This window comes from Mercurialis annua, linkage group LG7 (assembly GCF_937616625.2).
Source record: "Mercurialis annua linkage group LG7, ddMerAnnu1.2, whole genome shotgun sequence".
NCBI classification, from domain to species: domain Eukaryota; kingdom Viridiplantae; phylum Streptophyta; class Magnoliopsida; order Malpighiales; family Euphorbiaceae; genus Mercurialis; species Mercurialis annua.
Genome location: NC_065576.1, coordinates 48,294,340 through 48,363,528, shown reverse-complemented (window position 1 = coordinate 48,363,528; position 69,189 = coordinate 48,294,340). Strand labels below are relative to the sequence as shown.

The 69,189-nt window shown below is 31.2% G+C and overlaps 10 protein-coding genes across 10 annotated transcripts in view; 6 read left to right on the top strand and 4 right to left on the bottom strand.

The window, feature by feature from the left end:
• Window positions 1-1,243: 1,243 nt before the first annotated feature.
• LOC126657285 (stemmadenine O-acetyltransferase-like) lies at window positions 1,244-2,225 on the bottom strand. Its single transcript, XM_050351951.1, has 3 exons — window positions 2,213-2,225; window positions 1,769-2,129; window positions 1,244-1,679 (listed from the first exon to the last, which is right to left on the bottom strand). The coding sequence occupies exons 1-3, from the start codon at window positions 2,223-2,225 to the stop codon at window positions 1,244-1,246; spliced, it is 810 nt and encodes a 269-aa protein (XP_050207908.1).
• A 9,547-nt stretch (window positions 2,226-11,772) lies between these two features.
• LOC126655935 (probable (S)-N-methylcoclaurine 3'-hydroxylase isozyme 2) lies at window positions 11,773-13,589 on the top strand. Its single transcript, XM_050350342.2, has 2 exons — window positions 11,773-12,765; window positions 12,848-13,589. Exons 1-2 carry the CDS (start codon window positions 11,842-11,844, stop codon window positions 13,451-13,453), a joined length of 1,530 nt encoding a protein of 509 aa, XP_050206299.1. The 5' UTR covers window positions 11,773-11,841; the 3' UTR covers window positions 13,454-13,589.
• Window positions 13,590-23,805: 10,216 nt separating this feature from the next.
• Window positions 23,806-25,206, bottom strand: LOC126655946 (transcription factor MYB20-like). The gene is made up of 3 exons (XM_050350358.2): window positions 24,931-25,206; window positions 24,718-24,847; window positions 23,806-24,273 (listed from the first exon to the last, which is right to left on the bottom strand). The coding sequence occupies exons 1-3, from the start codon at window positions 25,061-25,063 to the stop codon at window positions 23,880-23,882; spliced, it is 657 nt and encodes a 218-aa protein (XP_050206315.1). The 5' UTR covers window positions 25,064-25,206; the 3' UTR covers window positions 23,806-23,879.
• A 4,475-nt stretch (window positions 25,207-29,681) lies between these two features.
• Window positions 29,682-30,384, top strand: LOC130014864 (tryptamine 5-hydroxylase-like). Its single transcript, XM_056103826.1, has 2 exons — window positions 29,682-29,689; window positions 29,847-30,384. The coding sequence occupies exons 1-2, from the start codon at window positions 29,682-29,684 to the stop codon at window positions 30,382-30,384; spliced, it is 546 nt and encodes a 181-aa protein (XP_055959801.1).
• A 218-nt stretch (window positions 30,385-30,602) lies between these two features.
• On the bottom strand, window positions 30,603-32,919 carry LOC126655945 (protein HHL1, chloroplastic). The gene is made up of 6 exons (XM_050350357.2): window positions 32,573-32,919; window positions 32,212-32,349; window positions 31,979-32,065; window positions 31,383-31,430; window positions 31,148-31,313; window positions 30,603-30,851 (listed from the first exon to the last, which is right to left on the bottom strand). The coding sequence occupies exons 1-5, from the start codon at window positions 32,834-32,836 to the stop codon at window positions 31,173-31,175; spliced, it is 678 nt and encodes a 225-aa protein (XP_050206314.1). The 5' UTR covers window positions 32,837-32,919; the 3' UTR covers window positions 30,603-30,851; window positions 31,148-31,172.
• A 780-nt stretch (window positions 32,920-33,699) lies between these two features.
• Window positions 33,700-36,092, bottom strand: LOC126655939 (probable carboxylesterase 16). The gene is made up of 3 exons (XM_050350347.2): window positions 35,449-36,092; window positions 34,722-34,742; window positions 33,700-34,375 (listed from the first exon to the last, which is right to left on the bottom strand). Exons 1-3 carry the CDS (start codon window positions 36,078-36,080, stop codon window positions 33,856-33,858), a joined length of 1,173 nt encoding a protein of 390 aa, XP_050206304.1. The 5' UTR covers window positions 36,081-36,092; the 3' UTR covers window positions 33,700-33,855.
• A 2,597-nt stretch (window positions 36,093-38,689) lies between these two features.
• LOC126655947 (stemmadenine O-acetyltransferase-like) lies at window positions 38,690-45,632 on the top strand. Its single transcript, XM_056103825.1, has 4 exons — window positions 38,690-39,422; window positions 42,872-42,881; window positions 44,913-45,103; window positions 45,209-45,632. Exons 1-4 carry the CDS (start codon window positions 38,719-38,721, stop codon window positions 45,630-45,632), a joined length of 1,329 nt encoding a protein of 442 aa, XP_055959800.1. The 5' UTR covers window positions 38,690-38,718.
• Window positions 45,633-49,442: 3,810 nt separating this feature from the next.
• On the top strand, window positions 49,443-51,178 carry LOC126657283 (stemmadenine O-acetyltransferase-like). Its single transcript, XM_050351949.1, has 2 exons — window positions 49,443-50,335; window positions 50,754-51,178. The coding sequence occupies exons 1-2, from the start codon at window positions 49,444-49,446 to the stop codon at window positions 51,176-51,178; spliced, it is 1,317 nt and encodes a 438-aa protein (XP_050207906.1). The 5' UTR covers window position 49,443.
• Window positions 51,179-57,675: 6,497 nt separating this feature from the next.
• Window positions 57,676-60,520, top strand: LOC130015741 (stemmadenine O-acetyltransferase-like). Its single transcript, XM_056106481.1, has 3 exons — window positions 57,676-57,999; window positions 58,153-58,167; window positions 59,540-60,520. Exons 1-3 carry the CDS (start codon window positions 57,676-57,678, stop codon window positions 60,470-60,472), a joined length of 1,272 nt encoding a protein of 423 aa, XP_055962456.1. The 3' UTR covers window positions 60,473-60,520.
• Window positions 60,521-67,119: 6,599 nt separating this feature from the next.
• Window positions 67,120-69,189, top strand: part of LOC126655937 (stemmadenine O-acetyltransferase-like) — a 2,138-nt gene continuing 68 nt past the window's right edge. Inside the window, exons 1-2 of the mRNA XM_050350345.2 lie at window positions 67,120-67,493; window positions 68,164-69,189. The exon at window positions 68,164-69,189 is cut by the window's right edge and continues 68 nt beyond it. Of these exons, the coding sequence (XP_050206302.2) occupies window positions 67,149-67,493; window positions 68,164-69,147 (1,329 nt within the window). The 5' untranslated portion in view covers window positions 67,120-67,148 and the 3' untranslated portion in view covers window positions 69,148-69,189. The remainder of the gene's footprint in view (window positions 67,494-68,163) is intronic.

Here is a 69,189-nt window from a genome sequence, read left to right as displayed (position 1 = left end):
TTTTTAGATAAATTTTTGAAATTCCGCTGCGTTATGAACCAATAAAACCCAACATATATGGCAAATTTAAAGGTAAAAAAAAAAATTCCGACTGCCACTTAAGCATTTTTGGCCGGAAAATACTAAAATGAAAAAAATTGAAAATTCAGTGATAGAAAAAATAAAAATAATTTAGTGACTGAAATAAAAAAAACTCGAAAATTCAATGACTTTCAGAATCAATTACCTCATAAATGAGTTATCACTTTTTTTAACAAAATTAAACTTAAAAATATTCTATGTTCAAGAAATATTGAGTGATCTAGGATACATCGAAGTCAGGTGTGAGATGGAGGCGAGAAATTAAATTAGTGGCTTTTTTTGGTGCGTCATGTAAGCGTAAACACATTGTTTTTTGCTTTGGCGACCTTCCGGTATAACAAAAGGCATAAATGAATCATCACTTCTTTTTAACAAAATGAAACTTAAAAATATTTCTATCTTCAAGAAAAATTCGGTGATCTAGGATACATCAATAAAATTTTGGGTTAATGTCAAAAAATATCATGAACTTTACACGTTTTTTTATTTTAATCACATAATTTTTTTTATTTTCATGCACGAACTATCATTTTTTCTTAAATTCATATATGGCGCTGAGGTGGCACTCATTCGTTGGTTTAAAATGACCTCTACCTCAGCGAATTACACCAATGGAGCCGTGACACCTAAGCACCGTGTATGAATTTGAGAAAAAATGATAGTTCGCGCATGAAAATGAAAAAATTTAAACTGCGTGTGATTAAAATGAGAAAACTTGTAAAATTCATGATTTTTTTTGACATTAACCCTTAGTTTTTAGTTGATGCCTTTATTATCCTTTTAGAAGAGGCAAAAGTCAAATGGGTACCAATTGATAATTTTTTGAGACTTGACGTTCGGAATATGAATTATTTTATATCCTCGCCAAGTGAATGTGGACATTTTAAAATTAAATAAAAAATAATAAATACATTCAGAAATACATTAACTAATTTTATAGAACTGAACAAATATTTATATAAAAAAAAACAATTAAATAAACAAGTTTATAAATGAAAAGAATTTCAAATAAAATTGAACTAATTTTTATTTATTTGGCAGGAATAAAGATACATCAAAAAAATGCAAAAGAGGAAGATTTCAAAATGGATTGGAAACCATAAAAACAAATAAAACACTATTTCATACTATAACTTGATAAATAATCACATACAATCTGACATCATAATCTTGAATTTGCATTCAATTTCAAAGCCTGAAGCAAGAATGGATCAGTAGAAGAGTTAAGATGTGCAAGAAATTCCTTATCAGTCTCAAGTTTAGCCATGTCTTCCTCCTCCATGTTGATCCATGCCTCTATGCCTCCTCCTTGTTTAGTATCCCAGAAAAGAACCATGTTCTTCAATGGCAACACAGCTGAGCCTACAAACACAGGCTTTCCCCACCCGAAATCGGAATATATTGGCATCTTGCATACACTTGTGAAAGTGAACCCCATCACCTCTCCTCTAATCAGTTTCCCAACTTCTTCTTGCCGTAAATTAAAGATCACATCTGTCTTTTGAAGATACTTCACATATTCTGTGTCCACACTTTTTATGGCATCACTCATTTGACTAACAACTCGAGCATCATCGTTGTATTTCGGACCTGCGGACCTATATAGAACGTATGTTAAATTATTACTCATGGTTTAAATTTAAATTTTCAATTAATATAATGCATTAATGTAGAATTTATACCATACCTTTGTTGTCGGTCTTTTATGTTAACCTGCACGGGGACAAAAGTAAAAATATTACCAAAATGCATATTTGAAAGCTGTGGTTTCACTCTTGGCCTAATGTTCACTGAATTAGCTAGCACCCAGTTACAATTACGGTCTTCTTTGTTTGTCAGAATGGCGGACCTGAACTGGGTCCATATGAAACCGGCTAAAGCCACAGACCGCGACGGACTGTAGCCAATTTCGTCGCTAAACTTAGCTTGAAGAGCTGCTATGGTGGAAGCATCAAAGACGAACCTTTTGGTGACGATTTTGTCATTTTTCTCTTGCAGCTTTTCCTTGTCGAACCAAGGCTGCAATTTTATCGGCGGAAAAAGTGTTGCTGTACCAAAGAGAGGAATAGTACTGATGTTATCAGAATAATCTCCGCGGGTAATGGCAGCCCAGCAACTCAAGAACTGAAACTGTGATGAGCCATCGCCAAGTTTATGCGACAAACAGAACGAAATGGATAATCCGCCACATTTAAAGTAAGTAATCTGAAAAAACGCAACGAGATTTTCGCCTTGGAGAGGCTGAAGAGGAATCAACTTGTTGCTGTCGCTAGGGTTATAGTTTGGAAGAATATCTGAGAGTTGACAGTTCGCCTGAAAGGGGGAGACGGCGAAGATGATGAGGTGTGTTGGGCGGCACAGCGGAAATTCAATTAATTATGCTAGTGAATAACGTATTGTGCTAAATAATTATACCGGAAAAATTCCCAGGAAAGATTGGAGGGTCACGAGCGGACCACTTAAGTACCAACCTCCTAGACAGAATTCAACACGATATAACTAACTTCACAATAGGGAATTCCAACTAGTCTAATCGTTAGCGTCGAAAATAAATTAAGGACGGCAGAAACAAAATAATAAATGACACCGAGAATTTTTAACGTGGTTCACCCAAAATGCTGGATTACGTCCACGGGACAAAGTCCGAATAATTCTTCCACTATCTAAATAGCAGGCATACAAAGAGAGTAATTTTACAGAGAGATCTCACAAAAATAATGACACTCAAGTGTTTCCCACACACCCGTAAACTCACTATTTTTATCTCTCAATTCTCTCACCCTTCACCCTTTAGAGAAAACGTTTCTCTAGCTCGCCTATTAGCTCGAAGCTAATACTCTCACTCACAAATGCTTGTGAATTTTGGTGATATCAAACCTTATGCTCCTCCTTGCTATTTATAGGCAAGGAGGGGAGTAGCCTCCAAGTAATTTTGCTTGGAGCCTACTCCAAGTCAATTTACTTGGAGGCTACTCCAAGTAATTACTAATTTTTTTTTTTTTTTTTTAACTAAATGTGGGCCCACATGTGGAGGGACCCACCAACAAATCTCCCCCTCCCGACTACATGGGAGGCACCACCATTCCGGCTGCCTGTCGACAATATTCAAACTTTCCCCGCGGAAGAGCTTTGGTTAACATGTCAGATCCATTTTCATCGGTATGGATCTTTTCCAGCTGTAGCAGTTTCATCTCCAGTACATCTCGAATCCAGTGATATCTCACATCAATATGTTTAGATCTTGAATGAAAGGAGGAATTCTTCCCGAGGTGAATAGCGCTTTGACTATCACAAAACAGCTCGTACTTCGTCTGGTGGAAACCAAGTTCACTTAAGAACTTCTTCATCCATAGCAACTCTTTACAAGCTTCAGTTGCTGCAATAAACTCTGCTTCTGTTGTTGAGAGCGCAACACATTTCTGTAGTCTCGATTGCCATGACACGGCTCCCCCTGCAAATGAAATCAGATATCCTGATGTAGACTTTCTCGAGTCAACATCGCCAGCCATATCTGCATCTGTGTAGCCAACTAACACAGGTTCTCCATCTCCAAAAGATAGACACATTCTTGATGTACCTTGAAGGTATCTAAGAATCCATTTCACTGCAGCCCAATGTTCTTTTCCAGGATTTGAAAGGAACCGACTCACTACTCCAACCGAGTGAGCAATATCTGGCCGTGTACATACCATGGCATACATCAAGCTCCCAACTGCTGAAGCATATGGAACTCTTTCCATCTCCTCCTTCTCTTTCTCAGTAGAAGGGCACTGTTCAGAACTCAGTCTAAAATGATTAGCAAGGGGGCAGCTAACCGCTTTAGCGTTATCCATGTTGAACCTTTGAAGTACTTTCTGAATGTACTTCTCCTGTGATAACCATAGCTTCTTGGAGCCTCTATCTCTGGTTATCTTCATGCCTAGAATTTGCCTTGCCGAGCCCAAGTTTTTCATTGCAAAAGACTTGCTCAACTGCTTTTTCAAGTTGTTGATTCTTGAAGTATTCTGGCCAACGATCAACATGTCATCCACATAGAGCAGAAGTATAATAAAATCCTCATCAGAGAATTTCTGCACGAAGACACAATGGTCTGAAGTAGTCTTCTTGTACCCTTGCTCCCCCATAACAGATTCAAACTTCTTGTACCATTGTCTCGGTGCTTGTTTTAAGCCATATAGACTTTTCTTCAACTTGCAGACGTACTGCTCTTTCCCCTTTTCTTCGAAACCCTCTGGCTGCTCCATGTATATCTCTTCCTCCAAATCACCATGAAGGAAGGCAGTCTTTACATCCATCTGCTCGATCTCCAGGTCGAGACTTGCTGCTAACCCTAGCACTGTACGAATGGATGTCATTTTCACCACTGGTGAAAAAATCTCATCAAAGTCAATTCCCTTTCTTTGGCCGAATCCCTTGACAACTAGTCTAGCTTTGAAACGTGGTTGGAGACCGTGTTCCTCATTCTTTATCCTGAACACCCACTTGTTCTTCAAAGCTCTCTTGCCTTTAGGCAACTTCACCAGCTTAAAAGTATTATTATCATGCAAGGACCTCATCTCATCTTGCATGGCTTCAATCCATTTCTGCTTGTGTTCATCATCCATAGCTTCTTCAAAGCTCTCAGGTTCTCCCCCGTCAGTTAATAACACATACTGATCTTCTGGGTATCTGGTAGATTGTTGTCGAACTCTATCAGATCTCCGCAAAACTGGAGAATCCACATCTGCTGGTGGTTGATGATGAGCACCATAGTCATCAGCATTACCTGGTTCATAATCAATGGGAGCATCTTGACCACCTATCCCCGGTTGGTCGCCTTCTTCATCTCCAACACGTCTATGAACCGTTGTTGGAGGAATCAATTCCAAGTCTGTTGAATCTCCATCGGATCCCTCAGAAACATTCTGAGCCTTTTTAATATCCTCAATGGTCTGACTTTCAACAAACACGGCATCACGGCTTCTGATAAGCCTCTTATGGACTGGATCGTAGAATCTATAGCCAAACTGATCTTGACCATAACCCACAAACACGCATTCTCGTGTCTTAGCATCAAGCTTGGACCTCTCGTCTTTGGGAATATGCACAAATGCTTTGCACCCAAACACCCGCAGATGACCATAGGAAATTTCTTTTCCCGTCCACACTCTCTCTGGAGTATCAGACTGTAGAGGGATACACGTTGAAAGGTTAAGCACATACACTGCTGTCAGTAGAGCTTCACCCCAAAACATCTTAGGCAACTTTGCATGTGAGAGTAAACATCTAACTCTCTCCATCAAAGTCCTGTTCATCCTCTCAGCCAAACCATTCAACTGCGGCGTTTTAGGAGGTGTTGTTTGATGCCGAATACCATTATTTTTGCAATAAGCATCAAATGGTCCAATGTACTCTCCACCATTGTCTGTACGGATGCACTTCAGCTTCTTGCTGGTCTGTCTTTCCACCAGAGTTAAAAATTGCTTGAAAACTTCTAACACCTGGTCCTTCGTTTTCAAAAGATACACCCATGTCTTCCTTGAATGATCATCAATGAAAGTCACGAAGTATTGAGCACCACCAAGTGACTTTGGCATTGGTCCACACAAATCTGAGTGAATCAGATCTAAAACATTCTTCATTCGAGAAGGAGGGGTACTTTTGAAAGAAACTCTGTTCTGCTTCCCTGCCAGACAATCAGTACATTTCTCCAGATGGACTCGATCCAATCCATGCAACATATTTCTTTTGGCCAATATCGACATTCCTTTCTCACTCATGTGACCGAGTCGTCTATGCCACAACTCAACTATATCATCATTCTCCACTGTATTGACATCGTCATGGGAGAGCTTCGCCTGCATCATGTATAGTTTTGAATGTCGTTTTCCCCTGGCCACCACCAATGAACCTTTGGTAAGCTTCCATTGGCCATTGAAGAAGGTGCTGCAAAAACCTTCATCATCCAGATTTCCTGCCGAAATTAAATTCAGGCGCATATCTGGGACATGCCTGACATCCTTCAGGACTAATTGCGTACCATTCTCTGTTTCTAGAGAGACGTCACCTTTGCCTACGACTTTTGCAAAGTTCTCATTTCCCATTCTTACAGTGCCAAAATCGCCTGATGTGTAAGATGAGAAGAATTCCCTTCGAGATGAAGCATGAATGGTAGCTCCAGTGTCAATCACCCAACTCGTCTCGTGGATTGCAAGATTGACAATATCTTCATCATGGACTACGTTGAACTCCCCGACAACATTTGCTTGTTCATCATCACTGCTGTCATTTTTCCTCACATCTTTGCCTTTGTTCTTGTCTTGGTCTTGCTTCAACTTTCGACAGAACATTTTGATGTGGCCCTTCTTCTTGCAGTAATGGCACTCAGTATTGGCATATTTGTTTGACTTTCCTCTGCTTTTGTGTCTGGTTTTTGAACCCCTAGCTTCACTCCTCCCTCTAGATTCTGCAACAAAAACATCTGACTGTGATGAAGAAGAACCTTGTGATCTTCGTCTACTCTCTTCATTCAGGATGCCACTTTTAACAGCTTCCATATTGACTACTCCATTTGGTGCAGAATTTGTTAGTGAAATCTTCAAAGTCTCCCAAGACTCTGGTAGAGAGGCAAGCACGAGGAGAGCGAGCACCTCATCGTCAAACTTTATGCTCATACTTGATAACTGATCCACAATCCCTTGAATTGCATTCAGGTGATCAGCTATAGAAGTCCCTTCTCGATATTTTATCTGAATTAATTTTGTCAGATAAAATAGTTTGTTGTTGCCGGTTTTCGACGCGTACAGCTCCTCAAGCTTCTTCCATAATGTCTGAGCATGAGTTTCATTACAAATGTGGTTGTACACATTATCCTCGACGAACTGTCGAATGTAACCACACACCTGCTCATGCTCGAATTCCCATTCTTCATCCGTTTTTCCTTCGGGTTTATTCGTTGAAAACACCGGTAAATGCAGTTTCGTCACAAATAGGAGATCCTTCATCTTGTTTCTCCATATGTGGTAATTTGTGCCATTTAAACTGACCATCTTGCCAGTCTTTGCCTCCATATTTTCGACAAGTGCCCAGTACTATAAATATATCTAATTTATTTTCTGATGTGGAGGATCCACTATCTAGTGGCATCCACAGAGCATACGATAAATAGATATATAAAAACTCAAACCGGCTCCGATACCAATTGTTGGGCGGCACAGCGGAAATTCAATTAATTATGCTAGTGAATAACGTATTGTGCTAAATAATTATACCGGAAAAATTCCCAGGAAAGATTGGAGGGTCACGAGCGGACCACTTAAGTACCAACCTCCTAGACAGAATTCAACACGATATAACTAACTTCACAATAGGGAATTCCAACTAGTCTAATCGTTAGCGTCGAAAATAAATTAAGGACGGCAGAAACAAAATAATAAATGACACCGAGAATTTTTAACGTGGTTCACCCAAAATGCTGGATTACGTCCACGGGACAAAGTCCGAATAATTCTTCCACTATCTAAATAGCAGGCATACAAAGAGAGTAATTTTACAGAGAGATCTCACAAAAATAATGACACTCAAGTGTTTCCCACACACCCGTAAACTCACTATTTTTATCTCTCAATTCTCTCACCCTTCACCCTTTAGAGAAAACGTTTCTCTAGCTCGCCTATTAGCTCGAAGCTAATACTCTCACTCACAAATGCTTGTGAATTTTGGTGATATCAAACCTTATGCTCCTCCTTGCTATTTATAGGCAAGGAGGGGAGTAGCCTCCAAGTAATTTTGCTTGGAGCCTACTCCAAGTCAATTTACTTGGAGGCTACTCCAAGTAATTACTAATTTTTTTTTTTTTTTTTTTTAACTAAATGTGGGCCCACATGTGGAGGGACCCACCAACAAGGTGTAGGAGAAAATGGTTTGATTAGCTCTTCGGAGATGAATTCTACTTCAAGTTTCATTTCTTTGCTATTTAATTAATTTGAAGAAGATTAGATTATAGAGTGAAAATGAAGACAGGCTTATGCAGCATATATATATATAACTCTGACAATCAATGGGCATAGTTAGGGGGTGCAAGAAATGATCCAAACCAAAATAATAAAACCGAACCGTCAAATTCGGTTTTAATTAGTTTGATGCTATAATAATAATTTAAATATTTGGTTTGGTTTAATATTCAGCATAAAAACTTTCAGTTGATTATTACGTAAATTGAACCTAAAATAGCCGAACTGAACTGAAAAACCAACATAACCAACTGGTTCGGTTCATTTCAATTTGAAAAATTACATTTTTTTCAAAATTTCGGTTTTGGTTCGGTTTTGATGAAGAAAAAAATTTCAGTTCGATTTGAATCAAATGCACAGCCTTACCAATAGTAATATTTGATTATAATTTTATAATGCTAATTTTTTTTAATACCAAACTTTTGCAGATGTCGTCAGTTATAACCAAATTTATCAAAATCGGCAGGTCGGAGGCCATTTAGAGATAATAATAATTTTTTCTAGCCATTTTTCGAATCGAACCCTAAGTTGTTGTATGTAAAATTAGCCCAAATAATTAGAAAAGTTTTTAATATTTTAAAATGAGTTAATTTTGCCGATTTTGAAAGATTTAACTATAACTGACCATGTCCGAAGAGGTTTGGTATTAAAATAATTCAGTCCTTCTAAAAAGATAGCCATTCAATATAAAAATATCTTTTATTAAATTTTTTATGAGTTTAGTCCACCATGTTTGCATATCGTGCCAAATATTTTTTTTAATTTTTTTAATTTTTTCGAAAATAATTTTTAAAATATTTTTTTTAATTTTTTTGAAAATATTTTTTTAAAATATTTTTTTTAATTTTTCTAAAATATTTTTTTTAATTTTTCTAAAAATAATTTAAAAATAATTTTATTTTTAAAAATAATTTAAAAATAATTTTATTTTTAAAAAAATATTTTTAATAAATAATAAATAATTTTTTTATTAAAATTTATCCATTTCCATTCCTACACTAATTTTGAACCAAATAAAAAATGAAAACAATCATTCCCATTCTCATTCCTTCTCATTCCGATTCCCATTCCCAAACTTGAACCAAACTGCCCTTTAGTTTAACAAAAAGAAGCATTTTCTTTTTATGAATTAGGTCATACTGATGTATACAGTATACTAACCATTAGATGATTGAAACTTTTAATTGTGAAATTTGCAGTTGAAATAATTTGAAAACTTAGTAACATTTTTTTAATGTTTTAAAATCTAGTACCGTAGGAATATGCCTAAAATTTTAATTTTAATTTATATTAGGAGTCTAATTAGTGAAGTATTTTAGAGAAAGATAGTTTTATTGTCATTGGGCAATTAGGAAGATATAATCCAATTTAAATTAGTACTCCTAATGCTACAAATAGATAATTTATTCACTATATATACCGTACTTTATTCATCTTTCAAAATATACCAAAAATTGAACACACAATGTAGATATTGATGTGAATAAGAAAAAGGGTGTGTGTGTTATGCAGAGAATAAAATAATTCTAAACCTTTCGGGTTACTTCTTATAAAGAGTTAAACACTTTGTGGATTTTTTTTCTAAGGATATATTTACTAGAGATGTTCTCTATTTAGTAATTCTCCACCAATTTTGTACTCCTTTTGATGATTAGGTGGATGGCTCCATTATTTCGTCCTGCGGATGTAAGCTTTAATGCCGAACCACTTAAATCTCTTGTGTTATTTATTTATTTTGCTATATTGTTGTTATTGATCAAATCCATTATTAAATACCTATCAAATGGTTTCGATTCCGCTGCACATACCAATCCGGTCACAAACCGATCGCGACAATTGGTACCAAAGATTCAATAATCCGTATCAATATTATAACAATTGGTATCAGAGCCAATTGGTTTTCAGAGCCAATATGATTATTTGTCGTTATTATCTATTTCTTAAATTATTATTTTCTGTTTTTATTAGTTTTAATTAAAATCACATAAACCTCATTTTTATTAGTTTAAATATTGTTAATTAACTATTTTGGTACTAAATTCAATTTCTCGTGGGTTCGACTTTTACTTATCATTATAATACTTGATTATTCGACATCGTACACTTGTGATTTTGAGCATCAAATTTTTGGCATCGCTGTAGTATAGTGGTAATTACCTGTCACGCGGGTGACCCGGGTTTGAACCCCGGCAACGGCGCCGAAAACTTGATGCTTAAAATCGCAATATTTAAAATATTCATAAACAATAATTTGTTAGAATAATAAAGTATGCACAATGTGGTACATGCTTAATTGTTTTGCTACCTCTTACTTCTTTTTATTACTTAGTTTAACAAAGAAGCATTTTCTTTTTATGAATTAGGTCATACTGATGTTCATACATCAGATGAATTAAACTTTTGATTTTGAAATTTGATTAATTAAAATTAATGCCTATTTCAATATTTAAAATATATTATAAACCTATGTAGGCTCGTATTAGTTCTCCCCTAAAAATCGTGGAAACTTTGATAAAGTTGTGTGTCTCATTGCGGAAATGTTTCAAAAACCGGAAATTTTCGGAGACTCTTGAAAACTTATAATGAAAAAGGTTAGGCAGTTGTAAAATACCTAAAAAACTCTCAACATATTATTCTTTTTATTCAATTACCCACGATTATTATTATTCACAATTCTTACAACAAATCGTATCTTCTTCTTTATTCGGTTTATAATATTTTTAAATTTAATTTTTATTAGTGAAAGTTTGCAATCGAGAAATTAAATTTCTCGCTGCCAAAATATTATTAAAAATAAAAATAAAAAAGTCCGAGTATAAAAACAAAACAAAACAATCCAACAATGAAATTATTTTGGAAATTTAGCTCATATTAAATTAAATAAGTCAATTGCATCTTCTCGCTCTTCATAAATATAGCTTTACTGATCTTTTGGAAATTCTTTTAGAAAGATTTACTTGAAATTTTTTCTGATGAGCCAGATTTTTCTTTTAAGCTGTAATCCAATATTCTTCTTCTTGCATATTAATTAATAAAATATAGTATATTATATTAAAAAAGTAAATTTAAAGCACATAACTGAATTATTTAATTTAATGTGAGTTATAAAAATGAAACTTTTTGAAATCAATCAATAAATTATTTTAACTACATTAATTAATTACTTTAATTCAGATTATGATCTTAAATCTACTAATTTATTTATAATATTAGATAGAACTCTTAAAAAAAATCAAAATAACACAATATGAATTAAAATTGTTATTAAAATATTAAAATTATCAAAATTATTTGCGCAATGCGCGGACATCGACCTAATTATCTTAATTGCTATATAAATCGAAATTCATAATTTGGTAGATAAAGATTAACTTTTTATATAGATACGATATTTGGATTTCACACTGCAAATTACTAGTTGGCATCCATACGCTTGTGGATTTTTTTGAAATCTATCTATTTTCCTTATAGGTTCGCAGTTATATATATTCAACTTTGTTACGCATCCGGATTTGATTTCTTCAGGTTCGATGGAATTCCTCAACCACTACTAGACTAGTTGCAATTTAGTATGATAAATGAATGAATGATTGGCCCAGTGAGTCATCAATCACATAGGAAAACAGCTCAATAGGGACTTATGCAAAAATAACTACATAAATTACATAGTTAGTTGACTTTTTGATTGTAACATCTGAATGTCTTTTTCTGAAATTTGTTTAGTTAACTACAATTACATAGTTAGTTGACTTTGTGATCTTCGCAACTGATGAAGAACATGGATCAAATACCTTCCGCGACGACGCTGCTCGACGTGTTATCCCCACATTATTTTGTTCTTCTTCTACTACTAGTACTACCTCTTGCTTTCTTCATCCACAAGCATATTGCTTCTCCGTATTCGAAAAGGCGACCTCTTCCTCCCGGTCCAAGGCCATGGCCAATCATAGGCAACATTCATCAACTTGGGAAAAAACTTCATATCTCCTTTGCCCATTTTGCCAAACTTCATGGCCCTCTCATTTCGCTAAGGCTCGGCACTCAAGTCGTTGTTGTCGCGTCTTCTCCTATGGCTGCGAAAGAAATTCTAAACACTCATGACCGTATGCTTTCTGCTAGAAGTGTACCGAAAGCACTACCAAATAAGATTTGTGATATTGATCGTGTAGCGATTGTTTGGGCTTCCACTTGCAACGACACGTGGAAATCCTTGCGAGCCTTGTGCAGGACCGAGCTTTTCTCCACCAGCGCCATCGAGTCACAGGCTGCAATGAGGGAGCAGAAGGTTACGGAGATGGTGGAGTTTTTGAGTAGAAAGCAGGGGCAGGTAGTTAATCTCTCCGAAGTTGTGTTTACTTGCGCTTTTAACATGATTTGCAATCTTTTATTCTCCAAGGACTTGCTTAGTTTCGAAGATGAAGATAGGAATAGTGGGCTGAAAAAGGTCGTATCAAGACAAATGGAGCTGGCCGTTGTTCCAAATATAGCCGATTTTTATCCAATATTAGCTGAGTTAGATCCTCAAGGTATGAAAAGGAAGATGTCCGATGCGATGAAGGAAATCTTTGGAGCTTGGAAAAGCCATGTCAAGGAAAGAAGAGAAACTCACGTTCCTGGCTCTACCACAGTTGATTTCTTGGATGTTTTTCTAGCGAATGATTTTGATGACGATCAGATCAATTGGTTGGCTTTTGTATGAACCTTTTCGTTCTGTTTTTCCACCATTATTTCGTCTACGTAAACTGTTGCTAATATATAGAGATGTTTGTATGCAGGAATTGTTGATGGCAGGCTCAGAGACTACTAGCACAACAATAGAATGGGCAATGACCGAATTGCTCAAGAACAAGCAAGTCCTAGAAAAAGCTTGTGAAGAGGTGGATAGAGAAATCAAAAGAAACTCCATCAAAGAATCTGATATTCCGAAACTTGATTATCTAAATGCATGTGTAAAAGAATCTATGAGATTCCATCCTCCCGTTGCATTCCTGCATCATCGCGCTCAAGAAACGTGTGAAGTTATGAATTATAGAATTCCAAAAGATGCTAAAATATTGATAAACATATATGCAATAGGTCGTGATCCCTCGGTCTGGGATGAGCCATTGGCGTTCAATCCGAGTAGGTTTTTGGGCTCAAACGTAGACTTCAAAGGGCGTAACTTTGAGCTAATTCCTTTCGGTTCGGGAAGAAGAATTTGTGTTGGACTACCGATGGCTGCAAGGCAAATTCATTTGATTTTGGCTAATTTAATACATCACTTCGATTGGTCTCTTCAAAATGATGAGGACTTTGCCAAGTTAGATATGACTGAAAAGTTTGGTATAACATTACAGAAGCAACAACCTCTACTTCTTGTTCCCACAATACGAAGAAAATAATGAATTTCAAGATTTCAATTGTTTTCTGTTATATGTTCAGAAAAATGCTTGTAAGTTCTTTGCTAGTGTGCAATCTAATTTGTGCATGAATTTAAATGTACTTTTGTCATTGCAATATTAGTTATTTTTAAACCAACGCAACTATTTAAATAAATGCCAATTACAACTTTTGGAAATAGACACATACATATTTTTGATGGGTGGTTACTGAAAATATTATATATACATATCTTTTGGGCCCAAATCTAGTTCATAAGTCTCATCGAAGCAGCAGTTCTTCTTCTCAAGCGAGGAGTTCCTCTTCGATCGCCTGAAAATGATTTTTTTAAAGATAAAATAGATATTGTTTTTTGCAAAAAATACAAATGATGAGAGTTAATTTGATATATAAAATTTTAAAATTAAAAAAATTAAATTGTTTTTTAAAAAATTTTATTTGTTAATTTAAAAAATAAAAATATTTAGGACCATTTTAAATATTTTTACCATAAAAAACCACCTTGACAAAAAACCACCATCAAATACCAGAGAGTGTGTCTCACTCTCTGGGTGAGAGTGGGGAGGGAAGGTTTTGACCCGATTTTGATAAATTCAGGATAAAAGTGATTTCGATTCCAGTTTTGAATTTTTTTGAAATTGTGTGCCAAGTTGAGGGGGTAAACTAATCATTTGTTCAAAATAATTGTTTAGCACATATTCTCTCTCTATATTTAGAAGTATTTATGGCAGCATGTTCTCGGAAAAAAAATATACGAGGTGACAGACATTGAGATTCTTGAAGGAATGGAAAGTATGCCAATGACTAGAATCGGATTTGATCACTCCAATGATGGACACTTATTTTATGGAGAAGATCCGACTTCAGTCAAGAAAAGAAAATATGTCGAAAACAAGCATGATGACAAAGACGGTGAAAATTCATCCACTAAAAAAGCCAGAGTCGTTTGGTCTGTAGATCTTCATCAAAAATTTGTCAAAACTGTAAATCCGATAGGGTTTGATAGTAAGTATTTTTTTTTCATTAAAAAAAGTATTTTTATTTCTAATTTCAAAAGTCAAAGTAATTGATACTTTCATGAAGATTGTGGATCTGCATATACATATATGACCAGAGGATCATCGCGGCTCGTGAACTTTTGTGTGAGGGTCACTAGACTCACACTTAGCTATTTTGATTAATTAAGGACATTATTATATAATCTTAGATCTATTAGCTCTCAAATTGTACAAAAATAATGCGCTTAGGGACCGTGATGGCCTAATTTTAGGGTTAATTGACTGAAAAATAGAGTATTATTCCTAATTGACTTAAAAATAGAAGATATTGCCATTAACAGATTAAAATGGCCAAGTCTGAGTTAATTGACCTAGATATACAAGTTTAGAAACCGCAATGACCCTTTGTTCTATAGTAAATGAAATATGTTGGCATACATTTTCCAATTGGATAGTCTTCAATGAAATATTCTATTTTGTGACATTATTTTAAATTTTTTCTCACTCTCTCTAAAATTTGGTGCTCTCACTTCTCTATAAAAAAAGACTTCCTTTCTCTTCATCTTTTTGAGGTGGGAGAAGATGAATTTTCTGGTTAGCCGGAAAATCATCTTCTCCCCACCAAATTATTAGTTTTTCTAGGTCTACTTATCTATCTCAATAAATCTAAGAATAAAAGTCTAGGTTTTGTTTGATTTGAGTTTTGTTTCTTGCTTGTTAGAAATAAAGTTAAAGTCGTTTTCTCTCCTTTGTTTGTATTTATTAGATCCACAAGAAATTTTAGTGTTTGTTTGAGTTTTAACTCTAAAGTATTGTAGATCTAAGAAATGAAAAAGATATGGATCTATCTCTATTGAGTTTTAATGAAGATGAAGATCAACGATCGTAATAATAGGCTTCAACGGTTCAAGCGGTTTGATTGACAAATCGGTGCAAGAAAATTTTGAAACACCCTTCCAACGATTTCGTTGTGTTAAGTTTTGGGATCTATGTTTAGAATTTTTTTTGTATTTCGATTTTTTTTGCTTGTATCTTATTGTTGTCTATTATTTTGTAGTTTAATTTGTTGAAAGATCATATGTAAGTCTTTGTAATATGACTTTCACCCCTTGTAAGTTGAATCTTTATAATTAACTCTAACTTGGGAAAAAATATATTCTATTTTCATTGTGCTTCTTGATAGGAATATTTTACTCATATTTAGGGTGCCGTTTCCGCATGCTTTTATTACGATTTATCACGGTTTTATGGTATTCCGAGTGCCTTATTATATGTTTTAGTATTTCAGGTACTTTGGAGCATCGCGGAAGCATTTTTGAACAAAAGATGGAAAAGTCGACGGAAAAGAGGCGAAAGCTCATGTGCAAGTCTGAAAAGCCGACCCCGCTGCACTAATTGGAAAATTGGAACCAGTTAGAAGCCTCAAATGAATTTTCGTTCTTCATGAAAGATAAAGTAGACGTCCCAAGCTTTCCAACGGTTTAAGAACCAACTCAATCGGACATTTCTACACAAAGTTATGAAGTTTTGAAGATCGGAGCTGAAACCTCAAAGCCATGCTCGAATCGAGCTCTCCAAGGCACAAATCATGCTCGATTCGAGCATAACATGCTGAGTCCCAGATTATCATGCTCGAATCGAGCAAGGGGAAGAAGAAACCATGCTCGAATCGAGCATGGCTTGAAAATAGGGGGACAATTTGATTTGGTTAGCAACAAGGCTTGATTCTCATTGCTTCTTTAGGCCAAACACTCTTTTAGTTGTTGTTTTTCTTTCCTCTTTTGTAAACATATAAAAACCCTTTTATCTCTATTTTAGGTTATGTCATGATTTTGTAGAGAATAGTTAGTGATCTCATTATTGTAGCAACACTTTCTCTCTAGCTTTAAATCATTGTTCTTATTGTTCTTACTAAATATAGAAAAGGATCTTCATAGTTCTTAGTGTTCTTCAAACTAATTTCCAGATTTTGCTATATTGAGAAACTTATTAAATACAAACATTGGTCTTTTAATTGAAGCTTCATTATCTTGTTCATGTGTTTAAGGTTCAATTATTACTCCAAGTTACTTAATCTTTATTATTGCTTAATTAGTTTTGCCATGATGATGATTAGTAGCTAAACCCCTTGTTTGAGGGTTGTTATGATTGTCATGCTTGATTAAATAGGTGATTAGGGTTAGGGTTTATGGGTGATGTTGGTTGTTGTGCTTCTTGAGCTTAATGCTTAAAATAGATTGGCCTCTTATTCTTTGCTATGTGGTTTAATTAGGAGAACGAGAGTTAACTAATTAGACTATACCTAGTGGAGTACATGCTTTAGACCTAGATGCATTAGCATGATCTAGGGCTATCTTGGTTGTGGAGTTTGCTTGATTAGTTGGCTCGATTAACTCTAGCGAAATCTATGAGCACGAGAGTGGATTAGATTTTGGAATTGTTAATCAAGTTTCGACTCTTTCACTTCCGGCTCGAGAGAGCGAAATTGGTTCCGTAGAATAGCTTGACCCGACCTGATTAAAAAACAGTATGTTATTTAATTTTAAAACATAGAAAATAGAAAACAATAAGAAAATTCAATAAACAAATTAATGGTATTCTATTTGAAAAATAATGAACTGAATATTAAAAAAAAAATTAAAAAAAAGAAAATATTTTCCACATAACCTAGATATCATAATTTCTTGTCAATGAATAGACTTGTTCATAGGTTAAGGTATCCATCCAGACCCGTCAAAATATGGTTTTTAGGGCCGGGATTGAGCAATGATTTTTTATCCCAAGTCCGGTTCGAATCCGAAAAAAGCCTGCTATTTTATGGCCGGGCTCAAACTTTCATTTTTACAGAATTTCCATGTACGCCCACCCAAACTTAGGCCGAGCCCGTAAAAATATACTGTTAGAGCCGAATTTGAGTAGGAAATATAAAGCCCGAGCCGGGCTCGGGCCATGTTTGGATATGGGACACTGAGATTGATTTATGCAATATCGAACATCAGAGCATATTAACCGTACCATGAAAATATTTGTTACTGTTATTTCATAAATTTCATGTCTCTTAGTAACTTTTTCTGGTAAAAGATTGCCTTATGCAGGATGCCTTTTATCTGTCAATTTAGATTTTGCTTCTAATGTGCACTAATTACGTTCTGCCTTTTACATTTCCCTTTCTAGTTAATGGCTTTGTTTTTCAGTGATTACCTGCGGATTAGCAAGAGATGCGCTAAACCTCCTTCGTGAGAGGAAAAATGGATATGACATTGTGATAAGTGATATTAACATGCCAGACATAGACGGTTTCAAACTTCAAAAGCATGTCGGACTTGAGATGGATCTTCCAATAGTTCCTGGCCTAATTTAGCTTGTGAACATTTTCATTTTAATTCCAAATTTTTCTTATTTTGTATCTCATATGTACTAAAAGCATGCTTCTGACCGATGTATTTAACTCAATTCACAGTGATGTCTGTTGACAGTGAAACAAGCCGGATAATGAAAGGTGTTGAGCATGGAGCGTGTGATTATCTTCTTAAGCCAATCAGAATGAAAAAACTAAGAATTTATGGCAGCATGTTCTCGGAAAGAAGATACACGAGGTGATAGACATTGAGATTCTTGAAGGAATGGAAAGTATGCCAATGACTAGAATCGGATTTGATCACTCCAATGATGGACACTTATTTTATGGAGAAGATCCGACTTCAGTCAAGAAAAGAAAATATGTCGAAAACAAGCATGATGATAAAGACGGTGACAATTCATCCACTAAAAAGCCAGAGTCGTTTGGTCTGTAGAGCTTCATCAAAAATTTGTCAAAGCTGTAAATCCGATAGGGTTTGATAGTAAATATTTTTTTTCATAAAAGTATTTTTATTTCTAATTTCAAAAGTCAAAGTAATTGATACTTTCATGAAGATTGTGGATGTGCATATACATATATGACCAGAGGATCATCGCGGCCCGTGAATTTGTGTGTGAGGGTCACTAGACTCACACTTAGCTATTTTGATTAATTAAGAACAATATTATATAATTTTAGGTCTATTAGCTCTCAAATTGTACAAAATAATGCGTTTAGGGACCGTGATGGCCTAATTTTAGGGTTAATTGACTGAAAAATAGAGTATTATCCCTAATTGACTTAAAAATAGAAGATATTGTCATTAATAGATTAAAATGGCCAAGTCTGAGTTAATTGACCTAGATATACAAATTTAGAAACCGCAATGACCCTTTGTTCTATAGTAAATAAAATATGTTGGCATACATTTTCCAGTTGGATGGTCTTCAATGAAATATTCTATTTTCATTGTGCTTCTATGAAGTCATGACATGTCATATTTGTTTTGCAGAGGTTTGGTCCAAAGAAAATACTTGCCCTGATGAACGTGCCATGGTTGACGAGAGAAAATGTTGCAAGCCATTTGCAGGTATTAATTTGACATTTAATCCCGCAAAAATCCGGTCCAACCTGCAAAAATAGAATATAAGGGCCGGGTTTGAATAGTAAAAATGAAGCCTGGTTCGCGCTTGGGCCGTGCTAGGGCTGAGTTTAAAAAGAGAAAAAGTCCAGTAGATCCGGCCCGACCCGACCCATAAACAAGTCTACTCTTTTTATCTATCTATAATCTATCTATCGATAATCTATCTATAACTATACTATAAGAGCGAAGGGGGGGACAGGCAAAATTACCACATTAGCCTTCACTAATTAAAATATTTACAAAAACTAAATACAAGTCTAATTATAATAATTTAAATAATTAAAAAGTCAATTCTAATACAAACACAAAAATTAAGAAGTCAATTCTAACACAAATACAAAAATTAAAAAGTTAATTACAAATTCACTTCTAATATAAACTCAAATTTAGATTTAATGCTTCAATAAGTTTGGTACATTATTATTGCAGTTCTTTTCGGCAAACAAATTGACGGAGGTTCTAATTATTCGAGCATTTGATTTCTTGGGCTCTATAGCACATCCAGAATATATGATTATTGCTCTCCTTATTGCTTATTATGATTCTTTTATCATACTTGGCGGCAAAGAAGTAATTCTTTTAACAATGTAGCATTTATTGCAAATATGCAATTCACAGATGAGATGACCAACTATTTTTCAAAATTTCTTTTACTAACTTCTACTTTATTTGTTATGTTTCAGGTTGTTTCTTGTAATTTACTGATGGCACCATCAAAAACTTCTAGGAGTGCTAATAAGCACTTTTCATGCACTAATGAGACGGCTTCAAATAAAAAAGGGGACAACAATAAAAAAAAGGCAAAGAGTGAGTTTTCGCTTTATTGAGAGGATTATTACACTTTATTTGATTATCAAAGTATTAATTACTTATATTCAGTTATGGCCCTTTAACGAAATTTTGATATATTAAGATAGATTTTTTGGCTTCCTATCAGCCAAAAATTAAAATCTTAACATAAAGATTGGTAGAAATATTATAATACTGTACGTATATTTTGACATGATGTGAAATTATGTTTAAAGTTTCATGTTGTGATGTTTCTTCAATCAATTAGACATTTTCTGGCAAAAAAAAACTAGACATTTGTTTTTAATTTTAAAGTAAAACTATAAATAGTGATTTAGTATTATTATGGTTTGCATCTTATATGAAAAAATTATATTTAAAGTTTCATGTTGTGATGTTTCTTCAATTAACTAGACATTTGTTTTGAATTTTAAAATAAAACTATAAATAGTGATTTAGTATTATTATCGTTTGCATATTATATGAAAATTTCTGTATTTTTTTAGGCTATTTTTTCTTAAACTAATACTAACAATAAATAGTATTATTATCTTATTCCACATATAATATAATACCTTTAATTTATGAAAAAATGTATCGGAAAACAAAAATTCACAAAATTTAATTATTCAGTTTTAAACAAAATATCAAAATTTATTAAAAATTATTAGGTTTCATTAAACGTATAATTTTATTCTATTTAATATACCCTTAATTTAATTAGAAGTTTAATTCTAATGATAAAATTAAGGGAAAGTGTTTCTAATTAAGTAGAAGTCTAATTCAATTCGTTAGTAAGTCTTTTGCTATGGGAAAAGTGTTTCTAATTAAGTAGAAGTCTAATTCAATTTGTTTTTATTGGTTTAATGATTAGAAAATAGTGGAAATTAGAATAGCTATAAAATACTCTTCACGGGTCTGTATATACATCCCCAAATGACATATGATAAGAGTTTTTTCATAGTTTATGTTAACTTTTTTATCTTCAGAATTTGCAGAGAAGAGAGACACCTAATTTATTGTGAGTTTTTATTTTTATGCTCTAATTTATTATTATTATATTTTGTAAGTTCTGTTTGAGCTTCAAAAATCATATTAAGTTTTTTTTAATAATTCAGCAAGAAATAAGACTGAATAGAAATGTTATTCTATAGTCAATTAGAGGTTGTATATTATTAATTTTTGTGTATTTTGGATTGCATCTTTGAGATTGAAACGGATCTGGCGAGATGTAGTGTAACGTAACTTTGACACTAATTGTAAAATATGAATTTCTCTGTCATGATACCCAGCTTCGAGTTTAGGCATTTCTATTTTAAAAAAACAATTCAATTAATATTTAAATTAGACAACGGGGATAAAGAATTATGAAGTTATGTACAAGTCTAATATTATTAATTAACCAAAATACTAATAAGAGTAATTGCAAAATTAGGCTTCAATGGTAATTCTCAAGGCAGTTTGCTCCTTTGACAAGAACACTAATGAAAATAAACTTCTAAATAGAATAAACTATCAATTAAATATAATATTTTATATAAATAATAACATATTAAAACCTTCAATTACCGTAAAAAATCACTTTATCTAATTAATTAATGTATAGAAGTATGTCAATTGATGGACAATTGTTAGAAATTTCACTATCATTTTATCAATTAGAATAATTAATGAAAGTAAATTACTAATTAAATCAAATTAATATCGCTCTATAATAAAAAAACATTTTAATATTATCTATAATTTTCATGTCAAAAGAGTAATTATCTCTATTAAAGTTTAATTATTTTAATAATGTACAACAAATGAAGTTTAATTAGACTGAAATGTTATACTAATTAGTTTATCTATTATTAACAATTTATTTATTACATTATTCTTAGTTTTCCGTTACTAAGATAAGATGATATTGATTCTACAAACACAAATTAGTCATTATCTATTAGGATAAAAATACATATTAAAATCAAGTTATATTCTAATAGGATATTAAGACTTGCAATTGAAACTTGATTATTTAATTATAGATAAATCCAATAGCACTAACTCATAATCATTGAACCCTATATTAAAGTCATATTGTCGAAGTTTACAGCAAATTGCACTCCTAATTAAACACCACTAGCTTAGTATATTTATGAATACAGCAAAAATTATTTTAAAAAATAAATTAATTTAATAAAAAGATAAGATGGAGAATATATTTTAAAATGAATTTATCATATATATAATTGTTCATACAAATATCATTTATATACAACAATAACACATATTCATTGAAATTTAAAACTCAACTAATAAATATGAAATAATAACTTATTAAAAAGTAATATTATATTTACAATTAAATTAATATATATTTAATATATATATATATATATATATATATATATATATATATAGCGGGTCACATAAATACCGATCACGTGCGTAGCACGTGGTGCAAAACTAGTACTATATATAAAAGCACGGATGGGGGGGGGACATGCACTTTTACCTAATAGCCCTTTCTAATTTATTATCAATTTATCATTTAATTAGAGGTTTTATGGTAATTAACAATTTTAACCTTTTATAATTATAATTAATAGCCAATTATAATTGTGCGTAAGTTATTTCACAATCCTAATACATTTAGAATCGTGAGATATTAAACACTATAAAATTGGTAACGGATTATAATTTTCACAATCCTAATATGCCTTCTTTATGTTGCAACTTTGGAAGTTTGAGTTGTACTAAGCAACTTTCGAGTATAGACTTTTTGGCCCCGAATAATATAAATGTGAGTGGAGTGTTAATGATTTTATTAGGCTATTAAATAAAACAATAATCAATAATTATAGACATGTTAATGTGGGATTATAATAAGTATATTATAAATAAAAAAAATTCCAATAATTCATCCAAAAAAAATCCAATAATTATTAATACAATTTTTTTTATTTCAGAGTATATATAAAATAAAATTTATAAATTCAAAAATCTTAAAATAAATGTAATTTGAATAAAATCTCCAACACAAGTGTTAATTAATATACTGATATAATAAAATACATTGGTTTTATTTTAATAAATTTAATTGATTTGATAAGTTATAAGTGGATGTTATTAAAGTCAATTAATTTTAAAAAATTAATAAATTCGAGTATTCTATTTAAATTTAATATAAACTAAAGTTAATAAATAAATAAATATTATTATATATATATTAACAGATCATATTATATGCACATTTACCAAACCATCTTTTTTAATTTATACAAAACTTTAACTTATGATTTTATGGTGGTTTGATTCCTTCTATAATTCTCAGTCTTGCAAGTAAAATTCTCATTCCATATTTAAATTTTGTTTTCTCTCTCAAAAAATATTTTAGGTCTGCTTATTCATTTTTTTGAATTAATTAATATATTTAACTAATAATAAAGTTAAAGATGACATAAGTAGTATTTTATTACTATGCATATTTAATTTTTACATTAATATGTACATATATACCCATGAGCTTTTAGTTTATGTAAATTACTTATTTTGTTTTATTATTTTCAATTTTTTAATTGAAATAAATAAAACAAAGATTTAGTTAAAATAATGTTATTAAATTAATTTAAATTAAATTTTATGATGATTATAAATAAAATAAATTGATATCATTATAATAAATTTAATTTATACATAAATTGCTAAGTCACACCACGAGCTACGTGCGTAGCACGTAATGCGAAACTAGTATCTAAAAGTATTCTGAAAATATAAATTTGTTTAATATTTAATAAATATTTATATATGGTAAAAATAAATTAAATTTGTAGAACATATATGTAAGGACTGTAACTTTAATGCATGTTTTTAAGAGATGCAAGGATTTCTAATGCGGACAGTTTAATTTTATTCCGTGTAAATACACGGAACTTCGTCTAGTGGTATAAACGATCGTGAGTTCAAATCTTTCCACAAGTGCTTTCTCTTCCCGATTACGAAAACAGAAAAAAAAAACCTCTCCTCTTATATACCATCATGTTCCCACATTAACTTTTGACGATCTTTCAGATTTTTTAGATGCCTCTATGGCTCTATCAATTAATCAATGGGTATGCATTCAATAATATACGGAAAAACAACAAAAAAATATATTGTACACATGAATTCTACCATCATAGGTGACTGTCAAAAGGAAAAATCTCTTCCAAATTACTAGTAAAACCATCCCATGATAATAAATAATCCATATTATCAATCCAATGCTCGTCTTGTGGGAATGTTTCATCCATTCTTGATGAAGAGAATGATTCCGATTTATCGGTACGTAGAGTCATATCAGATACTGCATCCGGCTCCCTGCTCGAAATACCATTTTTCAGTAAATTTTCTGATGAATTGCTTGCTGTTGCTTCCTTGGCGGATTCAAAATCCTCCGTATTTTCGATACGATTGTGAGTTAGAGGGTCTATGCCAAGTGCCTTTAATTTCTTCTTGATTCTTGTATTCCAATGATTTTTTATCTCATTATCTGTTCTCCCAGGAAATTGTGCAGCAATTTTAGACCACCTGCAATTCATTATATGTGTTGCAGATTAATTTTAAATAAGGAGCTAAAACTAAAAAATTTAAATGTTTGTAGTTCTTATCATACTAATTAAAACTTTAAATTTTATTAATTAGAATATGATTTTAAAATTTCAATTATAGCCAATTCCGTACAATTAAAACTAATTTTAATCGCGTAGCTATCAGTAAATGGTCATAACCAAATTCACACAATTAAAGTTAATAAAAAGAAGGCACACATAAAAAAACATTTCAAGTGAGTAAAAACAAACTCAATTAATTAAATTTTTCGAATTTGGCTTCAATTTATTCAATTAGATTATAGTTGCTAAAATTAAAAAGTTCGATTAAGCTTTATAAAAGTGATAAATATTTGAATTTTCTTAATCATTACGCCATTAATATTACGTATCATTAGAATATATATACATATAATTAAATTACTTGTTCCCTAATCGCGAATGAAGCTCAATGATTTGATCTTCTTCAGCTTCTGTGAATGCTCCTCTCTTCAAATCAGGTCTCAAATAATTCATCCATCTTAATCTGCAACTCTTTCCACACCTTAACAACCCTAATTAAACACATAATTATCACAATAAGCTACACATGAACACAAAATTGATACCAAATTGCAAAAAAATAAACTTGAGGAACCTGAAAGTTTAGGAACCAGTCTCCAACATTGAATCCCATTATGGAGAATGAAATTCATGAGTTTTTGATCTTCTTCAATGGTCCATGGACCTCTCTTTAATCCAACCTTATCACAACAAGGTTGTCTTCCCATTTTTTGTTCTTCTATGAGCTTCAAAAATTCATAGTCACATTAGAAAGAAATAAAATTAAATGCAGGCTCTAAAAAAGTTTATTATAAAGTTATAAGAAAAAAAAGTCAAGTAATTAAAGATTCCATCTGCCAGTTCATATATAGGCTTAGAAAAAAGAACAGAGAATAATCAATGATTAGTGGCCATAATATATAGATTAATTAACAAATAGTAGAATAATTAGCAAGAAGTTTGCTTGATCAAGTGATGAAAAAATATAAACAAGAAAAAGACGTGAGTCATTGTCATTGTTTGAAATTTTGTTTTATATATATATATTGAGGTATAATTGGAGAATAATTCATAAAATTTAATTAAAATAGATTGTTATTCGAGGGTGAACTATCAAGACTTCCACAATTTTTCAAAAAGTAAAAATCACAGTACACACAATTACATATTTGGTAACAATAATTTTACAGCTAACTTTTTTTTGCTGCTAAAGATATATTGCAACAATAAAAATTACTGCCATTAGTTAAATTATAGCAGTATTTTATAGCAAATTTTGTTACCAATTATTTAAAATAACGTTTTATTAGCAGCAACATGCCACAATTTTTTTATTGCTATATGTTAATACTAACAATTTTAGCACTATTAGCAGTAAAAATATTTGCTGCTAATTCTAATATTTTTTATAGTGTCAACTCTCTACTTAATTGATATCATTGTTTGAATCAATGTCTTAAACACCTATTCGGATTGGCAAGTTCGGCCGGTTTAAATGTGACTCGATGGTTAGTCCAATTCGGTTTTTCTTTCAAATTCCAATTTAAATAGATCAATGATCGCGTGAAGTTTAATATCTCCGATATTTTATTAAAAGTAAAAATATCAACTCGCATAATTCAACCGGTTCAGTCAATCCATTTTGTTTTTTTTTAAATCTAAATATACGGTTCAACTTCTTTAAATAAAACAAATGGTGAAAAATTAAATAATATTGAATCAGTTAAACTATAAAAAAAGTCTCATTCTTTATTTATCAGTTATAATATGATATTGTTATTATTATTCAAAATGTATTTGATAATTACAATTTTTATATTGTTTACATTTTAAATATATCATAACCTCACTGTAAAAAATAAATATTTATCATATATGTTATATAAATTTATTTAATATGTATTTAATTGATAATTCGGTGTTGTACCGATTAAGTGGTGAATTAGTGATCATATAAGTTCGATTTTTAAAACATTGATTTTAATTTTTGATAAAGAAAGAAGATTAATTTATGTAAGAAGATTCTATTGGTCTGCTTTTTCTTTGGCCAGCTTCAACTATGGGGACAACTATTTTCCCTTTTGATAAAATTGATTTGAGAGCATGTCTTCCACTCTTTTAATTTTTTATTCACTCTTATTACTTTTATTTTCATTTACACCCATCATGTTTTCCACAATTTGGATTTTTTTGTTACTTGGCTTTTATTTTATTTCTTTAATATATAATTAGTTGACCATTTTAATTAGGGGTAATGTCCTAAAAATTCACCAACTTTACACGTTTTTTCATTTTAATCACGCTGTTTAAAAATCATTATTTTTATACACCAACTATCATTTTTTTTGAATCTATGCACCGTTCAAAACTCCGATAAAAATAGATGATGTGTGACTATCCGGTTTGTTATGACAAGTCGCTATCCCGGTTGCCAGTTTAATAATTTTTACCGGATTTTTCAACGGTGTATGGATTTGAAAAAAATTGGTAGTTCGTGTATGAAAATGACGATTTTTAAACGGCGTGATTAAAATGTAAATTTATAAAGTTTGTGAATTTTTATGACATTAATCTTTTTAATTAAGAAATAGTTTCAGTTGCTTATTATAAATTAAATTCTTCTTTCTCTTTTATAAAAGAATGTTTTACTTTTTGGTATGATATTTCAAGCAGTATGAGTCATTGATATAAACTCAAAAGAAATTATTTTTTATTTTATTTTTACCCATAAATAATTAATGTAATGTATTTCAAATAAATCTATTTATAGGCATGGATATCCACCGGTTTGGACAATAATTTTTCGTCCAAATCCAGTCCGAGCCCGAACTTAAAAAAGCCCGTCATCATTTTATCGGCGGCTGGCCTTTTATTTTGGTACAATTCCTCATGTAAGTCTGAAAATGCCCGGCCCGAATCCGCATACATAGAGTGTAAGAGCCAAATTTGGGTAGAAAATATGAATCATAAACCGTGCTCGGCCGGGCTTGGGCTTATATAAAAAATAAAAGAGCTCGCCCTGGCTGGCCCGTGAACAAATATAATTTCAAACCATTTCCCATTTTGTGTATTTTATAATTTTAACACGAACTTTCATATATTGTTATATTAGACACCAATTTTTGAATTTTTATAATTCGAAAGACCGAACAATATTCCGTAGAAAAAAGCTAATGTGAACACCAGAATAGTGTTTATTCCGGTGTCTGTATCAATTTTTTGACGGAATTGCTCAGCGTTTCAAATTGTAAAAGAAATAATTGTTCATTTATTAAATTCCTAAAATAAAAAATTTCTATTAAAATTGCAAAAAATGCTGAAGTCAATAATTTTAAAGCAATTAAGCCTATAAATAAGTTTTATCTTATTTTATATGCAAAAACCAATTATAAATTCAATCACTAACCATGATGAGCTACTAATAAATTATCCAAATTTTATCAAAAGTTTATAAAATTTAAGTTCTGAATGATGGCTAATAATGAGGAGATGCTTCCTAAGGAATTGCTATCTTTTGTCAACTTTGATGAAATTTCTAACGTCCCTTAAAACTAAGTTCTAACCACTCGAATATATGTTGATTTTTTTCTTTATGTTCCAATCCTTTAAAAATACAAAATTTTAACTTAATTTTAATAATTATAGTTTAATTATAGTCAACTATCCAATTTAAAACTTAAACTTTTACATTTTATTTCCATTTATAAGCAAAAAATTTAATTTTATCAATTTTAGTCTAATTTAACAAATATCTTTTATAGAAGAAATATTAAATTTAGCTATAAATTAAAAAAATAAGAATTTATTTTTTTCTAGATATGTGATCTAGTGGCAACAATTAACATGTACATATCAAAATTAGATTAAATTTAATGTTTTTTTAAAAGTTGGAGAATAGATTAAAAAAAAACAAAAAAAACAAATATTTTTAAATAATTAAACTTAAAATTAATTATGAGTCATTTATTTTTAGTTAAATTTGTAAAACCATAGTACGATAAAATAAACAAAGAAATGTATAAGGCACGCTTAATATTTTTGGGATCGAAGTGATTAATCGACTAATTGAGAGAGATATACCACCAAATTAAACACAAATTGACTATCATGGTTGTACACATATGCTTTAATTAAACTTATCCTTACACTCATGAAACTTATCTTAGTAGTATTTATTAAATTTTGATGATCCACGTGAGTAGTTATTTAATTAGTTTAACAGGTTTCAAGTATTAATACAAGTAATTTGTTAGTAAAAATTAATTTCGACAAAATATTTTAACAAACTAATTTCGGCAGTGTAAATTGTCAATTTATAAATCTTGATAGTTATATTCAAGCGGTAATTAAAAAAAAAGGATCTAATTGATTAAAAAAATATTTAGTTTTTTATCTAGTTTTATGAAAATTTATGTATTGTTATTTAAATAATTTGATTATTATAAAAAGATATATAAAAAAATTTTATCATAAAAAATAGCTTAATATATTGGATTGTACTTATTTCTATTAATTAGATTTTATCTTTTTTTATTTGTCTTTTGAATTTAATTGTCATGACCTGTAAAATTGAATGCTAAAATTAATTTTAAAAATATTTTTGTCAATTGATTATAGTTGTTCATGTATAAATTTATTTTACTGAAAAATTAAATTAAGTTCTTTCAAAAAAACTGTAATTTTTTTATAGAATAATTTTCATATTATTTTGAAGAATATTGGGAGTATTTACAAATATAAGGGATAACGTTATAAAAATTCACCAACTTTACACGTTTTTTCAATTTAATCACGTTCTTTAAAATTTCTTATAAAAAGACACCAACTTTCATTTTTTTTTTCCAAATTTATACACGATATTGACGTGGCACTCTTTGGTGCAATTTTATTAAGGTGTAAGTCAATTTTAACCAATAAATGAATGACATGTCAACACGTGTATGGATTTGAAAAAAAATAAAAGTTGATGTATTTGTATGAAAAATTTAAAATAACGTGATTAAATTAAAAAAACATATAAAATCGGTGAATTTTTATGACATTAACCCCAAATAAAATCACAACTTTTGTACTCAACAACAAATTTATCATATGACCTTAGCAATGTCATTCACAATTTTTTTACAATTCTGTCACAATTTTGAATTCCGATAGACGTGACAACCAAAATTACTTGTACCTTTACGCATCATCAAATTGTGAAAACAATGTATTTCATAGTAAGTAAAACAAAAACTCAAAACAACATCGTTTTAAATAAGGATAACAAAACATATATACATTTTTTATGCCTCTCGTATTTGTTTTGAAAATATAAAATAGTCAACTACTTCATTAATTTTATCCATGAACATGTATATCAAACACATTACTATTAATTAAGACAACTAATTACCTCTTCTTTTCTTTAAGAACAAGGCAAGTAATTAAGAATCTACTGTATTTTACTAGTGAAAGACCTCATTTCTTGAAACATTGACAGAGCTAGCAAGACACCCTAGAGTGATGAAGAAAGCACAACAAGAGGTCCGGAAGGTTGCGTCCGGAAAAGGAAGCATTGACGAGAACAATCTGCAACACCAGCATACATGAAAGCTGTAATAAAAGAGAGAATACAACCACATCCGCCAGTCCCTGTACTGTTTCCGCAGAAAAATGTGTTCTTGATGGCTATGAAATACCTGCTAAAACTCGGGTTTTAATAAACTCGTATGCTGTCAGGAAGGAACTGGAATCATGGGAGAATCCTACAGACTACAATCCTGATAGGTTTGTGGAAGTAGACATTGATTTTAAGGATCAAGATTTCAGGTTTTTACCATTCAGAGGAGGAAGGCGGGGTTGCCCAAGTTATTCCTTCGGATTAGCAACAAACGAAATTACGCTTGCTCGACTTCTATATTATTTTGATTGGGAATTGCCTCATGGAGATGAAGCAGATAATGTTGACCTCAGTGAGACTTTTGGGCTAGCCACAAGGAAGAAAACTGCCCTGGTTATAGTCCCAATAATTTATAAAGACTGCCAGTTAAGTGGAAATGACATTTAGTGAAGACTCAAGGCGCTAAAACCCTTTCTTGTTGTAAGATGAAATGCAGGAAAAGTTTACAGCATATATAATAAATAAACTCATATATCGCGGATGCGGAAATGCTAAAATAGAAAATACCAAAATAAGAAATGGAGAAGCAATATTTTATACAAGAATACGTTTGAAAGATAGAATTTCGGAGTTTCAAAAACATTTCTAAAAACAAGAACAAAACATAAGATTGAAGAAGTTCTCTTGCAACATAATTTCATACAAGTGCAGAATGCGAAAGTTTGCATTGATATGTCAATGAAAAAGGCTATGTAAGCTCCATTTATAGGACAAAATATCTATGAACCAAACCAAGAAGTAAAGTTGTCTGTACACCGCCTTCTGTACGTGTATATCATGATATTTTAGTTTCAAATAAGCAATCGCCCTCAACCATTGTCAAATGCAACCACTTCAGCTTCAGCCTTTAATTTCTGATAAGTTAATAAAGAGTTCAAACTTCAAATAGTAAACATTTGCTGCATAATTATACTTATTAACAAGATACCGATGCGGATATATGTAGCACGGATATGGATACAGAATTACGCGGACACAACGAAATGTTGTTATTTTAAGGATTCTACATTAAAAAAGAAGGTTCGTGTACGAAAACACCGAGCTTCCAACACATTTTCGAAATGAGAAATGTTGATTGAATGAAGTGACCGTACTACTTAGATGTGAATTAAGAGAACCGTGAAAGTATAACGGAAGAAATGTAACTCACCAGCATAAAAATGTTGACGAAAACTTCACTTGGCCTTTTCTGCAGGAATTTCCTCTGGTTCATCCGTTGAATTTAGAGCAGTGATCTTTCCAAAAGATTCTTTTGCATCTCCAAAGAAATCTCTCACTTTATCAACTACTGTTTTGAGTTTGTCTGGTGTAGGAAGCTGAAGTTGCAATGGCATAAGTCAAAATATTCAATCCAAAAAAATTAAGCGAAAAAGCAAAAACCTTACCTCAATAACATCTGAGGTCGAAAGGGCAGCCCTAATATTTCCATTTTCCTTCATATTAAACCAAAAATAAGAAAACAATCAGTAACACGGCATTTTGTTTTTTGAGTCATTTTATGCAATCATTAAAGCCATATATGTTGGGTGTAACTGAGTTGAGTCAACTAGCAAACTATACATAATTGACTCTAAAGATAATAAAAAGTTATTCGATGTTAATTAAGTCAAGCTCAAACTCAGACTCAAGTCAACTGCCCAGTTGAGTTCAAGAATCAAAATACTCGCGAGCCTAATCAGTCTTTGGTTAATTTACTATTTTATCTAGGTTTTATTTTTTTAATATCTATAAATTACTCGAATCAAATCATGTCAAACTCGATTCTCAATTATTCTACCGAACTCAAACTCTTGAAATAAACCTCGATCATATTCGAGTCAAATTTCTAGTTGTAAATTTTAGAATCAATCGAGCTTGAACTTGACAATGTTTCTAGTCTACTCAACTCATTTACAACCCTAGTCGAAAACATGGAAAAAACATATGGCAGTTTAAACTTCATAGATCACACAATGTAAAAGGAAGTTTACAGAGACATTACAACAAGTTTGTAACCATATCTGAACTCGGTTGCTGATCGCAACACACGATGTTGTTTAAATGCAGTCGTCTGTATCTGCTTCTCATCCTGACAAACAATAGGCCAGCAGAAACAATTAAATCATGACAAAATAGAACATTCAGCAACAAAACCTCATAGCTATACAAAGAAAAACAAACTAAATCCACAACACAAACTAACTAATACCATAATTAATTAGAAAATGAACTTACTTTGTAAATAACAGCAGCAAGATTTCTATCAAGAGTATTTTTGTAAATGTACTTCCCCATAAAATTATCTTTTGCAGCAACCATAATTTTTGCAGTAGTACCACCACTCACAATACTCAATGGGTACCAAAGATAAACCTGGCAACAACAACAACAAAAATACCCCAAATCAATTAAAAGTAAATGAAAAATAAACTATCAACTAGGTAGCACAGACACTTCACCCAATTAACATTTTCCGTTTCAGACACGAAACTCCAATTTTAAAACCTTAAAATAAGGTCGTTTCGCTGCGTCCAATTGTCCCTTTTCCGTGTCCGTGCTACCTAGAGTATAAATAATTAGAAATTGAGAAAACAACATTGGCCATGCGGATGAAGATGAGAAATTTAGGGTTTCCGTCGTCTTCAATCTTGGGTAAAGACGGAGCTTGAGGCATTTGACGCTGCCGTGATTGCATTCCTCGTTTTCCTTTAGCTTTAACCACCAATAAACTCTGTTTTTTTAAGGGTTTGTGTAGTGTTGTTCTTGTGGAGAACAGTGAATGCTTAACTAGTACTCCATTTTCAGAATAATTTGACAGAGGAACCCTAATTAATGCATTTAGAGACAGACCCACCTCCATTTTTGAGTTCAATTTTGAGTTTTTTGAAATAAAGTTGCTGCCTTTGCTCTTGGGGTTTTGGTGAATTAGTTGCAGAAGCAAGAAATGGAATCTTATCCATTATACTCGAGGAGGCTGGATGATGTGTAAAGAGTCGATGTGAACCATACACGTGGCAGATGGTTTGATCCTCTAGTTTTACTAATGGCTTTATAATGATCCACGCCATCCATTTTCTCTAGCTTTAATAGTTTCTCGAATTAAACGCTGCGTTTTATACCTCTGCAAATTTATTTATTTCATCTTTTTCCAAACTTTTATTTTCATCTATTCTCTATATTTAAATTTTTAGATTTTATTTGGAAGGAAAAATAGCGTGCACTACACTCGCTGTGTAACGCGCGTTAGACAAATTTAAATGTCCAACTAACTTGATACATTGGCAAAATATCAAAATTTAAAAGGGATTAAATATAAAAGTTTATGAATATAGGAGCCAATTTAATAAAAAAAATTGAAAAAGAGACCAAATGACGATTAAGTCACACGCTCACAACTTTTAGAAAAATCTGTGAGTAAGAACTTTCAAGAAGGATTAGATAGACAAAAACAATTAAAAGTACATGAACCTTTTGACGAGTTAAGCCTTCAAGTTTTTTATCCATATATCATCTTTCCAGCTATATATTTACAAAATACATATTTATGTATGTATATTCAGTTTACCACATCATTCGTGTATATAATCAATGATATTATATTATATCATTAAATTGATGTCAATAATGTAATTGAATTAATTTATTTATTTTATAAATAATGTATTATAATATTATTAACTCTGTTCACGGATAATGGGGGGGGGGGGGGGGGGGGGGGGGGTAGACAAGGACTATGTAAAAAAATTCTCGCATTTACATCATCCTAACCTAATGCTTGAAAAAACTGAATTAAAGCTACATTCCACATATATGCAAGAATGCTGATCCTCTTCAACATGTCAAAATTGAAGAAGAGGGAGCATAAATAATTAATCTGAATCAGTAAGAAAACTCATGGCCTCTGATAGAAACATACTTTTTCACCCATATAGCGATATCCTCTGCACAAGCTCGCGCTTGAGGCGTATGCAAAAGCACATCCAGCGTAGCAAACTCGTGCACTGCATCCTTATACTCAAGAAGGGGTGCATCCACATTAACTTTACGCAGCTCCTCGGAATAAGCAATCGCCCTGTCTCTCATCAAGTCATTTTCCGCCACAACTATTAGCGTCGGGGGCATGTATTTCAGAGGTATGATCTGTCTTCCGGGTAGAAGAGGGTTTGCAGCTGGATGATCTAGCTTGAATTCTTCCTGAGGTAAGAAGAGTTTCCAAGCCAGCGTGCACATCGCCTTGTCGTAGAAGTATGAATTTGCTAGCTTAACCTCGGACTGCGTCGGAATGCTTCCAATGAAAAACGGGTACATCAGAACTTGTGCTACAACCTTAACAGGATTTAATAACTTGCCTGCTTCTATGGCCTTCTGTGCTACATAATCTGCTATATTTGCACCTGAGAGCATCTCCACTCTAGTGCTAAAATACCTCACAATGCTATAATTTAGCATTTAGTATAAAAAGCACATCTCCATTGCACTTCTATTTCATGTGCTAAATTTAGCATATGCTAAACTTTGTGCCAAATTTGTTAGAAAGTTTAGCATATGCTAAATTTTATTATATCTAAATTATTTACAGATTTGCCATCAATAATGATAATCACTTATAAAACTATAAATTTAGCATTTAGTTTAGCATTTTGCAATGGAGCAAATTTTAATAATATGTGCTATATGTAGCATTTTATCTTATTTTATGCTAAAAATAGCATAAAAAATACAATATGCAATGGAGATGCTCTGAGCTTGCTCCAAGTATTACACATCTGTTCTGGTAATAGGACCAAGTCAGTTCATGAAATTGAAAGACTAGCAAAGGCTTCTAGAAAAATCTTAGGAATAAAACTTAGACAATTTACTTGGTCTTTAGAATGAACATTCTTCACACGCAAACTTTCAAATTTAGCATCCGAACTTTAGAATTTGTCCTTTAATCTAGATTTTCAAAACCTCACATTTGACTAAATATATATCCATATTAATATATTATGTTGTCAATGTCAACTACATGAAAATTCAACAATAGAGACTATAACAAGACCATTCCTTACAAGCTAAATAGCATGGTAATTGAAACAAGCTGAAACAACATTTTTACAGAAATAGGTTATAAATATTAAGTTTCGGAGTTTTAAAAGCGTTTTCGAAAATGAAAAAAGAAACGCCTAAACATAGGACTTGATAATTAGTTCTCGTGCAACTTAGCTCACAACCCGTTATTGTAGGAAAGTTCAATAACGGATTTGATACTTAACTGAAAATGGCATATGTTACCAATTAGCATAGGTAGCACGGAAACAGATACGAGAAAATGAGTCATTTGGACATGAACATAACATAGAAATGTGGATTAGAACATTATCAAGACAAGCACAACAAGACTACAACTCAAAAATCATCAAACAAACAAAATAGCACAAACAATCCCAAAATTAAACTCAAATTAGAAGAATTCAAACAGAAAAACCTTACCTAGAAGGATCACCATGGGCAGCCAACCAAGGCTCAAGCATAGAAGCACCAAAACTATCAAAAATTCCACCTTGAACACCTAATCTTCTACAAGCAGCTAAATTAGCTTGCTTACATAACCAATTCAAAACCCTAATCCCATCCTCAAAAGCAGCAGGAAACTTACTTTCAGGAGCCAATCTATACCCAACAGCAACAACAATCACATCACACAGCTTAGCCATTCTCCTACAGAAAACATCATTTCCAACCGACTCATTACTCCCACTAACAAAACCGCCTCCATGAAACTGCAACATCACCGGTAACTTCCTCCGCAAGTTATTACCCGAAGGCGGCGAGTAGCCACCGTAACGAGAGGCGTTTATCGATGACAAAGAAAGCGCAGATTCGGGCAGAAAGATTCGTAGAGAGAGCGAAGAGAAATGATCTATATGAATATCTTTAGTGGCGACGCCATCGGTGAATATTGGATTGCTTGCAATGGAAGATTCATGAGTTCTTGAAGTTATGCCGAATGGATTGTTTGGTTTATTATTTGTGATTAAAGATTGTTCAGATAGATTTTGTAGAAGGTGTTTCTGTTGGTATTTGAAGAAAACACTGTAAAGTTTAGTGATTATGCTTGGCATTTCTCGTTTTTTTTTTTAAGAGAAATGGATTTTTGTGGAGATAATAAAGATTGATTCTTGTTAATATATTGAATTAATTAAATAGACGCCATTGATGATATCATTAAAGTGAAAAAGAGAAAGAAAGCGGGTGACGGGTTCCATTCAAACTTTTGAAGAAGTTTCTGTTGTTAATTCAGGAAGAATTTTCCAACTTTTTAGTGTTCTTTCATTAATTTATTTTTTATTAAAATTTTCAAATTTATTTAAACAATGGGATATTTTTAAAATTATCCGAAAAAGAATTAAATACTTACCAAAAGGGGTCAAATATGCCCTATGATTTAGAACAGGAACAAGTTGACGTTTCAAAATTACCTCACCCAAACCCCTCCATCTAACATCATTAATGAAACGCACCGTCACATTATTTTTTGCCTACTTGGAATGTCCATGTATTTGACGTCTCAGATAAAATCTTCACGACTCCTACTCATTTTTAATATTAATTCAAAAATCATTTTGTTTAGGGGCTTTTCCAAATTTTAAGGGAAAACTACAAGATGAAAAAAGTTGTTTGCTTGTGACAAATTGCGGATTGATAATTCTTTTGATAAGTTGAATAAATATATGAGTGATATTATTTATTACAAAACTATATTTGATTAATTGAATTTTATTTTTATCAATTTAGTCTATCCCCGTCATTTTTTACTATGAAAATAATATTACCCATATATTTATTTAAGGCTTAAATGCACCAAAAATCACCAACTTTCGCGTATTTTTAGTATTTAACATAATCTTTTAATTTTGGCAAAAAAGTACATGAACTTTCAAAATTTTGTAATTGAAGACACAAGAACTGTTTTGGATGTAAAACGGCACCGTTTTACATTAAAACGACGCCATTTTGAATGTAAAATAACATTATTTTTCAAAGGAAAACACATTTGGTCTTAATTGCAAAAAAATTGAAAGTTCATGTTAAATATGCCAAAATTAAAAAATTATGTTAAAAAAAACACGCGAAAATTTGTGATTTTTGGTGCATTTAAGCTTTTATTTAACTTACCAAAATAATGATTGATCCGCTATTTGTCATAAGTAACCAACTTTTTCATTTTGTAGCTCCTTAAAAGTATGAAAGGATCCCTAATTTTTATTTTTTTGAAAAAATAAAATGATTTTTAAAATTTAAAATAAGCAGGCCACGTGAAACTTTTATTTAGGATATTAAATAACATGAACTTTCCACGGAGGCAGGGAGTAAAAGTACGGAGCGTTTTTTAGCAATTATGCTAGGCATTTCTTGATTTTTAAACGTCAAAGGTTAAATTGAGAACAAAAATTCATAAAAGGCTTATTTGCTTCTATTTTAAATCATAAGGACATATTTTTCCTCTTTTAGCCACGTGAAAAATGACATGGATATTCCATGTAGACAGAGAGTAACGGAAGATATCGTTTCGTTAATGGTGTTAGACAAACGGATTTGGATAGTCCGATTTTGAAATATTAGGGGTTTAATTGAGATTAATTTTTTTTAAAAGGCATATACTTCCTCTCCATCCTAAATCATAGGGGCATATTTTGCCCCTTTTCCCTAGTCTTTATAAAAAGTAAATATTCTATAACGCTTTTAATTATCGTTGTTGTAATATACCGTTACTAAAAGTTACTGTTCTTGTAGTGCTATTAGATAATTTATGAAAATAATTAAACTTTAATATGTTATAATAATTAAAAAAAATAACAAGTCATACTCAAAATCAATTTATTAAAAAAAAAATACTATGCAAGTATTTTCATTTGTTTTGTTTTTTTACAAATATAAACAAGAATTGCCGAAATTCTGCTAAATGTATTTATAGTTAATATTAGGAGTTAAAATGGATTAAAAATCTTGATAAAGTGGAATTAAAAAATTAATGTGAACATGTTATATAAAGTTTTTAAATTAAAATGATTACAAACTAAAATTAATTCAAAATTTTGATAAATTTGAGTAAAATCTGATTGTGGAATATAAAATATATATTTTATGAATGTTGCTCAATTGCCAAAGAATAAATTGAAACTTTAAGTATTATTAAAAAATACAAAAAATTTATTATTTAAATTAGCTGATCATAAAATAAAATAAATAATTAAATTATATGTTATTTTTATCAATTAGATAATCAACTATCACATGAATATATATTTGGTATGACATGTACTAATAAAGATTCTAGTATAAGAAGTCTTTTTCTTGTTAGGGTAGGATGTGCATATCAAGTGACCTGGAGTTGGTTCTGTTTAGTTGTTTTTAGTAGCATCAATTACGAGCATAATTAGTGGTTCATTCCGATGTGACTTAAAGTTATTAAATGTCACTTGTTTTATATTTAACCATTAAATTTAAGTAAATACATTTAATTGAAATTTTTGTTTTTTTTATCAACCAATTTAGTTATTATATTGAATAAGGCTCCAAATAATTAAATTAAAAATATTTTGAAATATATTGAAATCGTTAGAAAATTATATACACATACAGAAATTATTTAATTTTACCCATGTAATGCGCGGGCATCAACCTAATATATATATGTCTAAACAATCTTCTTGCTACACCTAACCAGTACTCTAATCTAATCTTGTTCATTAATTAGCAATGAAAATGAAGCTTGAAGTTGACTTCATCTCCCAAGAGCTAATCAAGCCATTATCCCCTACGCCGGAGCATCTTCGCCGGCTCCACCTTTCATTTCTCGACCAAGTTCAGTCGCCAGTTTGTATGCCCATCGTCCTTTTTTACTCCAAAAATTCCAATTCTGAAAGATGCATTGTATTAAAGAAATCTCTATCAAAAGCCCTAACTATGTTCTATCCTCTTGCTGGGAGAATTAATAATGATACCTTCATAGACTGCAATGACGAGGGTGTCCTCTTCGTCGAAGCTCAGGTAAACTGTCAACTCTCAGATATTCTTCCAAATTATAACCCTAGCGACAGCAACAAGTTGATTCCTCTTCAACCTGACCAAGGCAAAGATCTCGTTTCATTTTTTCAGGTTACATTCTTTAAATGTGGCGGATTTTGCATTTCATTCTCTTTGTTGCATAAACTTGGCGACGCCTTATCGCAGTTTCAGTTCTTGAATAGTTGGGCTGCCATTACGCGCGGAGACCATTCTGATAACATCAGTATTCCTATCTTTGGTACTGCGAAATTGTTTCCGCCCTTAAAATTGCACTCTGGGTTTGACAACGGAGAGTTGCTCGGGAATGATGAGAAAATCGTCACGAAAAGGTTTGTCTTTGATGCTTCCACCATAGCAGCTTTTCAAGCTAAGTTCGGCCATGAAATTGGCTACACGTTAAACATATCAGTACCTCCTATCTACATCAGCAAGAAATTGATGAAGAAGGTGAAGATCAGCTCAGCTTAAGTTAGTTTGAAACTGTTATATTCAGTTATAACAAACTCCAGCTCAGCAACTCACACCATCAGTGAGTCTGTTAGATAAGTTAAGTCTGTTAGTTAAAATTGTTAACAGAGTTAAGTGAGGTGTTAGTTTATAGCCGTTGTAAACCCACTATATAATAACTCTTGTATTCCCTTTTGTTAATTAATGAAAATATTATCTCTTTCAATACAATTCTCTCTATATTCAATTTCTATTATGGTATCAAAGCTACAAACTCTGTAGTTGAAGCTTTTCTCGAGAAACAAACAGTTATAATTTTCTTAGTAACCAAACAGATTCAATTTTTTCTTTGATAATTTTTTCTTAATCTTTTCTTCTGCTATTGATTTCTTCTGATTTTTCTTATATTCATCTTTTAATCATCTTCAGCTGTCATCTTTCAATTCGAAAAACCCAACTCAAGAACAATTTTCAGATTCTTTAAAGATTCAGTTATGAATCTGGATATTGAAAATCCTTCTAGTCCGTTTTATTTGCATCCCAGTGAGAATCCATCTTTGATTCTCGTTTCTCCTGTTCTTAATGGACAGAACTACCATTCATGGGCAAGATCTATGAGGATGTGTTTGTTATCTAAAAACAAATTGAAGTTCGTTGATGGAAGTATTACTGTTCCAATGGTTCTTGATCCAATCTTTTCTGCTTGGGAGCGTTGTAATACCATGGTGGTTTCTTGGATTTTAAGGTCTTTGACACCTTCGATTGCACAAAGTATTTTGTGGATAGACACGGCTTTAGAGGTATGGAAAGACTTATTTGATAGGTTTTCTCAAGGAAATGCTATTCGAATTTCTGATCTACAAGAAGAGATATATGCTTATAAGCAAAACAATTTATCTGTAACTGATTATTTTACTCAGTTAAAAATACTATGGGATGAGTATGTGAATCTTAGGATATTGCCAGTTTGTAGTTGTATTCCACAATGTCATTGTAATGCAACTAAGTCTGCTAAAGATCAACAAGATTCTGATTATGTTATAAAGTTTTTAAAAGGTTTAAATGAGAGTTATGCAACAATCAAGACTCAGGTTTTAATGTTAGATCCTTTACCTAAGATTAACAAGGTTTTTTCTTTAGTCTTGCAACATGAAAGACAAATAGGTACTGGAATTACAGATTTGAGTTCTATGAATGTTGAACCTTCAGTATTTGCAGCACAAGGGGTAAATTCTTATCAAAGAAGGTCAGGTTTTAATGTTTTTCAAGGAAATAAGGGCTTTAATAATAGATTTCCAGCAGCTGCTAGTACTAGCAATTTTAGACCTCAGGGGGGACCAAGAAAGTTTTTTACTCCTATGAATAATTCTAAGCCAATTTGCAGTTATTGTGGTTTTAGTGGACATACAGTTGACATATGTTTTAAAAAACATGGTTACCCTCCAGGATATAAGCCTAGACCTAAGACACAAAGTTATGTAAACCAAGTTGGAGAATATGGGTTAGAAGAGGATCAGGACAATTATCAAGATTATGGTAATTTTGTAGATCAGGAACAAAGATTTGAAATGTTGGATGATTCTTGCAACATGGATAGGTCAATGATTGGTAATATGAATGCACAAGGTAATAACATGCTGGTGAATTCTCAGTATAATAATTGTCAAGGAAATAATATGATGAGTTCTCAAGTTTGCAATCAAGTTAGCAATATGCATAGCAACAACACGGTTCCTGTAATCACACAAGAGCAGTATAATAGTCTGATGAGTCTTCTACAACAGAAAGGAGTTGTTGCTTCACCAAAGGTTAATGCACTATCTACTAACTTTGCTGTCACATCAGACAATTCAGGTATCAATTCTATCAATTCTTATTTTCAGAATTTTAGTACTTGCTGTTCTGTTAAAAAAGATTTTGGTGAGACTTGGATTATTGATTCTGGAGCAACTGATCATATTGCATCTTCATTAACTGCTTTCTCATCATATAAGGTAGTTAATAATATATTTGTCACATTGCCTAATGCACAAAGGATTCCTGTAACTCATATAGGCATAGTTAAATTCAGTGATGATTTGATTCTATATGATGTTTTATATGTTCCTGTTTTTTCTTTTAATCTAATATCTACTAGTAAGTTGACAAAGCAATATGATTATTGCTTTATTCTTCATAAAAATCTTTGCATTATACAGGATATGACAAAGTGGAAGATGATTGGATTAGCTAGGGAAATCAAAGGTCTTTATCAACTTGATAAAACATTTTTTGAAAGTGTCAAAGTTTGTTCTGTTGAGACTTCTGTTTCTGTACCTGAAAATGTACAAGCTTCCTGTGAGACTAAAGTTGATAAGCATACAATATGGCATTATAGATTAGGTCATTTAGGAAATACTAGATTGAAGTGTTTACAGTCTTTAAATTCCAATATTACAATTCCACAAAATGATCATTGTAAGACTTGTCATTTGGCAAAACAAAAGAAATTATCTTTTTCTTTAAGTGAAACTGTTGTATTGAATTGTTTTGATTTAATTCATATTGATATATGGGGTCCATCTAGAGTGAGTTCTCTGTATGGACATAAATATTTCTTAACAATAGTTGATGATAAGAGTAGATACACATGGTTATTTTTATTAAAAGCAAAATCAGAGGCTAGAGTTTTAGTTCAAAGTTTCTGCAATTATGTTGAGACACAGTTTAGTACTAAGATAAAATGTATTAGGTCTGACAATGGTCTTGAATTTCATATGCCTCAGTTTTATGATTTAAAAGGGATTGTGCATCAAACATCTTGTGTTTATACACCTGAGCAAAATGCCATTGTAGAAAGAAAACATCAACATGTGCTAAATGTTGCTAGAGCACTTAAAATTCAATCTTCTGTGCCTTTATCTTTTTGGTCAGACTGTGTTTCTCATGCTGTTTATCTTATAAACCGTATTCCATCACCTGTTATTTCTGAAAAAACTCCATATGTAGTTTTAAATAACAAGCCTCCTTTTTTTGATAACTTGAAAGTTTTTGGGTGTTTATCATATGCATCAACTTTGCCTCATGACAGACATAAGTTTTCTCCAAGAGCAACTCAATGTATTTTTCTTGGTTTTCCATCAAATACTAAGGGATATAGGTTGTTTGATATTGACTCTAGGAAAGTTATAGTTTCCAGGAATGTGAGGTTTTATGAGCATATTTTTCCATCTGCTGATCATAAAATAGCTTCTTTATTGGATTCTGATTTAGTATTGCCAACAGGTTTTGAGACTGTCTATTTTGAACCTAGTTCAAGTTATGTTTCTGAAAATATACCTACTGCTAATAATGAGGTTATTGTTGATCAAACCAATATTGAGTTACCTGTTAATACAAGTGGTCTGGATATCAGAAGGTCTTCTAGAGTAACTTCAACACCAAGTTTTTTAAAAGATTACATTTATCAGTTACCTAAGGTTAATAATGTTATGAGTAACAGTCAAAATACTCCTCATGTGTTATCAAAAGTTTTTTCATATGATCATTTAGGTTCATCTCATAAGGTGTTTATTAATCAGGTTGATTCAAATATAGAGCCTAAAACCTATAATGAAGCTGTGAAACATGATTGTTGGAAACTTGCTATGCAGAAAGAAATAGATGCATTACAGGCTAACAACACTTGGATTCTTACAGAATTACCTCCTGGAAAAACAACCATAGGATGTAAATGGGTGTTTAAGACTAAATATCATAGTAATGGAACCATAGAAAGGCATAAAGCCAGATTAGTAGCAAAAGGCTATACACAACAGAATGGAATTGACTACTTAGATACTTTTAGTCCTGTAGCTAAGATGACAACAATAAGAGTTTTATTAGCAATTGCTGCATCTGAAAATTGGTTTTTGCATCAATTAGATATTAATAATGCATTTTTACATGGTGAGTTAAATGAAGAAGTTTATATGGATCTTCCTCTTGGTTTAACATGTTCTCAGTCAAATATAGTTTGCAAGTTAACTAAATCTCTTTATGGCTTAAAACAAGCAAGTAGGCAATGGAATTTAAAATTAACAAATTCACTGATTTCTCAAGGTTTTGTGCAAGCCAGTTCAGATACATCTTTGTTCACAAAAAGACAAAATAATACATTTACTGCTTTACTTGTATATGTAGATGATGTAATTCTTGCAGGAAATAGTTTGGAACACATTAATTCTGTCAAATCTTTTCTTGATGATACCTTCAAAATAAAAGATCTTGGAGAGCTTAAGTACTTCTTAGGATTAGAAGTAGCAAGATCAAAGGAAGGCATTAATCTGAGTCAAAGAAAGTATGTTCTGGATCTCTTGACAGAAACTGGATATTTGGGTTCCAAACCTGCTGCAACACCAATGACATCTTCAACAAAATTAACAAAGGAAGATGGTCATCCATATCCTGATATAACATCTTATAGAAGATTAGTAGGGAAGTTAATCTACTTGTGTAGCACAAGACCTGATATAGCCTTTCCTGTTCAGCAACTTTCCCAGTTTCTTGCCTGTCCAACTGTCTCTCACAATGCAGCAATATCAAGAGTACTGAGATATCTCAAAAAAGCACCTGGACAGGGTCTATTTTTTCCAGCTTCAAACACATTGAAGATTAAAGCCTTCTCAGATTCTGATTGGGCATCATGTCCTGACTCAAGGAGATCCATTACAGGATTTTGCATTTTTATAGGAGATTCACTAATCTCTTGGAAAGTAAAGAAGCAGGCAACAGTTTCTAAGTCTAGCTCAGAAGCAGAGTATAGGGCATTAGCTAATGTCACATGTGAGCTTCAATGGTTAGACTATCTTCTTAAAGACTTACAGATTCAGCATACCTTTCCAGCTATGGTTTATTGTGACAATCAATCAGCTTGTCATATAGCTCACAACCCAGTTTTTCATGAAAGAACTAAACATATAGATATAGATTGTCATGTAGTTAGACAAAAATTAGAGTCTGGTCTCATACATCTTTTTCCCATACCTTCTGAGAAACAATTAGCAGACTTTTTTACCAAACCTCTGCCTTCTTCAACTTTTTTGAATTTCTTGAGCAAGCTTTCCATTCACAATGTTTATGGTCCAGCTTGAGGGGGGATGTTAAACATATCAGTACCTCCTATCTACATCAGCAAGAAATTGATGAAGAAGGTGAAGATCAGCTCAGCTTAAGTTAGTTTGAAACTGTTATATTCAGTTATAACAAACTCCAGCTCAGCAACTCACACCATCAGTGAGTCTGTTAGATAAGTTAAGTCTGTTAGTTAAAATTGTTAACAGAGTTAAGTGAGGTGTTAGTTTATAGCCGTTGTAAACCCACTATATAATAACTCTTGTATTCCCTTTTGTTAATTAATGAAAATATTATCTCTTTCAATACAATTCTCTCTATATTCAATTTCTATTACTCCGTCACAGGTAATAGCTTTAGTCGCTGTCTTATGGAGCCGGTTCAGGGCCGTCATTCAGACAAAGAAAACAGACAGTAATTATATCTGGACGCTCACTAATTATGTGAACTTTAGGCCAAGAGCGGAGCCACCGTTTTCAGAGATGTATTTTGGTAATTTTATTACTACAGCCTTTGTGCAGGTTAACATAAAAGACCGGCAGCAAATTCAAGAATATAGGTAAAAACAATTTCTATATGAATGCTATTTTTTGAATATTTAAATTTAGAAAATGTGTAATCATATAACATATGTTCTATATAGGTCCGCAGATGAAAAATACAATGATGATGCTCGAGTTGTTAGTCAAATACGCGATGTCCTAAGAAGCGTGGATAAAAAATATGTCGAAAATCTTCAAAAGACTGATGTGGTGTTCAATTTAAGGCAAGAAGAAGTTAGGAAATTGGTTAATGGAGAGGTGATTGATTTTTTCTGCACTAGCTTATGCAAGATGCGAATATATGAAGCTGATTTCGGATGGGGAAAGCCTGTGTTTGTAGGTTCAGCTCATTTGCCTTTCAACAATGGAGTTTCATTATTCGATACGAAAGACGGAGGTGGTATAGAGGCATGGATAACCTTGAAGGAGGAAGACATGGCTAAACTTGAGGTTGATAAGGAGTTTCTTGCATATGTTAATTCTTCTACTCATCCATTCAAATTGAATGCTAATTCAAGAATATGAATTTATGATTATCAAGTTGTGGAAAAAACAAAGACTTGAATTTGGTTTCTCTGCTTAATTTTTTTTAGGGGTTTCCCATTGTGAAGTCTTCCTCTTTTGCGGTTAATTATTTTTTAGGTCGTCGAATTATAATGTTAAAAAGGTAAATATAGTTATTGAATTATGGTGTTTTTACAAATCAGTTATCAAACTACAGTCGACCCTCTGATAATTAATACATATGGTGAATCAAAAATTTATTAATTATTAGATTTATTAATTTATTGAATTTATATATAAAAATTATAAAAGATATTTTAAAGCATCTACATTAATAGACCTAATATTAATATTATACTATAAAAAAAACTAACTAAATACATTTTACAATCACTCAATTTAAAAGAAATAATTTTATATTCAATTTAAGAAATATCAATTGATATCAAACTAAAAAATAATTATTAAAAAGTTGTATTCATAAAATAAAATAATTTTTAATATTTTTTTATACTAGAGATACTTTACTTACTTTAATTTGTTTATCTAATAATTTTTTTTATAATTTATTAAAAGAATAAAAAAGTCTTAATTTGATGGTATTTTAACTTCCACTTTATGAATTAAGGTTAGTATTGCCTCAAATAAATCATCAATTGTTATATATTTCTTTAAAAAATCTCTCTAATAATTAATATTAATGTAGAATATATTTTAAATTTTATTAATTATTAAATAATAGAATTATTAATTATCCGACGTAAAACGTAGTTGGTTCTCTCAATTTTTTTATTAATTATTAGAATTATTAATTTATAGAATATTAACTATTAGAGGGTCGACTGTATAAAAAGTTAAAAGCGGTTATTGAAGTATTATTTTTTTAGAAATGAATTACCATCTTAATGACGTGAACAAGAAAAAAAATATATAGTAAGATATTTATTATTTTTTTATTTAATTTTGAAATGTTCACTATGGTGATGGTATCAAATAAATCATATTTCAACCATCAAATGTAAACAAAATTATGACGTGGTACCCAATGCATTCGACTTTTGCCTGTCTTGAAAGGGTAATGATCGAGGGCATCAACAAAATATTTTATTTTGCATATTTGTCTAAGCTTCGGCTATTACCTTCGGTTTGACCTCAACGATCCGACCAACAACCAACCTGAAATCTCTATACCAACCTAAAAGGGAGTGAATTAGATATTTTTAAGAAATTAATGAGTTTTGAGTTTAAAGAAGATGAATATGATATTTAAGGCGATTTGAGTCACAAACCGATCCTACGTCCATTACTCAATAAAAAAAATTGAGATTTAGTAAGGAATTTTTTTTAGAATACCTGATTTTCAAACTCTTCCATTCATCTATTTTCTCAATTTTCTTTTCCATATGTCTGCTTCAGCTGCACATCGCTTTCTTCCGTCTCGTCGTCACGCGTCTTCCGGTGGATTTCTCGTTCTGGTTTTCTCGCTGTCATATTTTTTTTTGGTGGATTTCTCATCGCCACGATTATTCCATTGAATTTCTCGTCACCGTATTTATTCCGATGGATTTCTTGATATCGTTTTCAGATTTGTTTCTAATTGTTTTATATTTTTGTGATAATTTAGATTTTTTTATAAATAGATTATTGTACGTCTATTATTTTTTTGTTTAGATCTATTATTTTTTGTTCATAAAATTGTTCTATTTTTCATATAATTATTTTGTCTTTCTCTTGTTAATAGATTTGTTCGTTTATTTTGATGTCACTTATTTTGTCTTTCTCTTGTTAATAGATTTGTTCGTTTATTTTGATGTCACTTATTTTGTAAACAATGAATTGATTTATGGTTTATTTCCAGTGGTTTTATGGTGTATTTACGTTATAGTGTATTACTGATATATCTATGATGTAATTTTAATGTTTGTCTGGTGTATCTATGTTTTTCTTGTGTTGTTGTAGTGTATGTATGGTGTATTTGCAGTGATTTTATGATATACACTATAAAAACACTACAAAAACACTATATATACAATATAAAACATCATAGTTACATTAAAAAAATACCATAAATAAACTATAAAACTACCATAATTATATTAAAAATACCATAAAGTTTTTTTATAAAAAAGCATAAATTGTTAAAATGTGAAAAAGTATTTTTAGTAAAAAAAAAGTACGACCTGTAAATATATTTAAAAAAATGTAAGGTAACAATTAAAATGCAAAATAGTGTATTATAAAAAATTTCCTCATTTAGTAATCCATTAAAGAGAGTGTTTAAACTTACAAAAACTAATTACAATAAAGCTTTTTTTAGAGTTAAATTCAAACTCAATAAGGTGATTTTTCAAAATTAACATAAAAAATAATCAGTGTAAACTGATGTACAATTAAAGAAGAATTGAATAATTTTCTTCTTTTGTTATACAAAATTATTCTTTCAACTTTTTTTTAAACCGACTCCCCAAATTAGAGTCCACACCTGCTGCATATAGACAAACTAGACGTAAGTTCTATGTATTTATGCGGAATTAAATTAATAATTTATTTAAATAATAAATTTAAAATAATATATACAAAAGATGTGAAAAAAATTAATAATATACAGACTACTAAAAAATAATAATCTCTTTTAATATTAATAATACTATTATTTAAAAATACTGATGATGATCTTTAATATTTATACACTTTTAATAATAACTTATATATTAGGTAAAAATAAAATAGAATATAATATTAAAATCATAAAAATTAGATAAATATTTTTTTATAACGTGTGAATTTGTTGAAATTTTAAATTATATTTTCTAATGGTTACTGTTCAATAAAATAATGATTTGGTGTAGAGATTAGAAGTTAATATAGATTAAGGCCTCACTTGGTTGGGGATAAATAGACTAAGAAAGTTGTACTTTCCGGAAAGTAGCAATTTTTTTTACTTGGTTCAATTTATACGTTCTACTTCCCGGGAAGTTGGATGTTTGACTTCCCTAGCAAAACCCAAGGAAGTAGAACTTCCCTAGCACTTTTGTTTTATTTTCCTAATTTAACCTTAACTTTTTTTTCTTTTAAAATTCATATATAAAATATTTTTATTTATTTCACACAATATACCTATATTATTTCATAATTATTTATAATAGAAATAAATATTTTTATTTAATATTTTATATTATGTAAAATTCAAATAAAAAAATATAATATTTAAATTTTAATATTTAAAAACTCTCTCAAATAGTACTTGAATCGTAAAATAAATATTAATAAGTAAAAATTAAATTATTTATTGCTCGATTTAAAAAATTATTTATTTGTTTAATATTATAAAAATTATCAAAGGACATTTTTGTCTTTTAATTGAAAATCAATTTCGTACTTTCCGTGAAATAAAAATCAAAACAAGCAATATTTATCCACTTCCTCGAAGGTTAACTTCTCAGGATCTATACTTCACGGGAAGTTAATTTCCCAAAAATTGCTATAAAACAAACCGAGCGAGGCCTAAGCACCAATGTGTAAAGGTTAGAAGTTAATATAGATTGAAACACTTATTAAAATAAATATAATCTAAATAAACAATTTAAAAAAAGTGGAAACTGATGAGAATGCTGTATCTAGTGAGAATTAATGAGAAAATTATATTTGATGAGAATCAATGAGAAGCCTTCATCGGTCCTCTCAATTATATATAGATCATGCCGGCTCTATAATTCTGAAATTAAACTATGATATATGAATCCAAACCACTCAATTTATTAATTTGGATTTCTCCTATATTTGTACTTCTGATCTTAGTTATTATCTAATCGTGGTTAATTAGCAAAAGGAAATGAAGCTTGAAGTAGAGTTCATCTGCCAAGACCTAATCAAGCCAAGTTCTCCTACACCTCATCATCTTCATCATCTTCGCCTATCATTTCTCGACGGATTACAACCGCCGATTTGTATGCCTATCGTCCTTTTTTACTCCAAGGAATCCAATTCTGAAAATTCTGTAAGATGCAACGAACTAAAAAAATCCCTATCAAAAACCCTAACTATGTTCTACCCTCTTGCTGGACGAGTTAATAACAATACCTTTATAGACTGCAACGACGAGGGTGCCTTCTTCGTCCAAGCTCAGGCGAACTGTCAACTCTCAGATATTCTTCAAAACTATAACCCTAGCGACAGCAACAAGTTGATTCCTCTTCAGCCTCACCAATGCAAAAATTATGCTACATTTTTTCAGGTTACGTTCTTTAATTGCGGCGGTTTATGCGTTTCATTCTCTTTGTCGCATAAACTTGGCGACGCCTTATCGCAGTTTCAGTTCTTGAATAGTTGGGCTGTTGTTGCTCGCGGAGATTCTGTTATTAGTACTCCTCTCTTCGGTACGGCGACATTGTTTCCGCCTATAAAACTGCAGTCCGGGTTTGACGCTGGAGTGTTGGTCGAGAAAGATAATAAAATCGTCACGAAAAGGTTCATCTTTAAAAATTCCATCATAGAAGCTCTTCGAGCTAAGTATGCCGACGAAATTGGTTACAGTCCGTCAAGGATTGTGGCTTTAGCTGGTTTCATATGGAGCCGATTTAGGGCGGCTGTTCAAAGAAAAGAAGCAGATGGTAATATCTATTCGTTGCATAATTTAGTGAACTTGAGGCCAAAAATGGAACGGCCGCTATCAAATTTGTCTTTTGGAAATCTTGTGACTTCAGCCTCCGTGCAGGCTAACATGAAAGACAACCGGCGGATACAAAACAATAAGATAAGGTAATGAGAAAAAATTTAAAACTATATGTTTTATTATATTCTGTGAAACGATTTGTTTAACCATTTTTGATCACATGTGTGCTAAAAAATCAAAGGCTAATCACCTCAAAAACTACCGACTTTTCATTTTTTTTTCAATAACACCCCGATCTTTTAATTTCGTCAATTGCACCCTATTTCGTATTTCGAAGGAAACTGTTCCGTGGACAAATATGCTAAAAATGAAAGTTAATGTTAAATATAAAAATAACATATCTATATGTTCAAATGCTATTGTTCTTATTTTAAATATAAAAAATGGATAAATTGAAAATTTGGGACTATTTGTAAACTAAATGTATAAAATGAACAATTATCTATTATACGTTTTACGTAGGTTTGCCGATGCCAAACACGACGGCGATGCTCGGATTGTTAGTGAAATGAGTAATGCTATAAGAAGTGTGAACACAGAATACGTAAAGTATCTTCAAAAGACAAATGTGATCATCAATTTAATGAAAGAAGAAGTTAAAAAATTGGTTAAAGGAGATGTGATTGGATTTTATTTCACTAGTTTATGCAAGATTCCAATATATGAAGTTGATTTTGGATGGGGAAAGCCTGTGTTTGTAGGTTCAGCTCAGTTGCCTTTCAAGAACCAAGTTTCATTCTTGGATACTAGAAAAGGAGGTGGTGTTGAAGCATGGGTTAACTTGAAGGAGGAAGACATGGCTAAATTTGAGATTGACAAGGACCTTCTTGAACATGTTGATGATCGTCCATTTATGATTGAGACCTTGAAATTGGATCTTAATTCGAGACTATGATGTTTAATTATCGATTGTTAATCTCCTTCTCAGAGTCGTAGCCTTTACTGTGCGTAAGCTCTTGAGTTTTGGAGATTTTTTGCCACTTGTGGCTTTTTAATATCAATTCGATTCATAAAAAAAGGCTTAATTACTTAAAAAAACCCTCACCTTTAATTTTGTTTTCGTTTATACCCTGACTTAGGAAAATTGTCACAAATACTCATGACATTGTCTTTATATTTCACCTTTACCCCAAATTTCAAAAAAAATGATTTATTGAAAATAACTAAATATAAGGGTTATTTAATACCTTTTTCTAATAAAAAAATTACAAACAAATACTTCATCTTTAAAAACATTCAAATAAGTCCTAAAATTAAGTAATTTTTTTAATTTAAATAAAATAAAATAAACAAAATATTTTCAAAAAGTAACTAACTTTTACACTTAATTTTTCTATATTACACTTAGTTTGTCCTAAAGTAATTGATTTTATTAAAGAAGAAGGTGTTTTTGTATAATTAATAACATTGACATGTAATTAGAATATATACTAAAAATGAAAGACTATTTTAAACTTTTTTTTCAAATGAAAAGAGGTAAATTTAATACCTCGAGGGTAGATGTGAAATATAAAGACAAGGTCATGAGTATATGTGACAATTTTCCTAGGTCATGGTATAAACGAAAAAGAAGTTAAAGGTGAGGGTTTTTTAAGTAATTAAGCCTAAAAAAATGATTATGAAGTAACTGAAATTAATAAATCGCTTATCCTATGTTTGGATGGATGTGGTTCTGTTATACTATTATTTAAGATTGTTCTTTGGAATTAAAAAAGTGTTTTTAGATTTTTTTAATATTAAACATTTATTTTTTTATTTGTTTTTGAAATTATTCTTTTATCTACTTTTTAAAATGTTTATTTTAAATTTAAATTTAATTTTGCAATTAGTTACTACTTAAATATTATATTTAAAATATAAGATTTTAAATTTACGATAATTTACAAACTACCTTATTTTTAGAAAAAATAATTATAAATTTTTTGGCCATATTTGACTAATCTCCCTCACTACCATATGTGGCAAAATTATTTCAAAAACTGGCTTTGTTCTTAACTAGGGCTTCTTTCACATTATTTTCTCATTTTTTCTCACACAGCCGCCGCATGTTTATTTTTTTCTTTTTTCTGTATAATCTATTTCATCCTCTGTTTCTCTCATATCTACGAATATAAAGAGCTGTCTCATAAATTTACGAACACAACGTTCATCGTCGTCGTTTTTTTCGATAGTTTCATCGTTGTCGTCTTTCTTCCAGTGGTTTCATTGTCGTCGTTTTTTTCCGGTGGCTCTATCGTCGTTGTCTTTATTTCGGTAGTTTCATCGCCGTCGTCTTTCTTTTGCCTAAATTTTTTGTGATTATTTAGATTATTTTAGCTTATTTGAGATTGTTTAGATATTTTGTAAACAGATTATTTTATATCTCTTGTTCTCTTGTTCATATAATAGTTCTCTTGTTCATATAATAGTTATCTTTTTGTTATAATTGTTCTCTTGTTTTGTATGTTTTTGATTTCATACACAACAAACTGATTTATGTTTGTATGATGTTTTGTGGTATTTGGATGCTACCGATTTCGTACAGAACGAATTGATTTGTGTTTTTATGGTGTTTTGTGGTATTTTATTGGTGCTTTTACATTAAAAACCATAAAATACACCATAAATATATTATAAAAACACCATAAAAACACTATAAAAAATACTACCAAAAATGCAAAAAGAATTGGATAAAAGAAAGACACTAAACATAAAAAGTAAAAAAATATTTTTAAAATTAAAAAACTAAATAAAATCATTTTGGTAAATATAAAAGGTAAGAGATGAAAAGGGGACCAAAAAATAGGTAACGCTGTAATTAAGTTTCAAAATAAGGTATTGTGGAAATATTAATATTTAAAACTAACTTACTATTAAAAAGTAATTACAACTTCTTTTTCATGTTTATCTAATTTCCCTCGCTACCCTATCTCTGATTTTATTTATAAAAATAACCCTTTTTCAATTAGGTTTCACTCACTTAAACTTAATATTTTTTTTACAGCCGCATCTCTTTTTTTATCTCCGTCCTCTCAAATTTCTTTATCCCTCTCTTTTTTTTTTTTCAATCCCTAAGAAGCAAACGCCTCTCAGATCTAAGAGCATAAGAAAACTGGTATTTTTCGGTGGTTTCCTCGGCGTTATACTAGTGGTTTTTTCGACGTCTTCTTTCTTCCGGTGATATTCTCGACGTCGTCTTTCTTTCGCTGGTTTCCTCGACATCGTCTTTCTTTTGCTAGTTTCCTCGACATCGTTTTTTTCCGCTGGTTTCCTCGACGTCTTGTTTTAGATTTCTTATGATTTTTTAGTTTTTTTAGGTTTTTGTGATTTTTTAGATATTTTGTATACAGATTATTATAGATCTATTGTTCTCTTTTTAATATTTTTGTTCTCTTATTCATCGTATAATTGTTCCCTTGTTTTGATGATACTACGAATTGATTTATGTTATTTTGGTGTTTGGTGGTGTTTGTGCTGCTCATTTCGTACACAACGAATTAATTTTTGTTTTTATGGTGTATTTACACTATAAAAAACATACAATATACCATAAAAACACCATATATACACTATTAAAAATCATAAAAATACCATTGAAAAATACTATAAAAACATCATAAAAACACTATAATAGCACCACCGAAAATACAAAAAAATTCAAAAAATCTCCGGAAAAAACACCATATAATATTATTTAATCGGTAGCCCACCGAACCCAACCACCCGCGATAGACCACACACTGTCACCCAACCACCCGCGATAGACCACACACTGTCATCCATCCGCAGATTTCCCAACTTCCCAGTAGGTCACCCATCCTTCCATTTCTCCCATCCAAAGCTCATTAACTTTGGAGTTCCCCCACGCGTAACTCCATCTTAACCAGCTCATATTCTTGTTATATATGTATGTATATTATATTTAAATATAACTAAAAGCAACAAATATTTGCTCTCACAATTTACTTCCACGATATAAAATATATTTTTTTCATACTAATTATTTTTTATACTTAATATTTTTAATAACTTTTTTATAATTATTTTAAATAAAAACAACAAATTATTGCTTTTACACTTTACCCCCACATTTGAATATAATTATTTTTTACATTAATATTTTTAATTCAAATACTTTTATTAATAATATTTTTTAATAAATAATAATTTTTTAATTAATAATTTTTTTAATTAATAATTTTTTTAATTAATAATTTTTTTAATTAATAATAACTTTTTAATTAATAATATTTTTTAATTAATAAATATTTATTTTTTAATTAATAATAAATTTTTAATAAATTTTTTTCTATTAACTAATTTTTTTTAAAATAGAACTTTTAGCGACGGATTAAACAATCCGTCGCTATTTATTTATTTTTAGCGACGGATTCAACAATCCGTCGCTAAAAGTGCAATTTTCATTGGCGGGAATCATCCCGCCAATTTTAGCGACGGAATTTCCGTCGCTAAATTTGGCGGGATGATTCCCGCCAATTTTTATTAGGAATTAGCGACGGATTTTCAATCCGTCGCTAAATCCGTCGGTAATATTAATTTTAGCGACGGATTTGAAATCCGTCGCTAAAATCCGTCACTAATCAACGAATTTCTAGTAGTGAGCGTAAAACGATAAAAAATGTATTTTTAAAATTATAAAAACTAAACAAGATGATTTTGGTAAATAAAAAATATGAGATGAAAAGGGGTCCAAGATCTGGATAGTGCAGTGAATAAGTTTAAAACAAGGTATTGTGGGAAATTTCTATCCAAATAAAAAATTAAAAATTAGTAAATTTGAATTAAAATTTAAAATGTGAGATTTTGAATTGAAATTTTGATATATTTATGTTTGTTAGCGCAGCAGAAAATAAATAAGAAAATGGAAAAGAATAATTACACAAGATTTTACGTGGTTCGATCACGGGCAAAGAAATAATTTTATTCTATATGTTTGTAGTGAGTTAATTAACAATAGAATCATCACTTGTATTTATAATGAATCCTTAAGATACAATTCAAGTCCTAAGGAACTTGACTTCTAATCCTAAAAGGAAATTGCTGCCAAACAAATGGTTTATTATCCTTATCCTAATTGGAAACCAATCGAATTATGAACTATAGCTCAACAATCCACCTTGGCGAATATCCAATAAGATTAACCTTGAAACCTTCTTCAGCAAACCACAAAGGCCAGCAAATTGCATCACAGAATAAACTTTCCACTTTAACTTACAATTATTGCAAGCCAAAGTTAACCAAGACCAACTCTCTCGGCCATCCATGCCCCTTAAAGGCCTCATGCAATGCGAACATTAACCAAGTCCAAGTTAAGCTTGAACTTTTCAGTAAACAACGGCTTTGTCAACATATCCGCTGTATTAACTATAATTCTTATCTTCTCTATAAAAAATTTCTTGTTTTCCATGACATCCCGAATGAAGTTCATCCTCACATCAATGTGCTTTGATCTCATGATACACTGGATTCTTCGCCAAGCACAAGGCACTTTGACTATCACAATAAATCACAGGCTTCTGAACTTCTAATCCCAAACTATCAATCAGATCTTGCAACCACATACCTTTCTCCCCTTCCGTCAATGACATGTATTCCGCCTCAGTTGTAGACAAAGCAACTGTAAATCGTAAAATTACTTTACAATTAATAGCACATCCATATAGGGTGAAGATATAACATATTAAGGACCTCCTTCAAATAAGATCTCCTACATAGTCGAAATTTGTTAACCCACAATTCCATCAAAACCACCACATGGGTGAGTCTGCCGGTGGAAATTTTCTACATTCACAAAACTAAATCTTGTATATTTACATTCTTCTCTAAACATTATTATATGATTTATTACATAAATAATAACATTATTTACCAAGTCAATGAGGATTTAAAATATCAGGAGTGATAACTTCTTGATGAGTGCCGACTAACATATCCATTGGGCGTATTTTCCTTCGCAGATTTGTTTAATCAGAGAACGAACTATAAAAAAACAAATCTTACGAAAATGTTCGTAAAAAACAAATCTTTCTCATTTTAATTAGAATAGAGTTCGGACTAATAATGTTTCCCAACTCTTATTAAAGCAGTATCTGGCCGGCTTCGTTTGTGAGTGGCTTCACCAGCACTCGTATAATTTCCTGTTAGTAATAATGATATTTTATAGACAAGCACTTTCCCTACTAAAACACATTTTAATAAACAATAATTTTTGCAATCCCTAATATCTATCGCTCTGAAAAAAGTTAGTCCATAATACCTATTAATATTTTTTTATAATATCAAAATAAATTAAATTCATTAATTTTTCAATTTTTTTCCTTATAGATTTATTGAAAAAAAATGCAATAACATAAAGATATGAGAGATCGAATGAAATAATATTTTTTATTGGTACTTACTAAGAGAATCATACTTAGTAATTGTAAACCAAATTACAAGCACATAAAATTTGATTAATGTTCCATAGTAATATTATAGTTTCTTCATCGTAAAGAAATTTAAACCTTAATTCATATATAATAAATTTAATAATTCTCAAAATAGTCCATAACACTCTTCTCTCTCTTTTTTCTCTCAAATAGAAAACTCAAGCCGTACCGACCCTATGAATAATATGAAAAACAACCTTCTAAAACCGACAACTAAATAATGATGCAATCAAATAACAATAATAATTTTATGACATAATTCAATATAACAACGGTTACTAACTCATTAGTACAAGGTCAAATTGAATCACACTTCAAGCTTCACTATCACTTGCGGGACATCTGTCAATAATTATTTTTTTAGGCGGTAGCCATTTTTTTTATTGTTTTAAAATAAAAATAAATAGCCGACTCTTTTTTATATTTTTTATTTTTGTTAGTTAATTTATCGACGAGACGTATCAATTTTGATATATATACAAATAAAAAATTAGAGATAGATCAAAACCTTTAAAGACTAAAGATGAAATCATTTATAGCTTATATTAGTTTTTTTATATATATATATCTTTATTACAGTGATTATCTTTCTTTACGAAAGTTTTGTTGTCCTTTCTATATAAAAGGTTTGTTTGTTTTTTTTTTATGAAGGATTGGTGAGTTTTCTGTTATATAGACAAGAATTGGATTTTATTGTGATAAAGCAGTTATATAATTTTATTTTTATTTTATAGGGCGTTCTATGAATTAAGGTTTTACATCTTATTCCATGTCAGGTTAGTATATTCCATTTTTAAATTATTAGACTTATAACTGCTTGATATTAATATAAAATTATTTAACTATCGAAAAAAAAGTTTAATAATTCTCATAATTCAGCTTCGGCTATATAAATTTATACTTTCAATCAAGAAGTAGTCAAAATCTACTTGCATGTTCCGGAACAGCAATCTAAGAGAGAAAAATGAAAGTTGAAGTAGAAGTCATTTCCAAAGAGCTAATAAAGCCATCATCTCCTACACCAGACCATCTTCGCCATCTCCAGCTCTCATTTCTTGATCAAATCCAACCTCCAGTTTGTATGCCTTTGGTTCTTTTTTACTCTAAACATCCCAACTTTTCCAATTCAGAAAGATGCATCCAACTCAAGACATCTCTATCGGAAGCTTTAACCGCATACTATCCGCTCGTCGGCCGTGTTGAGAACAACGATTATGTAGACTGTAACGACGAAGGTGCATTGTTTGTCGAAGCTCAAGCAAATATTCCACTCTCTTACATTCTTTCAGTGTCGGAAAAGTTTCATAAGGTGAGTAAAAATAGAAATTATTTTCTCCGTTTTTTTTATTTGTTTATCTAGCTAAAATAATACATCTTAAAAAAGGGTATTTTTGTCATAAATTATTTGTAGAAAATTAAAATAGCCTAATTATAAAACAAGAATTCGAATATTTGTGTATGTTTGGAATTTAAATCAAATTTTTTAATTTTTTCTATACAATTTTAATTTGAAAATTTATTTCATTGCAATTTTATTTATATTTTTCAATCAATATAATTTTTTTATTAATTTTCATCTTAATATCACATGTTTACTTTAATTGGGTTTTCTGATCATTTTTAGCATTAAATTTTTTTTTATTACAACCACAAAAATTGGATAATCTAAAATTAAAGTTTAATGTTATTTTTGAATTTTTTTAAGATTAGAAGTTAAATTTATATTTTTTGAAAAATGTGTTTTACTAATTATGGTATTATTGTATAAATTCAACTCGAAATTAGGACTCTCAAATTGATTAGAAAAAAATTGGTAGACTTACAGCAAAAAAATAAAAATAAAATAATATTATAAAAATCAAAATATTTAGTTAAATTACAAATACACGTAAAGGTTTGAAATTTTTACAATTAAACCTAAGTATAATCCTGTTAGCTAATAAATATTTCATAATAAATTGAATCATTAAGTCATTTATTAGGGAGGGTAAGTTTGAAAAATAATGGTTAAAATTATTATTTTTTGTTTAATAGTGAAAAAAATTCATATCCTTACAACTAGTTGCAATTTAAACCGAACTTTTTATTTTTTATAATAATAGTTAAATTATATTTTTTGTCGTAATAATATTCAAATTGGTGACCAACCTTGGAAAAAAAATGCAATTTAGCTATTATTACAAAAATTAAGAAGTTTATTTTAAATTGCAATAAGTCATAAATATTTGAATTTTTTCACTATTAAATCTTTTTTTTACTAACTTGGGAGGGGGAGCGCTTGCTTGGAGAAATTCTTAGGTGAACCTAATTCAACACGTAAGATTATGAACCATCCATTTATCGTGTGACACGTGGCCACAATAAATATACTAACCAATCAATAAATATCACATTAATCCACATTAAAATACAAGTAATTAATGTGATATTTATTGATTGGTTAGTACATTCATTGTGGCCACGTGTCACACGGTAAATGGATGGTTCATAATCCTACTTGGCGAGTTAGGTTCATACAAGTATTTCCCGCTTGTGAGATAAATCAAACCCACAACCTAAAAGAATTCTGCCTCGTACTTATACCATTTGAGTTATACCTCGTTGGTGACTAAAATCATCTTTGAATCTTAAAAGAACAAGTAATTTTAGTCAAATATATTTAGTTAGAAAAATAAAAAACAGAAGGAGTAATGTATATTTTCGTATAATTTTAAAAAAATTAATAAAAAAGGTTTTGTCTTTATAATATTATATAAAAAATTAAATAATGAAATGAGTAAATTTTGATTATACACTTTTTGTAGGTCCATCCATGCTACGATGCTAAGACCAACAAGAATTTTTTTCCCCTTCAACCTGATGAAGGCAAAGATTTCGCAGCTTTTTTTCAAATTACTTTCTTTACTTGCGGCGGTTTAGCCATTTCAATGGCGCTCTCGCATAAACTTGGCGATGGCTTATCAAAAATAATATTCCTCAACCACTGGGCTGCAATTACTCGACAATCAAATTATGATGTTTTAACTAAAATCCCTCCGTTTGGTTCAACCACACTATTTCCACCTAAATATTTAGGGTTTGATCCAAGAAACTATATTATGAAAGATAATATTGTCACAAAGAGATTTGTATTTGATGCTTCCGTCTTATCATATCTTAAATCTAAATACTCTGATGACAATTGCGGCACTCCTTCGCGGGTGGAGGCGTTGTCCGCTTTCCTATGGAGTCGGTTCATGGCGGCTACTCAGGAAAACGGAGCAAACAATAAGCTCTACTTAATGCTTCATGCCGTGAATTTGCGACCGAGAATGGAACCGCCTCTATCAGATCAGCATTTTGGTAACCTATTCCGGATCGCTACAACGATGCTAGCAGACCAAGACGGATTTATGAGTCGGATAAAAGATTCCATAAAATATGTGAACGCGGATTATGTGAAAAGTCTTCAAAAGAGCGACGAACATTTGAATTTTCTCAAGGAAGGGTCAGAGAAAAAGGCTAAAGGAGAAATGATTAGTTTTAGCTTTACCAGTTTATGCAATTTTCCGGCATATGAAATTGATTTCGGGTGGGGAAAGGCGGAGTGGGTCGCTTCAGCTCCGGTTCCGTTCAAGAATTTAACTATTATGTTGGATACCAGTGATGGGAAGGGGATAGAGGCTTGGATTACTCTGAAAGAAGAAGACATGGCTAAATTTGACATTGATAAGGAGCTTCTTGCTCATGTTTCTTCTTCAATTTTGAGGTCTAGATTTTAGTAAGTTCTGATTTGAGTGAGTAGAAGTTGGTTATATTTCTGTTTGTTAATCCAGTTTGATATTTTTTAAGAAATTCAGAATATAATGTTTGTAAGTTGGTCAATTATTTACTTAAAATACAATTAATTTCTCGAGTAAGTGGGACCCTTCAAAAACATCGACAAGTTTATACCTCATTTGGTTGGGAATAAGCTAGAAGGTATAATTTTTTGAAAATTATCATCTATTTTTTACTTGGTTTATTTTGTCTATTCTATTTCCGAAAAATTAAGAGATTGAGTTCCCTTTAATTAGGAAAATGACTTCCCTAAAAAAATTTAGATAAGTTTAACTTCTCTAATTAAATCGTTATGAAATACAATTATATCTCTATATTTAATTATTCTACTTAGTTATTGAGAATAATATTATTTTTAAATTTTAATTTATTAAAAATAAAATATAACTTTTAGAGAAGTTAGTAAGTAAGCCAAATAAAAAAGATATTTATTTTTTCACACTAACTTTTCAAAAAATATACTTTTTATAAATCATATATTTTAAACCAAAACCTAAGGATGTTTAGGTTAGAAATGATGGTTTTTATGATATAAATTGCAACGAAGAGCGTACGCGAATAGCATGTAATTAGTCTTTAGAATTTGAGTGTGAACGATCAAAAGTCGACTTATTGTAATAATAATAATAATAGATATTTTGAAAAATCACCCATTTTATGATATTCTTTTAATTATATTTTTGTCTTATAAAATCACCAGTGTTACTCTACCCACATTACCACCTTTCACTTTCAATTGTATCCATATTTTACAAATTCGGCTGTTTTCTATTTGAAAAAAGTTTAAATAAATTTTTTATTCAACATATATTCTAAATAAATTCTCAATATTATAAATGATACTAAACAATCTTCGAAATCTCAAAAGACACCTTAGAGGGTGAATAAGATATGTTTAAGAAATTTAGAAATGTTTAGAGATTAAGAAGGAATTTAAAGTTTAGAGAAAGTTGACAAGAGGATGGTACAGTTGTTCGAATCACTAACTCATAAAATAAAGGTTATATAACCAAAAAGGGTCAAACCTTTCACGAAAGTTTCACAAAAGTCAAAACCTTTCAATTTTATTCAATTTATCCTGAAATGCATGATTTCGTTTCAATTTTGTACAATTATGTAATTTTTCTCATGTGGCGCTAATGTGACAATACTTTTTCTATTTTTGCACCATAATCGAAGTGTACGTGTCCAAAATGGTTTTTTTATTCATGTTTCTGTTGAGCAAAATGCACAACTTGTAATAATCCGGAAGTCGGAATCGATCCCACGAGGAGTGAATTTAGAGCGATTGATGAGAATGAACTTTAGTTGCGATTCAATTCGTTTAGCGAAGCACGAATGGTTGAAGTTCAAGTAAGGTTAACACTAAATAGGCACTAAACAACTAAACAATTAAACTAACAATTCAAGCAACTATAATAAGAACGAGTTTAATCAATAAGTAAAAGATGTCTAGGGGTTGAAATCATTCCTAGGTCATGCATACATAGTAATGGATGAATTGGTATCTAGCAAGGGCCGAGTTGTGCCTAGCGCACCGTTCCCGCTCTCTCGAGCCTCTAAGAACGACAAAATCAATCATCAAGTAATCAATTAATGCCTAACTCACTCTCGTGATACTAAACAAAACCAATTACCCAACATCAATTAATCAACAAACTCAAGGTCACCTAAATCCTAATCCACTCTCGTGGTATTACAATCTAGGCTTCTAATTCCAAAGTCTATTCACCTAACCATTTCTCAATGAATCAAGCAAACACTAAATCATGCATTAGATAGCTAGGCTAACACAAGCATTAGGAACTAGAATTAGAACAAGCATTTAACCAATCAAACATACCATTTAACATAACAAGAAGAAAATCATCTCAACCCCCAAACATGGGGGATTAGTTACACATACCAAGAGCTAAATTAACAAAATGATAAATGGAAGGCATGGTTAAAGAGTACTTACAATAAGATGAAAAACCCACAAATAAGAGTTGTAATAGAAAATAAAACTTGTTCATTCAATGAAGCTTCAAAGATCTCAACAATGGTGGAAATATAAAAATCTGGAAATTCTATTGAAGAAGAAGACTAAAATTTAGGGATTTATAAAATTAGGAGAAGATTCAGAAGTACACTAATAGAATAAAGTCTAGGGAAATCTTCTATACCTAAAATAGAGATAAGACTCCTTATATAGTACTTACAAAAGAAGGAAAAAGACAAACATTCATTTACACAAGTGTTGGGCCCAAAATAGCAAATTAATAACCTTGTTGCATCTTGAAATAAGATTTCCCCATTCCAGCAAGCCCAAGCTCGAATAGAGCTCCTTGGGCTAAATGAGGAGCCTGATTCGAGCTGCCATTTTCTGCTCCGGATCTCGATCTTCAAACCTACGTAACTCGGTGTAGAAATGTCCGATTGAGTCGATTCTTGAACCGTTGGAAAGCTTAGGACGTCTACTTTAACTTTCATGAAGATCACGAGTTCATTTGAGGCTTATAGATAGTCCAAATTGGTCAATTAGTGCCCAGGGGTCAGCTTTTCAGATTTGCAAATGAGCTTCCGCGTCGCTTTTGTCGTCTTTTCCAACTTTTGCACCAAAATGCTTCCGCAATGCTCCTAAGTACCTGAAATACTAAAACACGTAATAAGGCATACGAAATACCATAAAACCGTGATAAAACGTTAATAAAGCATGCGGAAACGACACTAAAGATAGGAGTAAAATACTCCTATCAGTTTCCAGCAATTGAGACGCAACGCGAGGTGCAGTCACTCTTCCTGTCACGCCTCATTTTTAGTTGCGCGATCATCGACTCTAAAACTTCATAACTCGATGTAGAAACGTAGAAATGAGTTGGCTCTTAATTCTCTTTAAAGTTTGAGATGTCTACTTTATTATTTATGAAGAACACAAAGTTAATTGAAATCCGCAAATGCTCCAAAATTGTCAATTATTGCAACAAGGTCAGATTCACAAGTATGCATTTGTGCTCTTGGCGTCTGTTTTCATCAGTAACCTCCAAAATGCTTCAATTAAGTCAAAAACTAATTGATTTCCATGAATTTAATTCGAACCACTGAAACATAACAATAAGTACGATATAGCTTAATTATAACAATAAAAGGGCAATAGAAACACTGAAATACACATCGAAAATAGGAGTATTTCTACTCCCATTAGTTGTCGTAGGTTTTCTACCGACGGTCGATGCTCTATCTAGGAAGCATGTGTTCATAAATAGCGCTTGTCAGGTTTGTTATGGGATGAATGAGACTGCCGAGCACCTTCTTTTTGAATATGAAACTGCTTCTAGTTGTTGGAGGTTAGCGAAGCAGCATGGTATAGCGGGGATGAAGTAGAGTGTTAAGTTGTGGTGTCAGAACTGGCTAGGGTGAGCAAGGAAGAAAGAGAGTTGGTAACGATGATTTATTGGCGTATCTCGCTTAATAGGAACATCATCGTTTTGGGCAAACCTTGGTTAGAGGTTGTTGACACAGTGATGGTTTTGAAGGTGAGCTGTGTGGGAAAGATGATGGTCCGGTAGTGTGGAAGTGTCTGGAAGTGGGGTGTTTCAAAGCCAGCGTAGACACTGTAAATTTTTTTCGAGTAATGGTAGTGGTGCTATAGGAGTTGTGGTTCGCAATGACAGGGGAAATATTATCCGAGCAAGACAAGTTAAATTTTGTTGGTAATTTTGATCCTAGGACGGCAGAGTTGATAGGTTTTTGAGAAGTTTTGAGTTGGCTTAAAGGTTAGGAGGATCTTATGATCGAGTTGGATGCGATGGAGGTTATTCTTGATATTTGAAACCCGGGCATGGTAGTCAGAGATCTTCTTGTTTAGGATTGCATGTTTTTAGCAAAACAGTTACCTAATGTTTCTTTTGTTTATGTAAGGAAATCTGCAAATGAAGCGGTTCATTTATTAGCCTGAAATGCCTGTTTGTTGTCAGGTTATCGGGATTGGATTTCAAACTATCCTGAATTCATAATTTTATAACTGATTTATCTACTTAATGAGAAGTTTTAGTTGATATCCAAAAAAAAATGTTAAATTGATATTATATTTATTTAAATATAAAGTAAATTGCTGCCTTTTCTAATGAATTGTTTTTCAATGCGTTGGTCAAATCGTTGCATAATATATAATAATTAGTTTGCACAGAGTTTTAGTTAAACTATTGCATAATATTTATAATCGTTTCCAAAATCTATTGCGGCGGCGGTAAATATAGCAAATTCAAAACCGTTACGATATTTAAGGCAACTGTTTTTGTACATTCATCAACAGTTTGCTACAGTTGGTTAGAGTGATTTAAATGATAGTGATCAATACTGTAGAAAAAACTCTAAACAAAATTAATAAATTTAAAAATGTTAATTAAAAATCTAAAAATGCAAGTTTGAAAGTTTAAAATGAATGAATTTAGTCAAAAGCGACATAGCACATTAACAAAGGCTAACAAATCTTGTTTGTTGGTTCCTTTTTCAGTCAAATTAGACCTGCAAATTGTCTAATTTTGTACTCTTTTATATTCCGGCAAAAATATAAAATCTCAACAATTCAAATTTTCGATTATTTCTTCTACGATTTCCAAACCCATGATAAAAAGTCAACGCTCATTTGCCTCAGTGCCATCCGAGCAAATCGGCTGGTGCTCCTTCACATTCCAATTTTTAATTATATATTAGTCGTTAGAGATAAATATGTAAGAAATTGTATTTAAAATTAGAAAAATGTATAATCCATCATTTTAACCCACCTTCTTTAATCCTCCTTATACGTCAGAATTTCATTCGTCCAATTTTTCTCCAAAATTATATATCTCAATTTCTCTCTTTCAATCTATCTACTCTTTTATTAATATTTCTGTGATACATTAATAGCACTACTCTTCAAATTATTGCTCATGACTCGTGAGCTGTATATTTATATTCTTCTCTAAACATTATTATATGATTTATTACTCATAAAATAATCTTATTTACCAAGTCAATGAGGATTTAAAATATCAGAATTAACATATCTATTGGACGTGTTTTCCTTCGCAGATTTGTCGCAGATTTATCGCAGATTTATTAGAGAAAGAGCTATATTAAAAAAAAACAAATCTTTAAGAAAATGGTCATAGACGTTTGTGGCATAGCACTTGGTAGCATAGCAGATAATTTAATCAAGGGCAAATCCATCTAAAGACCCCTGTATTTTACATTTTTTTCTGTAGATTTTTATACTTCATTTTATATTATCTGATCCCTCTATTTATCTATTTTTATTTTACAGATCCTTTTTGGGTTTTTTCCAGTACTTTTATGTGACTGGTGGAAAAAAAGATCGTAAGTATAGAAATTGGAGGAAAAAAAATATAAATAGAGGGACTGAAAAAAAAACTCAAAATGATCTGAAAATCGAATATAGGTAAGTAGAAGGACTAGATAATACAAAAATGAAGTAAAAGAACCTACGGAAAAAAAAGTGTAAAGTACAGGGGTCTCTAGATGGGTTAAGCCTTTAATAAAAAACAAACTGTAAAAAAGATCTTACTCGTCGATTTTTCATTTTAATTAGAACGGATATTAGACTTATAGGTCACCAAACTTTTCTCAAATTACAGAAAGAAGACTAAATAATTTTTTCCTACAAAATAGTCATTGAACTGTACCTTTTATTACAAAAGAGCTCACCCATATAAAATGTTCCGTTTTCATGAAAAAACGCAATATTATTACTTATGTGGCAAGCCGAAATTACAAAAAGTAACATAGTTCAGTGATTTTTTTGTTATAAAAGGTATAACCCAATGACGTTTTTAATGTTTAGTGTTCTTTTCGTAACAACAGAAACATTTCTATAATTAAAGATATAGTTTAGTGGTCATTTTATAAAAATAAAATAAAAATTGTTCAGTGACTTTTTTGAATTTGAGAAAAATTTAGTGTGCTATAAAATTTAATATTCTAATTAGAACAGAATTCGGAATTACAGTTTTTCCCAAGAGAACTTATATTTTTGACCAACTCTCATTAAAGTGGTATACGGCTTCGTTTGTGAGTTGCTTCTCCAGCAAATTTTAGATAATCACTTTCCCAACTAAAACATATTTTGATAAACAATATTTTCTGAAATCCCTAATGTCTATCTCTTTGAAAAAAGTTAGTTCATAATATTTATTATTTTATAATATCAAAAAAATAAATAAACTGGTTAATTATTTAAAGTTTTTTCCTTATAAATTTATTGAAAAAATACGGTAATAGAGATAAAAGAATTCAATAATAAATATCGACAAGTGATAAGATATATATGGTTAGTTTAATAAAAATATTTATAAATTTAGATCTAATTTTTATTTTTATGTCAAAAACTAAAGCGACAAGTATTATAGATTGAATGAAACAATATTTCTTATTAGTATCGACTAAAACAATCATACTTAGTAATTTTTAACCGAATTACAAGCGCATGAAATTTGATTAATATTGTTCTGTAATAATATTATAGTTTCTTTATAGTAAAAAATTGTAAACCCTGATTTATTATACTTCTCATAACTCAGCTTTGGCTATATAAATATATACTTTCAATCAAGAAGTTGTCAAAATCTAGGGAGAAAAATGAAAGTTGAAGTAGAAATCATTTCCAAAGAGCTAATCAAGCCATCATCTCCTACACCTCCCCATCTTCGCCATCTCCAACTCTCATTTCTTGATCAAGTCCAAGCTCCAGTTTGTATGCCTTTTGTTCTTTTTTACTCTAAAGACCCCAACTTTTCCAATTCAGAAAGATGCATCAAACTCAAGACATCTCTATCAAAAGCTTTAACCGCATACTATCCGCTCGCCGGACGTGTTGACAACAACGATTATGTAGACTGCAACGACGAAGGTGCCTTGTTCGTCGAAGCTCAAGCAAATATTCCACTCTCTCATATACTTTCAGTGTCAACAAAGTTTCATAAGGTGAGTAAAAAATCACGAACTTTACACGAAATTTTATTTTAATCATGACCTTTAAAAGTTGCCATTTAAAGGCACGAACTTTCATATTATTTCAAATTCATCATTTCAGTGTATTTTTATTGACTAAATTTTTCACTAAATAATTCATGAAAGACCCAAGTTATTAATCAACATCAAATCTTATTATCTTTCGGTTAGAGTATCTAGGATTAGGAATTTTTAGTCAGATAAAATACACCGAATTTTACTTTGCTGGTGATAGCTTTGAAATAAAATGAACGTTCATGCCTTTAAATGACAACTTTTAAAGGTCGTGATTAAAATGAAACTTCTTGTAAAGTTCGTGATTTTTTTAGGAATTAACCTATTTTTCCGACATTCAAACCTTTTGTATATTCCTGTTTGTTTGTAAATACTTCGTAAATTGAATCATTAAGTCATTCATTAGAAAGAGTAAACTCGAAGATAAAATCATCTTACAATCTTAAAAGGATAAATAATTATAGGTAAATAAATTTAAGTTAAACAAATAAAAAAATCAGAGGAAGTGATATATATTTTATAATTTAATTTCATAAAATTTAATAAAATAATTTATTTTGTCTTGATCATATTATGTAAAAATTAAATTTATAAAATGTGTAAATTGTTAATTATACACTTTTTGTAGGTCCATCCATGGTACGATGCTATGAGCAACAAGAAGTTCTTACCCCTTCAACCTGATGAAGGAAAAGATTTTGCAGCATTTTATCAAATTACTTTCTTCACTTGCGGCGGTTTAGCCATTTCAATGGCGCTGTCGCATAAACTTGGCGATGGTTTATCAAAGATTATATTCCTCAACCACTGGGCTGTAATTACTCGACAATCAAATTCTGATGTTTTAACTAAAATCCCTCCGTTTGGTTTAGCCACACTCTTTCCTCCTAAAAAACTAGGGTTTGATCCCAGAGATGGGATTATCAAAGATAATATCGTCACAAAGAGATTTGTATTTGATGCTTCTGTCTTATCATATCTTAAATCTAAATACTCCGAAAACAACGGCGGCACTCCGTCGAGGGTGGAGGCGTTATCCGCTTTCATATGGAGTCGGTTCATGGCGGCTACGCAACCAAACGAAACAAGCAATAAGCTCTACTTAGTGCTTCATGCCGTGAACTTGCGGCCGCGAATGGAACCGCCCCTCTCAAATCAGCATTTCGGTAACATAAGCAGGATCGCCACGATGGCGCTAGCAAATCAAGACGGATTTATCACAAATGAAAATCAAGACGTATTTATGAGTCGGATGAAAGATTCCATAAAAAATGTGAACGCGGATTATGTGAAGAGTCTTCAAAAGAGCGACGAACATTTGAATTTTCTTAAGGAAGGGACAGAAAAAGTGACCAAAGGAGAAATGATTCATTTTGGCTTTACCAGTTTATGCAATTTTCCGGCGTACGAAATTGATTTCGGGTGGGGAAAGGCGGAGTGGGTCGCTTCAGCTCCGGTGCCATTCAAGAATTTAGTTATTATGTTGGATACTAGTGATGGAAAGGGGATAGAGGCTTGGATTACTTTGGAAGAAGAAAATATGGCTAAGTTTGACATTGATAAGGAGCTTCTTGCACATGTTTCTTCTTCAATTTTAAGGTCTAGATTTTGATAAATTCTGATTTGAGTGAGTGTAAGTTGGTTGTATTGCTCG

Coding starts and splice junctions, on each gene's coding strand:
- LOC126655946 (XM_050350358.2), bottom strand. CDS start 25,063: ATGGGAAGACAACCTTGTTGTGATAAGGTTGGATTAAAGAGAGGTCCA. Junction 24,848..24,930: donor ACTGGTTCCTAAACTTTCAG/GTTCCTCAAGTT, acceptor GTGTTTAATTAG/GGTTGTTAAGGTGTGGAAAG. Junction 24,274..24,717: donor CATTCGCGATTAGGGAACAA/GTAATTTAATTA, acceptor AATGAATTGCAG/GTGGTCTAAAATTGCTGCAC.
- LOC126655945 (XM_050350357.2), bottom strand. CDS start 32,836: ATGGAGGTGGGTCTGTCTCTAAATGCATTAATTAGGGTTCCTCTGTCA. Junction 32,350..32,572: donor TCTTCATCCGCATGGCCAAT/GTTGTTTTCTCA, acceptor TGTTGTTGCCAG/GTTTATCTTTGGTACCCATT. Junction 31,314..31,382: donor CGACCTCAGATGTTATTGAG/GTAAGGTTTTTG, acceptor TTGCAACTTCAG/CTTCCTACACCAGACAAACT.
- LOC126657285 (XM_050351951.1), bottom strand. Junction 1,680..1,768: donor ATAAAAGACCGACAACAAAG/GTATGGTATAAA, acceptor CGTTCTATATAG/GTCCGCAGGTCCGAAATACA.
- LOC126655935 (XM_050350342.2), top strand. CDS start 11,842: ATGAAGAACATGGATCAAATACCTTCCGCGACGACGCTGCTCGACGTG. Junction 12,766..12,847: donor AGATCAATTGGTTGGCTTTT/GTATGAACCTTT, acceptor GTTTGTATGCAG/GAATTGTTGATGGCAGGCTC.
- LOC126655947 (XM_056103825.1), top strand. CDS start 38,719: ATGAAAATGAAGCTTGAAGTTGACTTCATCTCCCAAGAGCTAATCAAG. Junction 45,104..45,208: donor CAGGTTAACATAAAAGACCG/GCAGCAAATTCA, acceptor TGTTCTATATAG/GTCCGCAGATGAAAAATACA.
- LOC126657283 (XM_050351949.1), top strand. CDS start 49,444: ATGAAGCTTGAAGTAGAGTTCATCTGCCAAGACCTAATCAAGCCAAGT. Junction 50,336..50,753: donor CTCCGTGCAGGCTAACATGA/AAGACAACCGGC, acceptor GTAGGTTTGCCG/ATGCCAAACACGACGGCGAT.
- LOC130015741 (XM_056106481.1), top strand. CDS start 57,676: ATGAAAGTTGAAGTAGAAGTCATTTCCAAAGAGCTAATAAAGCCATCA.
- LOC126655939 (XM_050350347.2), bottom strand. CDS start 36,080: ATGCCAAGCATAATCACTAAACTTTACAGTGTTTTCTTCAAATACCAA. Junction 34,743..35,448: donor GCCCATGGTGATCCTTCTAG/GTAAGGTTTTTC, acceptor TTACCAGAACAG/ATGTGTAATACTTGGAGCAA. Junction 34,376..34,721: donor TGTGTAATACTTGGAGCAAG/CTCAGAGCATCT, acceptor AGTGGAGATGCT/CTCAGGTGCAAATATAGCAG.